Here is a 60025-nt window from a genome sequence, read left to right as displayed (position 1 = left end):
AGCCATTCACCAACATCAAAAGTTAAAACACATCTAAAGGTTCCTTCATGTTTGCAACGATAGATACGTGTAATTTAGCTACATGTAGATACTAAAAAATTAAATTACAGAAATATCGAACTGCAATGAAATTCAAAACGTTAGTTAGGTAATAATTCACTAATAAATGGTTTCCTTGTTGAGACAGGGTGCGAATATCTGCATAAAATATGATATCAAATATATGTAGTATGGTGTTCAAGACCGGGTAGGCAAAGTGTAAATCATCCAAAAGAAAGGACAAAAACCCATAGGCCTGGATGTTTATTTAAGTATAAGAGTAGGCCAAGTGAGCTTTTATCACCATTTGGCGTCCGTCCGTCGTTATCCGTTAACTATTTACAAACAACTTCTTAAAATACACGTCCAAATTTAACCAAACTTGGGCGAATTAGGGAATCTAGTTTAACAATGTGTTCGGTGATCCGCTCCTCAAACAACGTGACCGTACATAGTGGTTACATGCTGTGTTTTTTTTTCTTTTATCTCTGAAACTGAACCATTTAGAGCAAATATGACGGAGGTAAAACTTTTAATCAGGTTGAGATCTAGCGGCCCAGAAATTGTCAGACGAATCAGACAACCCGTCGTTGGGTTGCTGCATATGCATTGGTAAATTCAAGAAATTTTGCAGTTATCTTAAATGGTACTATTAATAGAGATCAACTTTTAACTGCTATAGTGTTCAGTAAAGTAACAAACGAAATATTTAAACAAAATTGTCAATCGACCCCCAAAGGAGTTATTGCTATTTGAAGTCAATATTTCGTTGTGAAAAAAAAAAATATATATATATACTTAAACAAATTGAATTAAAGAAAATTGATACCGTTAATTTTATTACTATCACTGGGTCGATGCCTCTGCTGGTGGACTATTAGTCCCCGAGGGTATCACCAGCCCAGTAGCCAGTACTTCGGTACTGGCATGAAAATACGGATTTTTTTGTGTTATTAAAATTTGCTGTTACAAAATGATAGAAATTATTATAAATTAAGGAATGTATCTCCCTCATGCAAAGCTCTGATTCCTTTCACGGATTTGGCTATACTTTTTGGACCTTTTGGATTATAGCTCTTCATCTTTTATATAAGCTTTGGATTTCAAATATTTTGGCCACGAGCATCACTGAAGAGACATGTATTGTCGAAATGCGCATCTGGTGCAAGAAAATTGATACCGTTAATTTTATTAAACCTTTTTTGAATTTGTAATAGAGTCTATATCTTTAATGTATCCAATGTCCTCGAGCAACATGTCCGCAATGGCTGTAAATAGAACAAATTGAAGCCTAAGGGGAAAATGAAAAATTGAAAAAAGGATAACAATTTCAACTGGTCACAGTTTGCAAGCTAATTTGAATAATGATAAGGGGTCTTCAGTTAATTTTATTATTGCGGGACTTCAATCAGATGACCTTGACTGCAATCGGATGACCTTGACTTCAATAGGATGACCTTTTAATAATACAAATACTGAGCAAAACCAAACCAAACTTGGCCTCAATTATTATAAGGGTATCTTTTACTATAAATTCTGATTTTAACTTTATTTTGCCTGATTTCGAAAACAACAAGAGATACAGGTGAGTAACACGGGCTCTTGTGAGCCTCTTGTTTAATTAATTATGATAAGGAGGAACAACAACGAAGTAAGAAATAGAAAATAAAAAACAAATAAATCAAAAGTACAACTATCATTGTTTATAAAGATTTTAAGTAAGTTATGAGGAATCATGTTACATATATAATTCCAACTAATTTCAACTGAATTAAAAAGATGCAATGAACGATACAAAAATTGCATGCATGCTTTCCATATACACGGCATCCTCAGATATCCAGTATTTCAGTTGGAACCAACAATATCTATTCCGTATCTATGAATTGAAAACATTTCGATATACACATAATACCAATCTTTTTTTTTTTATGTAAAAAAGTATTAATTTTACTATAAAATCCTACGGTTTGCATGATTCCTTTTATTAAAACTGAAATATCCCTTGTAAATATTGCTAGCACAAATAATAGACATATGGCTAAAAAAACTGATGTTACCAGAATGGCCCGAATCCCAGAAACAAATATTTTAGCGGGAAAAACATGGTAAATACATTTGTACATTTCGGTGATCTATAGTTGGTATACATATTCTACACTAATTGTTCTCTGTTGTCTACTTGTTAAGGTGGTACTTAACACTACAGGGAGATAACTCTGTAAAGTCAGCGAAACGTTTTAATTACGTTGTGTTGTAAAGGGAATATTAAGCTTCTCAATGATCAAAATTGGTGTTTGTCAATTTGCTATATAACCAGTGTAATTTTTCTGACAAAACGGTTGGTTCAAATTTTTAAAAAAAATTAATTTTTTGTAAAAGTGTCAAAGTAAATACTTTGACAAAATTTTATGAAAATCAAACGAGCCAAATTAATTTTATTTAAAGTGTTGGGTACCACCTTAATCACACTTTTTTGTGTTCAAGGTCGGCACGACTTGGCCTCTTACAATGCACACAAACAAATATTGAAACATTAAAGTAGGACAAGCGCTTATTAACCCTTAAAATCTCTAGACAGAATTCTGTATTTGTATATACAAAACGACACAATGTTTGAACAGTATTCTTTCCAATTTTATACAATTGTTTTTAATTGTTTCTAAGCAAATATCAATCACGACCTTCCGCTGACTCTTTAGGATCTATAACATACCATAAAGAATAAAAATAGAAACAGGAAAGAGACCACATACCAACCAGACACCATATTCAAAAATCATAGAGCCATGTTGTAGTAGTTAGTACATCGGACTACTAACAAAACGGTTCCTGGTATAATCCCCGCATCGGAGAGAAAATTTTAGGGAATTAATTTTCGGCTCTCCCTTTACACCATTCGCAAGTATGGTCTTCAGGAAACGATGATAGTCCATCGGTAGGGCACAATAAATGGCTGACCCGTGTTAAGAAAAGGCCATATCTCTTGCACGTAAAAGACAGTCTTGTAGATTTCAAAAGAGAGCAGGCTGATGCCGCTACAAAGTAGCACTCGCACTCACAAAGTGGAGAGGAATTAATATAAGTTGCAATAACTTGGTTTTCAATCCATTATAAATAAATATGTTTAAACTAAAAACACCAATGTATATATAGTAGTTCAGCGAAATGGATGACACATTCTATTCCAAATCATGCAAATGAACCAAATCTAAAAACACATACAAGACTATTAAACATAAACCATAGCGGTTTCCGACTTAAAACAGTTGGAAAATCCGGCAGGGTTAATATATAGAGGAAGATGTAGTGTGAGTGCCAATGAGAAAACTCTCCATCCAAATAACAATTTAAAAAAGTAAACCATCATAGGTCAATGTACGACCTTCAAAACAGAGCCTTGGCTCACACCGAACAACAAGCTATAAAGGGCCCCAAAATTACGAGTGTAAAACCCTCAAACGGGAAAACCAACGGTCTAATCTATATAAAATAAAAAAACGAGAAACGAGAAACACGTATAAATTACATAAACAAACGACAACTACTGTACATCAGATTCCTGACTTAAGACAGGTGCAAACATTTGTAGAGGGATTAAACGCTTTAATGGCTCCAAACCTTTTTTCTTTTTCTGAAACCATAGCATAACATCACAACATAGAAAAACACACATTCAAATATCAATTGGCAAGCTTTACTCAATCAAAGAACGTACATTAATACACTATAAACGAATAAATTCGATCTGCGATATCTGAATGCAAATGCACAGTTAATAGAATATTAGGGACAAACATTTAAGGCCAAAAAGCAAACAAACAAGTCCAAATAAAGCCATGGCAAGTCACCACTGCGAAATATTTAACCCTTCGATAATATTCACTTCAGAGAAAAAAAAAAAAAAAAAAAAAAAAAAAACCCGTTTGAAAAAATATAGGTCAATCTTGAAGTTTATACAAATGTAGTAAGAAGAAGTGAAACTTAGAATATATTCCAAATAATCAAAGCTGGTATATAGACAAGATCCATATAAATATAAAATAACAAAAAAGCATTATAAACAGTATCAACAGGTCGAATTAACAAGAAAATACGACTTGAGAGTACTCGCAGTTACTGACAGCTAGTTAAAAGCCCAAAACAATTAATAATAAAACAATCATGCATCAGAGACTAAAATGAACAGTCAGAGAAGACATGACTTGTGCAATGCCAAAAATAAATGTATCGACAGGTATTAGGATAGTGTGAAGCGACTTCTATAGAGATAAAAATTAACGTGTCTGTGTCTCTATACATCCCGTCTCAAAAGAAGATACAATTTAGTCATGTTTTAATTTGCTAATGACAAAATCGATATTTGTGCCAATGTAAACTATATTCAGAGATCTAATTACTACGATAACCTTTACTTATAAGTTTGTTTAAAGGTTCGATGAGTTTACACGGATCACATAATGATTTCCTCGCTTTGAGTACAATATTTCCATAAAATTTAGGATGTGAAATACCATTTTTAGAGTAGGTATAGCCAAATTTACTTATCAAATCTTTGTATCTTTGAAAGAATTTATTAAAGTTTTAAGTAATTTATCGAAATCCCTGACACAGCAATTTCCCAGTGATGCATTGATTACGTTCGTTAAAATCTATGACATCCGAACACACACGGGCAAACCAAACGAGTTGGAATATGTAAACACCGTATGATGGAGCCAAAGGGACATCGCCGTCTAAAAAAGGAAAATTAACAATAGGAAATGAAAAATCGTCTTTTTTATCGTAAATTTTAGTATCAAGTTTCCCGTTTGAAATTGAAATGTCTAAATCTAGAAAAGGACAACTGCTGCTGTTTATGTTATTTATGTTAAATTAAGTTAAAGTAAGTTCTTTTGGGTAAATTTCTGAAGTATATTTAGAGAACTCCGGATTATTCAACGAAAAAAATATCATTCAGATAACGGTAGGTATTTTTGAATGTATCAACCAAATATAACAATGATGGGTTTTTACTGAGTTTGATCATAAACTGGGATTCATAGCAATACAGAAATAAATCTGCTATTAAAGGGGCACAGTTGGTGCCCATAGGAATACCTACTACTTGACGATACACTTTATCGCCGAAACGTACATAAATATTATCTAGCAGAAAATTTAAAGCTTCAATCATATCCTCACATTTCCAGTAAGTGTATCTAGCATACTTCCCTTTTTCGTTACAGTAAAAGGCTTTAAACGAGTTACAGCAAATAAAATTACAATGAAATTTTTCGAAAGACCATTTTATCAAATACAAAAAAAAATTCTTTATAAGATTGTGTGGAAGTGTAGTGTACAGAGTAGAAAAATCATAACTGTCAACAGAATTGTAAGGACCATTGACAGCATGTATTTTATCTAAAACCTCTAAAGAATGTTAAACACTCCAAAAATAATTAATACCATTATTTTCATAAGCTTTATTACAAAAGTTTATAACCAGTTGATAGTAGTATGTTTTATGAGATCTCAACCCTCCCCACATATAGGACCTTTTATATACAATATACAATGTTTTATAAACATAAAAACAGTTTATTAAGCAATACAATGGTCATAACAAGATAATATTAAATTTTAATTGTGACGTCTGGTCCTCACAAGTTGTTATCACACAAGAGGGTACATAGCATAAGAAGCTATTCCACATTGGTTGTCTTTGTTCCTCGACATTTTTATATATCCGTCTATTCCCCAGCTTGCACTCCAACTGAAAATAAATACCAACATCATTTTATTATTCATGACACCATGATATGACATTAAGAACCCCTTACATTGTGTATTTAATGACTTGATAAATTTTGAGAAATTTAAAAAAAAGCTACTTATTTTGTATGATAACCAGATTGTTGGTATATAAAAAGTTAGAGTACGTAACATGCATTCAATCGATACTTATACTGCAATCAGCTATTTTACTATACAGATAAAGCTATACGTATAAACGATAGCTTTATAAGTCAATGACCTCAACTAACCTATAAGTCCCGCCTTCTTACAGGAACTACTATATTTCACCAACAACGACACGTCACAACCATGACAACGTGTAGTAACAATGGTCAAACTTTTATGAATTTAAACTTGTTATGTCTTCAAATTGGTAATTTATATACCATGTTTATTAAATTTTATTAATTAAGTTCATTTTTCCTTTCTAATTCCTTAAAATGTCAATGTCCTACCGCCTGGACTACGGTCATAGGAAAATACCCCAAGATTGTACCCCAAGAGGGAAAGTCCAAACTTTTTTTTTAACAATATTTGTTACATATTTTTTTTAATTTTTAAATTTTTTTTATCGATTTCAGTATAAAAACAATATACGTATAGTGTCTTGAAATATAAAATTTATTTGTATTCGGCACGAAACAGGGGAAATGCTTGGTAGAACCTCGCATTTCCCCCGTTTCTAAGCCTCATACAAATAAATTTCAGATTTCAAGACACTAAACGTATATTGTCTAAATACATGTTTATTATGATACTGAAACAGACATATTTAAACTTCAAAATTATCCACCCTAATTAAACTTTCAAAGTATCTTGCTATTTAATTTTTCAAACTATCCCACTCGATTAAACTTTCAAAGTATCCAGCCTAAATTAACTACCGAAATAACCCATTTATTGTATCTACTTGAAAGACTTGACTTTTGAAGAAAAAAAAATACCATTTACAGTATTTCTCATCTCCATTAGAAAGGTCTGGTTTCCTATTTTCCTTTATTAAGTGAGATAACACAGGACATAAAAATAGTATCAATTGTGTACGAAATCATTTTTGTGATTTCTTGAAGGGTATTGTCTCCAACCGGCTTGATGTGATGGTTTTTAAATGTTTTTGGGTTTTTTAGTTATTGACTAGATATGAGTGGAGTAGTAAGTTAATAGTCCCCCGAGATGCAATTATTCCACAAATATTCAGTCAGTAAGTATTTTATAATTCGAGAGAGTAAACAGACACATAGCTTTGCTAAAGACCGAACGACACATCTGATTAACATTCAATAGTATACATGTATGTGTATGAGACACAGGACACATAGTGATGACAATTATCTGATTGTAAATATGCATTTCTAAAAAAAGATGGAAGGCGATATGTAGGTTGCACTTTGTAAATACAGCTGTTTCTCAAAACACGCCTCTTTTGTGGAGATCTCGAATATTCATAGAAAATTAATTTTGTTTACATACTGGTTCCCAGTTATGCTCTCTGTGTTCCATCTCAGAGAGACACAACTTGGGAATAATACCAGTAAATTTACATGTGCATATTGTTTACATTGAAATATGCGGTAACCTTTCATTCGAGGTAGGTATAGTTAAGAAAATTAGATTTAGTTTAAACTCTGAGAAGGTCAGGGCATATAAACGTTGAAATATGCCTTACAGCTCTATGTTTTGACCTTTGACAAACATTGTGTTGCATGTGAACTTTCAATTCATGGATAAGATTTTTTTCAAAACTGCATAGTAAAAGTGGTACAGTATTAGCCGTAAAAGGAGTTCCTATGGGAAATTGCATAGTCAATGTTTACAGAAATGCAACCTGTAAGTTTCTGATAACTTAATATTTCTTTTTTCAAATTAGTGTGTATGTAGGAACGACTCCGGAATCGACATACATGATTAAGATGAATTCATTTAGTCCGGCCTGAACTCTTCAAACACAATTAGCCAATCCCGTAGCCGTCGTTGAAATTTTGCAAAAATAATGACACTTGCTATCGAATAGTACCATCAAGAGCAATTAGTTGAACGCTTAAAAATGATGAAAATAGTGTGTAGATATCAGAAATTCTAATGCAATTTTTTTGTATCAATGGTTCTGATTGGATGATAGTTAACGTAAAATTCTCTATCACCTTGTCTGTAACTAAGAAAGTCGACATTTTGAATTGCTGAATGGATTGACATGTAATTTGTACAATAATAAGCCAGAAAACTCACACATTGCACCTGAAAATCTTCTTTTTATCTAATTTCATTACATTTTGAAGCGGCACAGAAGCCAGAAAATGCCCCGTGTTTATGTTTGACGCCGGAAGCAAACCTATGACGTCACCTAGTGTAGGAACCAAAGAAGATAACATCACTTCGCGGAATTTTCTTTAATGAAGATCTTACACTACAATAATGATTGAAATTTAATTATGAACTTGTTTTGCATTATAATAGAGATACCTGCATTCTATTTGAAGCTTTGCGGACGTCCATCGGTAATTTTACTGTCACAAATACCCGTTTACCTGTCTCCCCTACGCGTCTTCAGGTAAACTAAATTTGGGACATTAAAACTACCGATGGACGTCCTTAAAGCTTCAAATACAATACAGTTATCTCTTAAATGTGTTATGAATGCCAATGAGACAACTCTCCATCCTATTCGCAATTTATCAAAGTAAACTATTATAGGTCAAAGTATGATGTATTAACTCTATATAGAACATGATAGCTGAGGTATAATACACATTTGTTTACCTATTTTTAACCAGCCAATAGTCTTGTCCATTCTCTACACCATATCCTACAATTAACACTGCATGGTCCGTGAAAGTGCTGTTACAATCTGGATCATCAAACACCCCTGTGATATAAATGCAAATCGAAGTTAATAGACTATTTTCATATTACCGACTTTTGACTCCGGTTTATATTATTTTTTGACATGTTACCTACGACATCCTGGTACTCGGTCAATTAAGAGTAACGTAAATAAGTAACATCAAACTTTAATCGGTGTAATTTGAGGGGACATTTTATTATTTTCCAGAGTTTGTCGTGTAGAATTAAATATGAAGCAGTATAATTTTTCCAAGAATTGTACCAATTAAATGTTAGATGTTACTTCTTTACGTTGCTCTTTATTGACCCGAGTACAGTGTGTTGTAGGTAACCTGTCGAAAAATAATATAAACTAGTTTATTGAATGATCTAAAAGATTACTGTTGGAGAATGTAAAAAAAAAAAAAACACCAACAAACAAAAACCTGTCGTCTGTTGATGTGGTCCATTAGTGTTCCTCGTTTCTCTGTTTTTTGTTTTTGTTTAGACTGTTGGTTTGCATTAGTAATTTTTGGGGCCCTTTATAGCTTTCTGTTCGGTGTGAGCCTAGACTCATAATTGACGACCGTTCTTTGGCCCGTAATGGTTTTTCTTTTACAAATTGTGACTTGGATGGAGAGTTGTCTCATTGGAACTCATACCACATCTTTTTATGCCTAGAAACTGTAGTGACTATAAAAAACTGCAAGACACATACATATGTCAAGATAAAAATGCATCCATTAACAGTTTTGAATAAAACATTTGTATAAAGCAATCTGTTCCTATACTAAATACATATGTGTAGTACAGCTTGATTTTATCATTTGTGCTAATAAGTAGTATTTGTATATATTTGTTCATGCAATGACTTGTTGACCGACTTTGACAGATTATACAGTATTACAGTACTTTGATGTTCTATTCACTTAAGTATTTACATTCTAGGTTTTCTATTTCTTTATTCCGATTGGTTACTCTGTAAACTCCTTTGATATTGAGGCACTCTTTTCAAATTCTACACAGAGATATAGAACACTGACACTTTATAGTGATTTAGATATATTTATTCTTCTTATTCTTGAAACCATTCTTTATATTCAGGTCAGTTATATTCTTTACATTAGTATTTGATGCATGTAATTCTATATTTTTATCTTGGTATAAAAGATATGAATGTGTTATGAAAATGTGTATGAAAGTCTACTTTGATTCCCATGAGTATGAAAGAGTTCATATTTTAACTTTAAGTTGGTATTTGCAAGACAGAAATAATATATATTATTTTTCATACTTGGCTGTTATTAGATTTCAGCATAGAATATTGTCTTGCACTGAGTTTAACTGTATTATTTACTAGTTTTGACATTAAGACTTATGAAGTCATATTTCTTTATATTTAGATTCCAGTATGTGAAGTATAAGAGTACATTGACTTTATAGAGGAGCACTGCTCAACCCTTGCATTATGTACACGGTAAGTTGTGTTCTGTGTTTACATATTTATTTGTTTACGTGTTGTCTATTTGTACTTATGTGTTTTAATTAATGCTTGTCTTGTCTGTGTTTGTAATGTGTTATTGTTTAGTTTACGAATATCTCCGAATAAAATAGTGTATTAGAATCGATTACTCTAGATCGTTGACACAAGGTATTATTGATATCTGTAGTATTGCATATTGAACAGTTACCGAAAATAGACTTTGGTATAGATGCTTATGATTTGTAGTAAAACATACTTTATTAATTATAGTATATTTCGAACTAAAGTTAACTACTTGGATAATTTGTATTTCAGGGTGTTTATTTGAGATTGCTTATAATAAACCATTAGAACCAAACTCAAGTGTTATTTACGCCCAACTTGATCAGTGTACATATGTATTACTTGTATTACCCATATGTTTGATAATCACTTTATGTTACCTATATAATAGTTAGTGTAATAAATGTACCAATGAGACAACTATTCACTAACGTTCAAATGTAGTTGATGTAAACAGGTATAGGCAACCAAATGGAGGGTAAAAGTCCGAGAATAACATGACTTTAACTAGACAGCTATAAAATACGTTTGAATTAAAAAAAAATGTGTTGTCAGTGTTTTTTTTGTTTTTTTTTAATTCAATATAACACTCGTACTCTGTTGTGTGAAAAGGTACGGTCTTATTCTTAAGTTAGTTTTGATTATAATACTGTTTAATGCAGATTTATGATCAATGACATGATATCATATAACAACGTCTCGTTTTACTGGTTGTTTTACTAATTTCGGTTTTTCTTCATCTAAAATTAATATGGGGACATTATGATTTATAAATAAAAACCTACCATTCTTGCAAAGGTGATTACTCAGACAATGACATGTTAACAAACAAGTACGTATTGTTTAAATGGTACCATGGCCAACTATTGTCCTCAGTGTAAGCCAGTACGAGTTATCGCGCATGATTTTGATTTCTTATCCGTCTGATCAGTCTTTTCTGTGTGTGATATCTTATCAAGACAACATGCTGAGTTTGTAAAGACAATGTTGACACTCGTAAATAATTTGACTAACCTAAGTAAACAATATTATAAATATATGACACTGTAGCATGCTAGGTTCCGCGGCATGAATACGAGTTGTATAAAGATTATAAACTGACTTTATTTCCCGAAAGATATACAATTCAATTTTACCGAATATCAAACCATGCATACAAAATAAAAAGTCGAAAAAGGACAAATATGAGATCATGATTATATATATATGAATATAATTATTTTCTGTGACTGTATATTACATTAATTTGTAGGATCCTTTACTATAGATAATTTAGCTGATCTGTAACAATAACATCTTCATGCCTTATATATCATGTACTGTAGTACGCCGCTAGATTAAAACTGACGTGGAAAGGTAACACATGCCCACCGAAAGCTCTTTTAATTGAGAGCCCAGGTGGTCGTGTGGTCTAGCGGGACGGCTGCAGTGCAGGCGATTTGGTGTCACGATATCACAGTAGCATGGGTTCGAATCCCGGCGAGGGAAGAACCAAAAATTTGCGAAAGTAAATTTACAGATCTAACATTGTTGGGTTGATGTTTAGACGAGTTGTATATATATATATATATATATATATCTTTCGACGTATAAACCCGAATATGAGACAGCGTAGAATTTGAATATACATACACAAACACAAACTCATTGCAACATTTTGCTTTTTTATTAAAAGAATAAATTCACTGATTTTACTCTTATTTTCAGTTACCTCCCAGAATTGTTTGTTTATCAATATTTGCTCTAACTTTTCAGCCACGATTTCTGAGAGAAAAATTGGCCTTCAACACTAAATGCTTAATAGTACGTTTGCCCGCGACGATGCAGTTTAATAATACTTTTGCCCGCGACGATGCAGTTTGTTTATAAATCACAATGGAAAACACGCTACAGTACATCAACGTATTGTCCTTTAAATAGCATTAATTTTGCTATGTGAAAAAAGACAAATGTCGTATTAATAATGAATAAGTATAAATGTACAGCTAAATTTTCTAATTTCTTTAAAAATGTCTTCAGTTAAGACAAACTGTTTAACGATTTGAAAAGCAACGTCTTCTATGTAAAATAAGATTGCAGATTTTGGCACTTCTATCACATTCACTGCCTACCTATAAAACAATAGACAATTTTTCAAATTGGATTGTTTTTTTAAAGTTTGGATGTTCCGAAGCGACAAAGTTTTTCTATAAAAGATCAGTTTGCAGGTGATCTTAGAATGGACAGTACTAGTATACCAATACATATTTCTCAGTTTCAACAATATTTATGCACGCTTCACATGTTCGTTGATGGATGGAAAGGTCTCTCACTTACAATAATGATATAGTCTTAGATTACTTTTTTTTATATAGATATAAGCCAATCGAAGCACATACTAATGAAATTATATACTGATATTCTCAAATTTTCCTAAAACCGTAAAGAAAGTCCCACAGAAAAAGTGTTTACAATAATGTTCCGAGTATAATATATAAAAAAAGGGGGGGAATACCCTACCCGGAAAATAATATTACTGATATGTATAGGAAAGTTTAAACCACGGAACTGACTGAACTTGACAGTGTTATCTGAAATTCACAACAGGTGATCAAATGAATGATGAAATTTGTGAACTTCACATGCACGGATATCTTTAGAAAACATGCTAATCGAAACAACAGGGGTCGCAGGCATCTGTTTGCATGTACAATACTAAATTTTAACGATTCCAACTATCTCATTCATTCGATAAATAAAAAAAATAAAAAAATCTGCAAATACATGTACAACATAAATGCAAGAAGATTTCCGGGGATGAGTTGGTATGAGTTCCAATGAGACAGCTCTCCGTAAACTTTACCTTAACAATACAAAAATTAAAATAAGTCTCCTTTTTAATACAAATTTTACATAAATGTTCAAGTATAAAATTAAATATATTTCCCGATAGAAAGTTCTAAAAGGAGCGAGACAAATTAATTATATATATATATAAAATTGATGAAAGAAAATTTGACATTTAAGATTTCATTCCAAATCCATCTACTACAAATGATCTTCTGAAAGTGTTACTGCATCTGAAAAATTTAAGATAATGACACTTTTCCTGTTTCATCAAAACTAATTGGTCTTTTTAGAACATGAAAATAATATATATAAAATATGTATCTATTACTTCTATGTAAATCAGATGAGCATGTTTAAGTATCAAAATTGTTTAGTTACGGCCGCCTAATTATTTAAAAAAAAACTTTTAAAAAGATATGTAAGAAAATTGCAACAAAAAAAATCATTTTAGATGGGATTTCAATTTTTTTAATTCGCTTCACGAAAAACATCCAAAAGTCTGAGTTAATGTAGTAGTGAAAGATTTTATATTATCAAAAATAAAGAAAACTGACGGCTGGACAACATATATTCTTTTAAATTAAAAGTTACACTTCTTTTACTTTATTTACTGAATTTTCAAATTCATGATATAAAATTTTGATTAAATATATAAATATTTTATATGCAAATAGATTAAACTTTGTTTTGTGACTTGTGATCGAGCTAATATAACCTCCTTGGTAGGACCATGGAAGTACTATATCAATATAATATTTCCATGGACTTAGAATTTTTCTCGCAATCTTCAAACAATGACAATAACTCCAGTTTTGGATAAAAAAGGCCCCGATTCATTAAATTTTCTAAAATATCAAATATATATCATTGGAAAGATTATAAAGCAAAGAATATATATTTATGCCAATGAATTTATTTCTAAAAATAGTGAAAGATGTAATCATATATGAAAACTCCTTTGCAAACGTTTTTGATTTTGAATTGTATGAAGTAATAGGGAATGAACCCCTTTTTTTAAAATGAAAATGGCCGTAACTTCTGCTATCCCGATTCAATTATAAAATATGTCATTAGAAAGCTAGGAAAATGTATTTTCTAATGTGATGCCAATGAAAAAGATATTTATATTTGTTTACTGTCAGCTAACCAAAATTCAATATTTCCTTTAATAATCTATAGTAAATTTATCGATATCGATTGCGATCAAATTTAGCGCATGCGCACTGCGGGTGCTGATAATAGTTGCGTATGGTTTATTTTCCCCTTACCTTAAACTGGTATGGTGACATTACAATTTAAGGTACCAGTCTTGTATTACAACTCTAGTTTTTCGGTATTTCCGGTGCATGGCAAAACATAGAGGGAAACAAAATAGTCCATTTTTTAAATTCTTTTCTGGACTCATTTTTTTTTGGTTTGATTATAGGTTTATACTGGATTGAAACATACATATATAGATTTTAAAAAAAATCTCATATGTTTTTTAGGATATCAATCCAGGAAAGTGGAAGGATAACATGTTTACTAGAAGTTGTGCGGCCTAGTAAAAACAGCAAACAGAAAGTAGAAAACAAATGTTTTGACTTCAGGGTTTCTTAACTTTTTTTCTTCGCTGCATGACCCAGTTTTTTTTTCTGGATTAAATCACGATTTTAGATTAGTACATGCATGATATGAACATGATTTTTTTTCTATGTAGCATTTTTAATTTTTTTAATTTCAAAGATCAGCTGTTTTGCATATAAGCATATGAAGCAGTCAATTACTAGACTGCAACCTTAAATAAAAACCTACCATTTTTGTAAAGCTGAAATTTGCGATCGGCGTCAATCGCTATTGATATTGGACCAACTGTTGCTACGGCAGATTGTAAAGCCTTTTCATCCCCTTTCTTAATTATTTGTATTCCTGTTACTGTAGCTCCGACATCAGATTTGTGAAATCTGCAACTGGCATTCTAATAAATAGAAAATAAGAATAATAATTTTATTAGTTTAAAATCCAAACAATAGGATTGTTACTTAATAAACAAACCAATAAAAAAAAAAAAAAATAATCAAACAGACAGAAAGCTATAAGGCCCCAAAATGACTAAGGTAAGTTTTACCATTTTTTCATTGTGATATGTCGATGTAATGTACAAAAACAGCATGAACGTTCAAATAAGTGTTGTAAAAGCAACATAATCTGATAATATAGCATATCGGTTATTGAAAGCGATCGATTTTAACTATAGATGCGGTGAATTATCACTTTTAGTGCAATCATTTCTGATGTAGAATTGTTTAAGATTCGATGAATTTTTATTGTAGATTGATGTAATAAATGGTCTTGCAACAAATGAAAAAGCTTAATTGATGACTTTAGTATTTATATTTTCAAATTGAAATCTAAAATACAAACTCCTCATTCATTCATCAAATATATAGCTATTTAAACTTGTAACAAAAAGCTTCTGAAAATGTCATATTATATTTTTAAAATTAAATTATATTTCTCCTTAATTATAACAAAAATTTAAAAGACATCTTTTTTTTATATTTTTTTTTGCGGTTAAAGATTGATATGGCGGAGTTTGAGGATAACATTGAATTAAAGTTACACGAACCAGAATGTTAAGCCCATTTTTTTTTTAATTCTTAAGGATGTACTTCCTAGGTGATCTAAGGTCAAATTAAGTAAATTAAGAACTCACAATTGATACTTTAAGTTTAAAGAGTTTTTGTTAATAATCAAAATTAGCTAAAAATATTGATAAGTCATGGAGCTCCTTTTCTATTTCAGTTATAAAATATGGCGGGAAAAGGCTGACTCTAACTTTTACCTTATATTTGCATTAGCAATATTTGGGTCTCAACTTTTTGTCGACTGACCTTTTATGAACTATTAAATCTTATATATTAAAAGATAAATATGTGTTATAGGGCAAAATATTTTACCTTGTATCGTATGAAAAAAGACCAAGAAGTTCGAACATTTGACACTTATTCCCAAACCTCACCTAAGTACATCCTTTAAGGCTAAGTTAACAGTAGGGTTATATTTATGAAATTGTTTAAACTATCCAGTGTCAATTTAACATTGCTTTGTAAGGGAAACCCTCCGTCAAGTTTCAACGTGACATATTTGAAATGGTATATTTGTTAGTTTCAAATACAAAACAGATGCTTATTGCAGATAATCCGGGTCATTGTCAAATACCAGAGTTCAAATTAAAGGTATTGCCATTAAGGACCAATTCCGAAATCAAGGACCCCTGCGTATGTCTAAGAAGCTTATTTGACGGGACCACTAGCCGGTTAGTTCGTATGAAGTTGAATACAGACATGTGTGACCCCAATTCCCAAAAAAAACCTATTTGAATTGGTTAAAACAAATACTACTGAAAATAACGTAAACATCTTACAATTGATAAGGGAGCTACCATTTGATTTTTATGGGGGGGGCTAGGATGAAAAATTTTGTCCTGCCTTTTTTTTTAGTTGTAATCTCTGTCCTGCCTTTTTATTTTTCACTCTATTCGGTCCTGCCTTTTTTTTTTTTTTAGTTTATCCTGACTTTTTTTACCAAAACTGTCATCCTGCCTTTTTTTTTTTGCAAGTGTCTCATCCTGCCTTTTTTTTTACTCAAAATTCCTGTCCTGCCTATTTTTTTCAAAGTTCATCCTAGCCCCCCCCCCCCCCCCCCCCCCCCCCCCATAAAAATCAAATGGTAGCTCCCTTACACATGGGACCCTGAAAGCTGATGAATTTTCCATTACTCATGAATAATATACATGTATATCGTACACAAAGAATTTCGGGCTGAGAAAAAAGACAAGTATAATTAATAACATGTTTCTGTTAATAAGCACGTATTTTGAACGAAATTATAAAAAAGAAGATGTGGTATGATTGCCAAGGAGACAACTATCCACAAAAGACCAAAATAACACAGACATTAACAATTATAGGTCACCGTACGGCCTTCAACAATGAGCAAAGCCCAAACCGCAAAGTGAGCTATAAAAGGCCCCGATAAGACAATGTAAAACAAATCAAACGAAAACTAACGGTCTTAGTTATGTAAAAAAATGAACGAAAAACAAACATGTAACACATGCACAAACGACAACCACTGAATTACAGGCTCCTGACTTCGGACAGGCACATACATAAATAATGTGGCGGGGTTAAATGCCGATTAAAAAAATAAAACACTAAAACGCATATGATAATGACAAAAAGTAAGGATACAGTTGTATAATATTAATGATATGATTACCCTAGCTTCATACGGGTAAGATGACTATGTATCTATTCCATTATTGTCTTAACATATCGGTATGCTTACCTTATGTAGCACTCCACAGTAAGGTGTGTAGTTTCGCATTTTGAACCCTGTGGATTTTTCAAATATGAGAGGTAGTGTGCAATAAAATTCATTTTTGGATAGCTGAGTATTTAAATAACCTTCGTATTGGGTTTATATGAACATCAAGATCATAAAATGGATGTAATATAGGCTGTTTTCTGTATGACAGTCCGTATTTGTATGTCCATACCATAAATTGGTCCGGCAATTAATGTAATGTTATTTTTTCGCATGAACTGTGTGATTAGATTTTACGAAAAAATTAGAAGAAAGACACTCGTTTCTTATTTGATCATTAGGAAAATCTATGAAAACAGTTTCTAAAAAGGTATCACCCAAAGGCATTGAAATTCTAGTTTGATCCAAATTTTGGGGGATATGTGACATGTTTACCCCTCCTTTTGTATTATTTTATGGTAAATAAATGCAGATTGTTGCCATGGATACACATAAAACATGTAAAAGGAATTATTTGTCACCCTTTTAACTTTTGAAAATGAAATCTATGGAAGATACTGATTACATACGTATGCACATGTACAACACAAACAGTTAGGTTAGTGTATTAGAAATCCAGGAATAGGAGATGATAAAACATTTTGTGGCTCATTTTTTATTTTATTTTCTAAATGTGGAGTGCTACTTTAGCTTCATACGGATAAGATGACTCTGTATACATTCCATTATTGTCTTTAACATATTGGTTTACTTACCTTAGCTTCATATGGATACGATGACTCTGTATCTATTCCATTATTGTCTTTAACATATTGGTATTTTACCTAGCTGCATACGGGTTAGATAACTCTGTATCTATTCCATTGTTGTCTTTAACATATTAGTTTACTTACCTTAGCTTCATACGGGTACGATGACTCTGTATCTATTCCATTATTGTATTTAACATATTGATATGCTTACTAATCTTCATACGGATACGATGACTCTGTATCTATTCCATTATTGTCTTCAACATATTGGTTTACTTACCCTAGCTTCATACGGATACGATGACTCTGTATCTATTCCATTATTTTCTTTAACATATTGGTATGCCCGGAACACAAACCCTCCGTTACAACCAGCATTACCTTTAAGGATAAGATATACAGGCACGTGTGAGCTGAGCTGCATAAAAACAAAATATGAACTTATCAACAACTTAACTCAAATAGCTTTATTGTAAACAGTGTCCATTACCTGAAGGTTCTCGATTTTGGCAGAGCCTAAAATAAGGATTAACCAGAGAAAATGGCACTCACAAAACAATCACTTCGGCCTTAAACTTAGTGAGAAAAGGTTTTGGGGAAAAACCACTTGTTTCTGTATAAGTTAAAAAAGCAGGGCGATAGTATTATATACCAAAGAGACATTAACTTAATGAATACTTGTAGAGTTAAAATTTGGGTGTTTTCTTCTTTCACAAAAAATTCACGAAAATTGTTTTGTACCACAAAGGGGTAATAACAAGACGTGTAGTTTATCATGTACCAAAGTGCAGCTAGAATGTGACACCTCCCATTCATATGTTAATGCATAATATTTTCAGCCCACTCATATATGGGGAGGTGAATGGGTCTGAGCACAGAAACACAAATCAGACAGTGCAACACGAACTCCATCAAATACTGGGGATGATCTCAGGTGCTGATGATCTCCGGAAGGGTACGCAAATCATGTCGCGAGTGAGGTTCATACACCAATAGTAATGAATTAGCGTTAGTACATAAATTAATCTTGGTTGTCTCTCTTTTACCAAGAAAAATAAACTAAACTGGAAAAACACAGTGCGCGATGTGTTCCTTAAATACTACAAATATATATAACATATGACTGGACATTAGGAGAAAATGCATGCTGTTATTTGATTTATGATTATTAACATATCAATGATAACTTAAGTCAACACAGAAGTGCTGACTTCTTGGCTGATGATACCCTCGGGGAAATAAATCTCCACCAGCAGTGGCATCGGCCCAGGAGTTGAAGATAAACTCATCATATAAACCAGGATTTAAATTTTATATTTATGCCAGACGCGTGTTTCGTCTATAAAAGACTCATCAGTGACGCTCGAATCCAACTGTTTAAAAGGAATAAAATAGCAGACCCGTGGTAAAAACAAATATGCCTTATACTTACCATACTTAAATGTACAATCTACAAGGTTCTGTTCTGATAAAGAAACCAATTGTCCTGTTTTCCTGAAGTGTTGACCTTCCAAGGCACCAGTTGATGAAAATGACCAGCATGATCCACATTGTCCCTGAATAAGCATGATAAAGGAAAGATTTATACAATGTATAGATTTTATTTAATGTATACAGTATTACATGCATCATGATATCTAGACCATAACATGCGTCTCTATGACCTTCTTTTTATGATGTTGATCGACACAACATATGTCCCTTTACCCAACGTTCTCGCCCTTATCTGATACATATTTTTGTTGCATTTGCATCTCTTTTGTTATATTTACTGTCAACACAATTATTAATAAACTTTTAAGCCATTTATACCAACGTCATCATGGTTATCATGAATAACTGTTTTATGACAATTTTCAACATAATTTTAATAAATGAATATTCTTTTCTAGCAGATAAATATGTCAATTTACTCAATTATATAAAAAAAAAAACTTCTAAAATAATATACATACGGAATAACCAAAATCGCAGATATTGTATTTTTCTGTTAGCGCAGTTTGAAATTAATGTTTAGGGTTGACAATCTTGGATATGCATCACTTTGACTAGCCACTATTGTATAATTATACCTATTAACCTGATCCTTCGATTCATTGACAATACAGTTTAAAGACGCTCTTGTACATAAGTGTAGTAATGCCCTTTTACCATCAAACGGTCATTTCCGGCTACCGTTAGCATGAAATTGATTAAAATTGTACCGTGATTTGTCAAAATATCCTTATCGTGATCTACTAATTATCGTTACCGTTATTGTTAGAAAAAAATAAACGTGATTCGACAAAATCATTCGAATTGTTATCGTTGAAAAGAAAGTGCAGCTATTATCGTGATGCACCAACAATTACCGTTAACGTCATTTGGCAGGAATTTTCACCGTTATTCGTTATGAATGTACCCCCATTACCACCCTCGTACATGTCTTACAGTAAAAACAAATTATCAGAGGTATTTCAGAGAATGATTAGGGCGACTTAGTATTTCTCATATCTTCAACACATGGAGATTTTCCTGGTGAAGGCTCGTCTTCAAAACAATCCTCGACAGCAGAGGGATTTCATTTACTTGGTTCTTCGTCATTCCAGTCCTAGGACTTCTTACCTAACCGTTGCTATTTTGTTTTCATACGTGCAATTGTTTTTCGTCATTAAACACTATTTTGTTTTTATGGTGATAGAGATTAAAATACAATGTTGACTGCTACACCTAAATTTATTATGTCCGTTTACATTGTCAGCAAAATATGTAAATTGTTGTCGATTTAAATTTAAGTATATGCCATTGTCATGCAAGTGTGTTTGATGTGTTTGAACTATTATATTTCATTAAGGTGGTACCCAACACTTTAGCTAAATTTAATTTGGGTCGTTTAACTTTCTTAAAATTTTGACAAAGTATTTACTTTGACCCTTTCACAAAAATATAAAAATTTCAAAAAATTTGATCCAACCGTTTTATCAGAAAAATTACACTGGTTATATAGCAGTTTGACAAACATTTATTTTGATCATTGAGAAGCTTAATATTCCCTTAACAACACAACGTAGTTAAAACGTTTAGCTGATTTTACAGAGTTATCTCCCTGTAGTGTTAAGTACCACCTTTAAATGAATTTCAGATATCAATTTGCCTTGGAGTTTGATATTTTTGTATTTCAAGTCTGTACACGTCCGTGACATAATTCTTATTGAAAACAACTCGAAAATGTAAATCATTTGTTAATAAAGGTGTCATAACATAGATGTTGTCATATTAATCCCGGTCATGTCTTAATGTCGTATTTAGTCTATATCAACTGTATTGACTTTCAGTTTTGGCTCGCGCAAATACAACTTACTTCGACACAATCATCTTTACTTAAACACACTACACCATTGATATAGAAACATCCAATACATAACACTATTATATGCACAAAAGGACACCAATTATTAAATACCAGTACATTAAACAATTAAATCAACAATAGAGCTTGCTGAGAAAATGCATTTACTAAGTTAGGAATACGACAGCTGTTCTCCATTCGTTTGTTGTGTTTGTGCTTTTCATTTTGCATTTGATTAAGGACTTTTCGTTTTGAATTTTCCTCGAATTCAGTATTTTTCTGATTTTGGTTTTTGCTATCCTCATTTGAGGATATTAGACAATTAATATATGTTAGGGGAAAATACCAAACACTGAAACAAATGTGAAATAGAAAAAAAAGTATACCGACCTGGTCTTTCACAGGAGTAACATAGCCTTTTTGCCTCCAGTCAACTACATCGGGAACTTTAACATTATTTGGCGGGAGATAGGACGAGCCATCTTTTATGACATCACGTGACATTTTGTATCCCTTCATTTTCTGAGTCACTTCTTTCTCTGACTGAAATTAAAATATACAGTTTGACCTGAAGCCAAGGTTCAAGAAGAAGATCGGACTTAAATAGACTCTCGTGTTTTCATCAATACTCAATACAAGTTTTTAAATTAAGTTGATGGTGTTGTTTGTATTTCATTAAGATTGGTTTTGTTTTAAATTTTCAGAAGTCTTTCAACTAAGACGTTTGACTTGATATACAACTCGATTAAATCCAATACATTCTACAAAAGGAAATGCGTGTACCAAGTTGGGAAAGTTTTTTTTTCCATTCGTTTGATGTTTTTGAGCTTAATATTTTGCAGTTTTAGAAGGTACTCTGTTGTGTGTATTTTTGTCGTAATGTGTGTATTTTTGTCTTAAGAAGGAGGGGCAAAAGATACCAGAAAGACGATCAAACTCATAAATCAAAAATAAATTGACAACGTCGTATCTAAAAAATAAAAAGACAAACAGACAGTCATATAATAGTACAAAAGACACAACATAGAAAACTAAGTATTAGCAACACGAACCCAACCAAATACTGGGGGCGATCTCATCTCCACCAGAAAGGTAAGCAGATCTTGCTCCACATATAACACCCGTCGTTTGCTGATGTTTTTTGAAACCCGGTAACTAGTCTAATTTGGTTGGTCACATTCGTGTTTTGGTTTGTATGTCAATTTGCTTGACTGTAATGCATTATATTGATATCGTTTTTAAAAGCTCACTAGAGCTTGTGTTACTTTGTTTACAATGTATCGACAATACATAAATCTTCGATTTGCTTTGATATGTAAGACGCTTTTATCTATATCAAAGTGTCCGCATTTAAATCACCTACCATGTCAGCAAAATGATTAATTCCCAGCCAGTAAGTATGTTCTCCACGATCTGCTGCCATATTGTGATGCTCAATAAAATGGACATTGTCTTCCCAGATTATCCGTCTAATAAATAATAACAAGTGTATTGCATATTTTTATTTAGTATTAACTTATTGACATAACTTAATTATAAAGGATGAACTACATATAAAACATTAACAATTGATGGCGATACGCAGATATTTTGGAGACTTTTGATTGTATGTTTTCTTATTATTCAAAGTAACTAGCATAATTGTGTATTGCCTCATTTAAACCTATGATACGGTTCATTATTGCGTTGTCATTTTTATATGTTATTAAGTTCAAGGATATGGGCAATGGTTTATGCCATTCTTCTTATGTAAAACATATCACACAACCCAATATATCATACTATTTTGAGGTACTAAAAGCTAACCTTTGTATTTCTTCATTGTTATCTGCGTATATTTTATTATATGATTTCTTGTAGAGTTCCCATTCATTGTCGAGACGAAAAGATGTGAACTTCAGAGAAATAGAAACTATATTGCCAAACAATACAGTACATAGTATTACGTGTATCTGAAATATTAAATGTCAAATTGGTTAGACAAAAAAATATAGATGGGTTGGTTTTTTTTTGCAATTTCTAAAACTACTTAAAATTACACCGTTAAATGCATGTATAATGTTATTTGACAACAGGCCGACTTTACAATGTTTGTTATGCTCTGTAAACATGTTTTCTTATGTATGTCATTAGTTTAATGTATTTTCTGTGTATTTTTTACACATCCATTAGCATAAAAGTATGTGTAAACACAATGTTTTTTTTTAATTTATTTTATCTAAATGAAATGTAAATTCAAACAGGATCACTGACTTGTTTCTTAAACAAATATTTAGATAACTTTTAATATTGGCAGTTTGTAATAACTTCCCGTATTTTAGTAAACTTTAAAATTTAATCGTTTGTTTTGTCCTTTTGTTTAGCCTATGTAATCAATGAAATCTTATAGAAATAGACGAAATCAGTAAGATACAGATGTAAGCAAAAATAAGCGTTCAAACTAACAAAAGGCGTCATCGGAGCGTGGAGACTTACGTCGCCAAATTGAAAAATGTAGTTTTAAATTATATTTAGTAGTATACGTACTTGCATTTTATCTGAGATTCATCAGTTTCAACACATTGAATCCAATATTCAAACAAATTAAAACAGGAAGAACAAATTATGTTGAGTGTTACTTCGACTTCCTAGTTATAAATGAACTTTAAATACCTGATCTTAAAAACTGAACAATACTTCCTTATTTAACAGGTTGAATAATTCATGACATCTATCTACAGCCCTTGTAAAAGTTATTACGCAATGTAAATATAAAGTTTATTGATGTGTAATTACAGAGACTACTGTGTCCGACCGAATACATTGATTGATTTGTTGACATTTAATGAACATTCTCATACAAATATCTATGCATTTTTAGATTGAGTTAACTATTTATATATATTTACATTGCATGTTTTGGTTGACTTAATTTGTCCAAACAAATCGAGTTCTCAATTATAATAATTTAAAATAGTGGCGAAAGATACCAGAGTCAAACTCATAGATCGAAAATAAACTGGTAACGCCATGGCTACAACAGACAAACAACAGTACACAAGTCACAATATATAATTATAAAGACTGCGCAACATGAACCCCACCAAAAACTGGGGTGGTCCTGAAGGAAAGTCAGAGCCTGCTACACATGAGGCATTTAAAGTGTTGCTCATGTTATTAGAAACCCAGTAAATAGTCTAATTCAGTCGGTCACATTCGTCAAAAGGGAAGGCGATTGACGACATACGGAACATATCCGATATCATCTGTGAAATTTCAAATTTACTGCACAACATAAGAGAAACTATAAAAATCATTTTAAAAGGGTTAAACTCAGTAGATCGATACAAATCACAAAAACTACTGAATAAAGACAACAGTAGTATACCGCTGTTCGAAAGTCATAAATCGATTGAGAGAAAACAAATTTAAATAACAATCTAACACCGAGCAACTCTAAGAGGAAAACAACGAAATTATAGAAACACTAAATTGAAACAAAAAACCAAACGACAATGTAACACAAACAGAACCGATCTATAAGAGAACAAATACCCTTTCCCTGACTTGGAACATGACATTTTATTTAAGAAAAATGGTGGGTTGGACCTGGTTTTGTGGCTAGCCAAACCTCTCTCTCTTATTGCAAATAACACGCAAAGAACAAATATAAATACTGAAACAAACAGCATACCCCTCATTGATGTTTTCATGTGCTTTTGGATGGTATGGAATAAAAAAAATCAACCTGGGTGCTAGATTTGTTTTACTTTATTGCTAATACTATAAATATGAAATCAAGCAAATTATGTATTTGTTAAATGTGTACAGTTAAAGATGCGTATATTGGTAATATGGTCCGAGATCACAATTATTTCGTAGTGTATTTCTTTTAGAGCATAAATGAAAATTTAAAAATCCCACCTGCGCTTTCTCAATGAAATTTTCACAGTGTGTTGTACTACGTTTGGGACAACTTATATCAAAATTATAGAAAACTTCATCAGCTCTAACACTAAATATGGACAACTTTATTTTAAGAGCGTCCTGAAATCTTTTGACAGCTTCCGAAGTGCTAATTTCTAACCTTTTTACAGCTTCCGAAGTGCTAATTTCTAACCTTTTTACAGTGTAATTTCACCCCCTACATGCAATTTGAGGGATTACATATGGAGAAATAAATTTGGAAGAGGTATAAAAATTAATGGCAAGTAACCCACTGTCAAAACTAGGGACTATATTCGTCGACAACGAAAATCAAGGGACGACAATTGTGGTCTCGGACCATATACCCTGGTCTTTTGACAAACCACTGAAGTCAAAACAAAATAAAGATCGCTTATTATTTTTGTACTTTCTTAAAATACTCAAATTGACACAGTAAGATGTATGAAAAGATGTGATTAGACAAAAGGTCGTCTTTCAAATGTTTGTAAAAGTCTTTTTGTTTATCTTATTTACCCCAAAAAGGGATGTATAAAGGAGGTATTATTCTTTTCTAAGTAAAAGTATATATAGTTCATGTTATCTTGGATGTCGAGAGGTGACGCTTTGTATAGTTTGTTCTTTCTGTTTTAATTAAGCTGGATTCATTCAATTCAACCAGCAGTTACTCAGATAAAATGCAAGTATGTATTGAATTTAATGCACAATATTTTCAGAATTTTAGCTTCACTAAACATTTTATGTATTTGTTTGATATTTTCCTTCTAAAGCATTGGTGCCTTAAAAAGATGAATATGGGTCCGACAAAAAATTTAAACAAAACATAATGTTGTCTAAGCAGGTGGCGAATGTCGTTTGAAGAGAAAACCTTTTAAGATTACAGTATTCTACAAACGAGTGCATAGCTATAACGTCCTAATGACATCAGTGGTCATTAGATTATATATATGTAATGAGTAAATAGGCATAACTTAAATATATATATATATATATATATATATAAGTACGTCTGAGTCAGTGACAACTCTACAACAGATGTATCCATCGGATCGCCATGAATGATAGTGATACATGGCTGTGTACATAATGTATATACAACTCGTCTAAACATCAACCCAACAATGTTAGATCTGTAAATATATATAGATTGCCTAACAATGTAATTTTAACACACTATTTAGTATGTAAATATAAGAATGTTTAAAATATTTACAAAAAGATGAAAATAAACGCAATATTTCGCTAGACCAACTAGCTTTATCAAGCGTGCATCTATCCAGGTGAAATGTAGATGATAAGAAACTTTTGCAGCTTAACGTCTGTGTTGCACTTAACTGCCTTTAAAATAAGAAAATTTTTGCAGCTCAATGTCTATGAGCAATTGAATTTAGCTGCTTTGAAAATAAGAAAAATTTTGCAGCTCAATGTATATGTTGTATTGGATTTAGCTACCTTAAAAATACATAATTGGTAGTTGAAGATAAAGCTAGTTGGTCTAGCGAAATATTGCGTTTATTTTCATCATTTTGTAAATATTTTAAACATTCTTATATTTACATACTAAATAGTGTGTTAAAATTACATTGTTAGGCAATCTATAATTTTATTTGTGTAATTGAATTAATCTCTGTACTGATTAATCCACACTCCCTTAGATTTGTATGTCATGTGCTGCTATTTATAGGCACTTATATAGAACTCGTCTAAACATCAACCCAACAATGTAAGATCTGTAAATTTGCTTTCGCAAATTTTTGGTTCTTCCCTCGCCGGGATTCGAACTCATGCTACTGTGATATCGTGACACCAAATCGCCTGCACTGCAGCCGTCCCGCTAGACCACACGACCACCTGGGCTCTCAAAAAAAGAGCTTTCACTGGCCGTGTGTTACCTTTCCACGTCAGTTTTAATCTAGCAGCGTACTGCAGTACATGATATATAAGGCATGAAGATCTAACATTGTTGGGTTGATGTTAAGACGAGTTGTATATACATTATGTACACAGCCATGTATCACCATCATTGATAGCGATCCGATGGATACATCTGTTGTAGGGTTGTCACTGACTCAGACGTACATATATATATATATATATATATATATAAGCTGTTTAATATGATATTTCACATATGATCATAATGTTTTGACAATATCCGGGTATTTGCATTGTTCGATTTGGCGGAGATTCAACATGATTAGTTCGATGATTCGCAGAACTGCAAATATATATTATCGTTACACGTGATCAAGTTGTATTGAAAAACTAAATAATTTTAAAAGGATTATATATTGTGTACATCTATAATACTACCATTGTAACACGATGTGTATCTTTCTAAGAAAATCATTTAAAAGTGGGTAGTTGTATTTATTCATATGATATTTTTGGAACTGATAAGGGGACGTTCCAAGATATATATCCATGACCTAAGTTTAAAATCTAAATATAAAATTCTTCTTGGAATCAGTAAAATACTGTCACTGTATTTTTTACTCAGACTTTACACCCACGACTTTTTAGCATTTACACAATCAATTCAAATCCTAATGAGCTTGTTTATGTCATTAAATGGTATTCCTGGTATGATATCTTTCCTATATAAGGACTTAACAAGTATTTTATTCGCATGGATGTTAACAATTACATGTAGGTAAATCACATTCTAAAGACAAAGAGCAATTGGACATCATGATGGAGTTTATAAAGGTTTGTGTTATAAATAGAATGCGGGTATAGTATTGTTTATTATAATGCATGCAATCAAATTCCACTTTACAGTTCCTAATGTATCATTTAAATAATTTAAAATTAATTTTAATGTGCAATTGTTGATAAAAATGCTTACTCTGTGATAACGTACAAACACACTTCCGGTTTGAGTTGTTAAGGTTTGGTCATTCATCCGCTGGGCATTTAGCAGCCCACAATCAATCAATTACTTAAATAAGCATGTACATGTATGTCAGTACAAAAGTCAAAAAATCTGAAAAAACAAGTTTTTTGTCTGAATTTGCATGAATTTTTACTCGACATTCTTAATTTGTCTGAATAATTTTTAAAAATTCTTGACAAAGTATGATTTTTTTCTTATCAGGTTCTTTTTTTTTCTTGACAAGTGTCCTGACAGTATGAACATTGTCTTAATTTTTTTTGACACTTCCTGTATCATCTGATAAGAGTATGGATTAATCTCGACCAATTCTTGACTGTCTTAAATTTGTCTCGATCAGTCTTGACATATTCTTGACAGTCTTAATAATGTCTGAATATGTCAAGTATTCTTGATTTGCTAAATAATGTCTGAATATGTCTCGACACATTCTTGACAGTCTTAAATATGTCTTGACACTATCTCAACAGTATAACTTTCGCCTCCAATGTGAACAGACTTATTCTGAACTGTTTATGACCTTCAATTGCTGTTATCTACTCTTTTTTATTATGGCTAAATTAAACGTTGAAGAATGACGGATCAATTTGGTATAGAACGAAAAACTTTTGATGCAACTAAGTTGGTATACCCTGAATAATTCCGCAAGTAGTTTAATTTTGATTGTTTTTATTGAATATTTAATTAATTGTTTTCTCATGGAATATAAGTCGAAGACAAGGACAAACAGCATTTAGATTTTTGCCGTTCGCAAACTGTCGGTCAAATTTGCTTTACTAAAATAGGTGTATCAAGCTTGTAGTGAGATTTAAAATGTGACCATGTGTCTCTTTTGGACCCCACAATTCATCTTTTTTGGTTTGTGTGGCTGAACAAGAGAAGGAAAATGGGGGGAGGGTGAATTTTATATTTTTTTTACAAAACAAAATAATATTTAGGATAACTCCTTCCTGAAAAGAAAAACATGTTTAGATCTATACAAAAGATATCAAAGGTACCAAAATTATAATTTAGTACGCCAGACGCGCGTTTCGTCTACATAAGTCTCACCAGTGACGTTCATATCAAAATATTTATAAAGCCAAACAAGTACAAAATTGAAGAGCATTGAGGATCCAAAATTTCAAAAAGTTGTGCCAAATACGGCTAAGGTAATCTATGCATGGGATAAGAAATGTTTTATTATGCATGTCTGTTTGAGACCCATTTCATGAGACCAATAATTTCTATAGAAATCATTGATGGGACTCATAATAAATACATTTTTTTAATTATTATCGGAGTAGATTATAAAAAGTAAAATCACAAAAATACTGAACTCAGAGTGAAATCTAATCAGAAAGTCTATAATCACATTGCAAAATCAAATGACAAAACACCTCAAAACCGAATGGACAAGAACTGTCATATTTCTGACTAGGTACATGCATTTTTAAATGTAGAAATGTCAAAATGGTGGATTAAACCTGGTTTTAAAGCGCCTAACCTCTCACTTTGATGACAGTCTCATCAAAATTTTCTTTTAATCTTTGGAATTTATTCAATTTGTTTTATGTTAAAATAATTAACCCCAAATTTTTTCACAGTTTTACAGGGCTGTTTTAAATCAAGAAGCAACAGTATATTGTCCATGAATAAACTGAAAAAAATCCTTTTTTTTTATTCATTTTCATCTATCAACACATTTTTTAAACTGTAGTGGCATGGTCGGTCAACTGATAAGTTGTATGGCTGATTACAGGTAAAGTAGTAATTTCCATTTGACAGTTGTGTAATGTGGAATACCTTAAATGCATGGGGAACATCCTGTCCATGTGTACTTATATACTAAATATATATTCAAACAGATGACATTAACATTTTTTTCTTTTGTTAAATGCATGATTTGTATATCATCATAATTTGCTAATTACACATGCCACCTTTTGGTACAATAATTATTATTTATAATTTTTTAAAAACCCACATTTAAATTATTTTATACTTTAGATTTCATAGCCACATTTGTATTTTTAAAAATATTTATATACGTAAATTTTTAATTATTTTACATGCCCAACTTTTATTTTTGTTGTCAGAAGTGTAACTTGAAACAACAGTATATCATTTGTAGAGAAATAAAGATTAAAGTTGTATCATGCATATTGGTCATGATTTGTAAAGCTCAGAACTCAAGTACATTTAAGACACAATTCAAAATGTTCAGAATATTTCAAGCCATACTGAGAAAAAATAAGAATGTCGAGAATATGTCAAGATTGCAAGCCATTATTCAAATGTCAAGAATTTGTCAAGTAATTTAAAGACCATATTAAGAATGTCCAGAAATGTCGAGTAAATTTCATACAAATTTAATATAAAAGAGAACTTGTCAAGAAATATTAAGGCACAAGTCATATTTTTGGAGAATGTCGAGTAAAAGTTCATGCAAATTAAGACAAAAACTGGCTTTTCAGACTTTTAGACTTTTGTTGTGTGTGCTGTTGCCATTAGGAGCTTCACTTCGTAATACATGTGCGGGGGACATTATGATAAACCACTAATTTATGCATATTTGATTGTCTTGTCAAAGATAAACAATTACTTGTTGTTAATGTCCGATCAACTACTGCTATTTTGTATAGTATTGACCAGTCATAGAAAGATCAACTACCATAAATATCTACACAAAATATCGTCGGCAATAATGATGTGCTTCAGTTGTATATAAAGCTTCTACCTATTGTATATGTAATTTACTCTTTCGCTAGAGAGTAACTATGAACTATATAGAGCTGTCATGTCAGTTAACTGCTAGTAGTCTGATGTTATTTGTGTATTATTGTCATTTTGTTTATTTTCTTTGGTTGCATCTCTTGACATCAGACTCGGACTTCTCTTGAACTGAATTTTAATGTGCGTATTGTTATGCGTTTACTTTTCTGCATTGGCCAGAGGTATATGGGGAGGGTTGAGATCTCACAAACATGTTTAACTCCGCCTCATTTTTGCGCCTGTCCTAAGTCAGGAGCCTCTGGCCTTTGTTAGTCTTGTATCATTTTTACTTTTAGCTCTTGTGTATAATTTGGAGTTTAGTATGGTGTTCATTATCACTGAACCAGTATATATTTGTTTAGGGGCCAGCCGAAGGACGCCTCCGGGTGCGAGCATTTCTCGTTGCATTGAAGACCTGTTGGTGACCTTCTGCTGTTGTCTGCTCTATGGTCGGGTTGTTGTCTCTTTTGCACATTCCCCATTTCCATTCTCAATTTTATCATATATTTATACTGTTACATTAATAATCAGTTATGTGCTGTTTACACACAGATCCCTACTACCTTGAACATTAGTGGTTTATCATACTCCTATGATTCATATTCATGAAACATGGCCAAATACAAGAACACATACACAAGCGCACACACACAAATACACACGAACAATACATACATATACATGATATATATGACTTTTGTGTAAGATAACAGTACAAGTTGTCATATATAACTTACATTGCAATTGGCTAATACATTTTCCTAAACAATCATAAAACATTTGAGTGTTAAAATTTCAGTCGTTTTACAGGGCTGTTTTAAATCAAGAAGCAACAGTATATTGTCCATAAATAAACTGAAAAAATCATTTTTTTACAATATACTATTGTTTATACCTTTATTCTTATATATAATAAAAAAATGAATTTGTTAGTTTTCGGACAATTTTTTTTTTACTTCGATAAGTTACGTTTTGTGTCCTTAAAGGAGTACATTGACGTGAAGGTTTAATTTAATTGAAACGCCAGACAATCCCTTTGTTGAGCTTTGTTATACGACAACAAAAGACAAATCGTCTTATCTAACAAATCTGTGTTACTTTGTTCTGTATGAAGTTATTTGAATCGCTCGCATATTTTATTGTGAATTGTGTAAACCACACTGTAATGCATCAATTAAAATTAAATACTGTATACAATATTTGATAAAGGTTCGGATAAAGTGTTTAATCTAAGCTGAGTAGGTGTATCTAAACAAAAAGCCCAAGTATATTGTGAATAGAAGTAAACTGATTAATGATAAATGATAAATAACCTGAACGCTTTACACACCAGATGAATGGAATTTGATTTGATGGTTAACACATATAATACAACGAAAAAAAATCGACTTTAATATCATAAACATTTGATATAATAATTATGTTTGTAGGTTTCCAAAACTGTTCTCTTTGCTGTGTATGGACTAATCGGTATCGTTGTTGGCTTTCATTGTGATGAAAAAGCTCTGCACTGTTCAACATCACTGAATATTAAATCTTCTTTCACTATGATGGGTCAAGCTATCGGTCAAGTGTACGCAAAGGATCGTGAACTATATTCAATAAATCCAGAAAGAAATGGTCCAGTCCCTATAGATGAAATAATAACTGCTGACGGCTGGAATCATACAAGGCATCTACTTACTGCAAATGGATCTATGCCTGGACCACCAATCATAATTTATCAGAACCAGACAATAACGATTCTAGTTACAAATCATATGATAAATGAAGCTGTAACTATTCACTGGCACGGTATTGACCAACTTGGATGGCCAGCAATGGATGGCGTTGCATTTGTATCTCAATGTCCAATACTACCAGGACAGACTTTTAATTACACTTTCCAACCGACATTTGGTGGATCCTACTGGTATCACTCACATGTGGGCAACCAAAGAGACATGGGTCTATATGGTGCATTTATCGTTATTCGAAAAAGGGACTCAGTACCTTTTAAATTTCAAAGTATTGTTCAGGTACAGGAATGGAATCATCAATATAACGCAATGGAACGGTTGTATGCAAAGGTTGAGGATAGGCCCACTTCAATTTTAATTAACGGAAGAGGAGAGTTTAAAGATATTCTTGCACCTCTAGAAACATTCCATGTTACAAAAGGCAATCAATGTTTGTTAAGACTAATAGGCGTCGGTTCAAGGCATGTACTCCTGTTTTCTATACCTGGTTTAAAGTTTAATGTAACAGAAACCGATGGTTTTGAGGTTGTTCCTACTGTCGTTGATAAAATTATAATATATCCTGCTGAACGTTATGATTTTGAACTCGATCTTGACTATGCAGAGGAGGGAATATATAACTTAACGGTCAGCATCCTTTCGTCACATAATCTAACAATTGAACCGCCCATTGGACTTGGTTTCCTCAAGGTTTCCGACAAAATGTCTCTTCAAGCAAAGGTTTACGAAAATAGTAGCATAATTCGAGTCCTAAATTGTCCATTTAATACATTTCCAAACGAGATGAATATTAATTGCATTCCTGTAAACAACCTTAAAGCAAGAGGAAATGTAGATGATGACAAATTTGTTGTAAATGATATAACAAAATCGAACGAAAAAGCCTTACATTTCTTAAACTTTGGTTTTCCAAAAAATAAGTCATCCATTAATGGCAGAGTTTTTAGATGGCCAACTGTGTCTGCTCTTACACAGCCATCTGAAGTTGATAACGACTGTAATGGATGTACAGATGAAGAGATTTGTCATTGTAGCCATTCATTGAACTTGAGATCCGGATCTGAAATTGTTATGGTTTTACTAAACCTCGGTAGGGGCGCTGTCATTTCTCATCCTATACACATGCATGGCCATACGTTTGAAATTCTAAAAATGGAGTTTCCAAAAGTAATCATTGGTGGCGCATTCGCATTTACAGATGATATTATATGCAGCAATACACTTTCAAATTCTGTCAGTAGTTGTAATAATGCAAAATGGAAAAATTCGTCTTGGACTAATTACAAGAACATCCCTGGTATCAACATAGATAATCCTGTTCGCAAAGATACAGTAGTGGTACCATACGGGGGATATGTAATAATAAGAATTGATGCCAGAAACCCAGGAGTATGGTTCATGCACTGTCACATTGATAAACATATGGTAGAAGGTATGGCACTAATGCTGAATGAATCTTTTGAGAACTCGAGACTACATATTCCAATTGGATTACCAACATGTCACAGCTACTTAAAGAAGATGTCAAGTGACGTTAAAACTACATCTAGTGTAGAAACAAGTTCTGCAGGTAGGAACAGATCTTTGAGTTAAAACATTAGGAAGAAAATTTAAATTTTCAACCTAAGCTCTTATCATCGAATACTTACAAACTGAATATAATTACCCCATTCAAAGTTTGGAACTATCAAATTACAAAATTTCAAACCGCAAAATTATTCTATAAAATTTGCAAATGCTAGCTAATTTGATATGAATTATGCAATTTATTTAAGTGAGTTTAATCATAAGAAGTCTACGTTATAATTATGACATTGCATAGTTACTTAAAAGATACGTTCAATAACTTAAATCACTAGTTTTATTTTGAATTTGAAATGTTTAAAATGCATAATGGTTTAGAAAGGTGTGGTCTGTGAAGTATAACTTCTTTGAAACTTCACAATTACTTAATAAAGACACATTTGTTTTAACAAAGATAAGTTTGATTATGATTATTTTTAAATTCATTGATACATCCAAGTGAATAACATGTTTAGGAAATGATTTTAGAACGAGATTTTAACGAGAATTCAACGTCAGAAGACTTTATCTTTAAGAACAATAATGTATCCTTTTGATATCTTTCGCCCTTCTTTGATAATCAATAGAAAAACATATTCTAACATGGTAACTCGTGAATTTTTGGATTTATAGGATGATAAAACGGATGATGTAATTTTTGTATATTTCAGCTTCATCGACTATCACCCTAGCTGTATTTGTCGGAGTACTTACTGTTCTGGTACTACTTTTATCTGGATATATAATTTGGACTAAGAGGACAATATATAACATCACCGACGACACAGAATTGCTTACACAGTAGTTTTTGAGTAATTAGCATGTTCATAAGGTTAAAATGCATATCTACAATGTGTACGATTTGCTGATTTTTATAAAGAAAATACCATTTTTTCTTCCAAATTACTTCTTATAGTATATCTTTCAAAATATAAACCTTCACTTATAATTTATATATGTTTACAACAGTAACAACGGGAAGATTCTTTTCCTCTTTTGAGGAAAGTAAAGTTATATTCATATCGGGAAGCATAGCGTCGTTCTGTGAAAATAATTTAAGTTCTTGGATAATCCAGAAATGTCAAAGTTTTTGTTTCACTGCTATTTACAAAAATGTTCAAGTTCACATACGAAATTTTGGAAGCATGCATTTTGCCAAAATTTGCAAAGCCTGCTTGTGAGATATTGTTTTCTTTAAAAAATTATAATTTACAACATTTTAAAAGCCCAGCGACGATAGGACTTTCGTGAATGTATGATAATGGCTTACAATTATTTAGAAAGAATTAACAACACGGCAAACAATGACAAAGAATCATGTGAACGTACGTTTTATCAAATGAGCCTTACTTATTTTTTTGGAAAACAAAAGGAAAGTTAATATCACGCAGAGAAGACTTCGTGTACCTTTCAGGTTTAATTTGTAATGGCGTTAACCTATATCCAAATAGTTGTTTTACTGAACTACCATGCATTTGTTAAATAATTAATTAAAACATAACTGAATATTGAATGCTAAACAAATATGAAGACTCAAGGTTCTATGTCTAATTGAAACGTATGATTGTTGATGCATATCATATTTTTGTTTCTTGTATTGTGTTATACATTAATCAGATTACGTAACATTGTTTTATGTGTATCCAATCATTTTTAATAACTGTTTAAGGCCTTTTGTTGACTTGAGTTGACTGTTAAGATTGCGGTCATTTAACTAGGATTAAACACGATACTCACATGTGTACCAGAGGCGGATTTAGGGGGGGGGGGGGCCCTTTTTGGGAAAAAATTCGGTTGCTTATATAGGGAATCATTGAAGCGTGACTGGAGCGGGCCCCCTCTTAAGTCAGTCAGTGGGCCCCCACTTAGGAAAATTTATGGATCCGCCACTGTGTACGGGAATTATCCAAGCAGGTTATTTTTTTAAATGTTTGAATCATAAACATTTTGATGAAATTCTGCAGTATAAATATGAGGACAAAATTCACAACCAAAGTTTGGAATTTGGAATCCTCAATGCTCTCCAACTTTGTACTTTTTGGCTTTATAAATATTTTGATATGAGCGTCATTGATGAGTCTTATGTAGACGAAACGCGCGTCAGACGTACTTAATTATTATCCTGGTACCTTTTAACTATTATCTATCAATAAAATGCCAAGCAAACAGTTTCATCACGCTTAATCATGTACTAGCGTGTAAAAAGTAACGAGCCTTCATTCAATCAATGCTTACATGTATCACTGCTGAATTTTTCTGGCGAGTAAGTGTCGCTCATTTGTCAGTTGTTTATTGTTGTGTTTTCATTTGATTTCGCCATGTGATTAGAGACTTTCCAATTTGATTTTCCTCTGAGTTCAGTATTTTTGTGATTTATTTTCTTTTCCTTTTCCTTATACATTTGTGGGTTTGCAAGAAACTAATAATAACTTTGATAACTATAATTTAGTTTCTTGTGTATAATTCGGAGTTTCGTATGACGTCCATTATCACTGTACTAGTATACATATTTCAAAGGGGCCAGCTGAAGGACACCGACGGGTGCGGGAGTTTCTCGCTAAATTGAAAAGCTATTGGTGGCCTTCGGCTGTTGTCTGCTCCATGGTCGGATTGTTTCCTTTCTTATATCATTTTTGCTAATTGCTTTAGGGTAAGGGTTTCAGAAAAAATAGTCTCATGAGATTAGGAAGTTATGGATTGAATGCACTAAGTATTTTTTTAAATTGCATATGAAAGATCTAACTAGTTATCAAAAGTACCAGGATTATAATTTTATACGCCAGACGCGCGTTTCGTCTACATAAGACTCCTCAGTGACGCTCAGATCAAAATAGTTAAAAAGCCAAATCAATACAAAGTTGAAGAGCATTGAGGATCCAAAATTCCAAAAAGTTGTGCCAAATACGGCTAAGGTAATCTACTCCTGGGGTAAGAAAATCCTTAGTATTTCGAAAAATTCAAGGTTTTGTAAACAGAAAATTTATAAAAATGACCATATAATTGATATTCATGTCAACACCGAAGTGCTGACTACTGGGCTGGTGATACCCTCGGGGACGAAACGTCCACCAGCAGTGGCATCGACCCAGTGGTGTAAATAGTTATCAAAAGTACCAGGATTATAATTTTATACGCCAGACGCGCGTTTCGTCTACATAACAGTGTCTTTTATCTTTGAGATGGAATCAGCAGCAATAGCAGGACCGTGCCTTTGCTTTCCGTTTTCCATGTTCATTTATGGACTTTGTGACATACCTTGATACACCATGTTATATCATGTGTTTCCGTTTGGTATGAAATAAAGAACGAATACTGAAATTGATTTGCTATATTGGCCATATTAGACATATTAAAAATATTAAAAGCTGAAGACAAATCACAATTTACAGCGAATGTTTAAATATAAAAAGAAGTGGCAGGTCTAATTTAAAGACGGAACAGTTGTTTTCTCTGCGTTTCAGTTTTAGTGTTTACCGCCTTGTTCCAATCTCACGCAAAATAGTGAAATATACGCAAAAAATGGATGTAGTAAAAAGATTCATAGTAATCAAAATACAAATAATAAAAAAACACATACAGAAATTCTATACAGAAATATTGTCACATGTACTTTGACAAATGCAGTGAAAAGTTAATACTGTTAATGTTTTATATTTGATTACTTAAAACACATACAAAAGTCATTACACATGTTTAATCGGTGCTCCTTTCGAAACAACAGAGAAGGGTATTGTCGTGATACAAGGATCACACAGTAACCAATGTTATTTATCATTCAAAAAAATAAATAAAAAATAGCAAAGGCATGTCAACAATGGGCTGAAGCTCACATAAATAAAAAAAATAAGAAAACTAAAGTGATTGACAAAAACAAAAAATAGAATCTATGTCCGTCAGGTCATTGGTCCACATGCAATATCATCAAACAAAATCTACGGACTCTGGGACAGACAAGTACCGTGACACGTCCTATGGCAATGCGAATCCACACTCAAAAACAAGAGAAAACAAACGACGCAACGTTAAAATATAACACATACAGAAACGAACCACAATATAACAATGGCCATATTCCTGACTTGGTGCAGGACACTCCCAAAGAAAAAAATGGCGGGTTGAACCTGGCCTTGTGGCATGCCAAAACTCCCCTCTCATAGCCATGTGAAAAGTTTTCATTTTTTTTTAATAACTTTCATTCAAAACTGGTTTAACAAAATTTAATTTTTGTCTTACTACAAATTCGTCGTACCTGTTCTTTACCAACTAATAGTCTTGTCCATTCTATACACCATATCAAACAATCAAAGCTGCATGGTGAGTGAAAGAGGCATTGCAGGCTGGTTTGTCAAAATCTCCTGTAATACATATTATAAGATCGCACAATTTACAATGTATTAAGTAACCAGTTAACAATATGGAGTAATGGCGAAGGAGACAGCATTCCTCCACCTCAGTGTTGACCGGCTAGTGATTACAGTAGTAACTACTTAGACCAGTGTAGTCAATATAAGAAACTAAACAAGGAAATGCATTTCCCATATGTAAAGGAACTTTAAACACTGTACCAAGGTAAATAAGTGCACAACTGGTCTAATATTTACATTTTTTTTTATCAAAACCATTGATTTTAGGCAGAACCGCGATTTTTTTAGGGGGGGGGGGAGTATTATTTAAAAAACCGTACATGTCTTATTTTCATAAATAAACTTCAAAATCGATATTGAAATTTAAAATTTTGAACTTTAACATGATCTGCTTAAATTTGGATGTCAAATACATTTAATTTTACGCAAAATTTGTCCTCGATGAATTAAAAAAAAGGATACAGATTCATAATAATCAAAGTACAAACAATAAAAATTTACAGACATGGAAAATGCACCAAATTGAAGTGCCGGGTTTTGTCATCATTTCTGTAAAAAAGAATGGTACCTGTGTTTTTCATCACGAAGTGTTCAAAATATCCAATTTGGTCAGATTATTTTAATTATTTGCTATGCAAATGAGTGTTTTTCAATTTATAATTTAACAGTGTTTTCTTATTATCATATCTTATAGTACGTGGAGTTTAAACTTGTGGATCGTTTCGTTTACAGGCTGAAATTAGTTAATTCTATTCAAAGGAATGATTTAGCTAGCTATAAAAACAAAGGAGTAGGTCCGATAAGGACCGATTTTGGCCTCAAATTTCAGGTTCATCTGACGACAGATTTTGACCACTTTTTAAACACTTTAGTGTCTATTGTTTGATTCAATTAGTTTATGTGAAAGATTTTAACTGAATTAGTCATTAAAAACGATCCAATTCAAGCTCAAATATGAAAAATCTACCAAATATGCAGAAACATGTCACTTTTCAGATGGTTTTTGTCAAAAATGAAAGTGGCCGCATCCGTGTTCATCCTCAACCTTTATATATGTTTTGTATTATCATCCAATACAACTTACATTTCAATATTAAGGATGAACACGAATGCGGCCACTTTCGTTTTACACGGAAACCGTCTAAAATTTAACTAAAATGCTATAATTGTGAAGATTTCAGTAATTTAGCATGACTTTATGCTGCTACTACTCGATATATGTGCATTGTATTGTAAAAAACAGCCTATATTCATGTAGCAGAAGCATTCTACTGTCCAATAAATAACTAATAGTTTACATTTTAACAATTTCGTGAAATTGCTATATTTTGGGGCCAAAAAGGGGTCTTACCGGACCTACTCCTTTAATCCACCATTTTCTACACAAGAAAATGCCTGTACTAAGTCAGGACAGTTGTTTTAATTCTTTTAATGTGTTCGAACTTTTGATTTTGCCATTTGATCATTTTATTACTAGGGACTTTCCGATTTGATTTTTCCTCGCGCATTTCAGTATTTTTTGTGATTTTACATTTTCAATACTGTATTATCACTTCTTCATTGATGTATAAAAGGTCAGAAAATGGCAATAAGGCCCTTTTAAAAAAACCCAACCCACTTCTATTTAGTACAGTTTTTGCAATTCTGTTTACTGTATAGTCGAATTTATATTTTAATAAGGAACCAACCTCTCTCGTAATGTTAAAAATTTCTGTCAGCATCAATCGCTATTGATATTGGACCTACTGTTGCAACGGCAAATTTCAAAGCCTGTTCATCACCTTGTGGGATTTTGGTATAAGCTGTGTCTGTAGCTCCGACATCGGACTCTCGAAATCTACAGGTCCCATTCTAACAATTATACGAGGAAATGATGACATTCTAAGTGACGGGTCTAAGATTGTAACAATTTTTTGTTATGTCGTTAAAATACGACACAATTAAACATATACACATTCAGACATAATAATATTTCTTTGGTACCTTGAAAGAAGGACGTAATGACTCCTTAATTTTATATTATTTGTGTTATACGTAAGATTAAATCGATTCCCTCCACCCACCTAATATTTAACATTCATTTCAGATTTTAGTATCATATTTTCCATGTCCACAACACAATATCCTGCTGACTTCGGAGCATATAATGGACTTGTCAGAAGATATTTGTTTACAAATGTTTATCTAGCATTGATGTGTTCGTCCTGTTAGGACAGTGCTCAATCAAAGTTGCGAAGAGCAGCGGCCGAAAGTATAGATACAACAAACGTAGCATAGTTATCTGGGGTCTGTTTTCCAACTTGTTGATAAACTTTTTATTTTACGTTAATAATTCTTATTTATGAAATATGCGCGATACTGATGGAACAGATTTAAGTTCTCCTTATTTCAGTGTTTGAGGGTTTTTTTTATAGAGGAAGATGCTAATCATGTATTTTTTATCTGGTCGATATCTGAAAACATTGACCTAACATCGAATGACATGTTAGCCTGATATTTACCATACTTAAAAGTGCAATCTACAAGGTTCTGTTTTGATAAGGAAACCAGATTTCCAGTTTTCTTGAAAGGCTGACCTTCAAGAGCATCATTTGAAGAAAATAACCAGCAAGATCCACATTGTCCCTGAATAAAGAAAATATTTTTATTCTTGTAACGAACGTTTTGATTGCATATTCAGATAATATGTTCATACCTAAGATAACACAGATATGTATTATGCATCTTATTATAATGTATCAGGTATCACCGCGATATAGCCTTGTTGTGCTAATGCGGCTTAAAGCAACCAACAATCAATCAATCAAATGTATCACGTAAACGTGGTACAGTGCGACAAATTTATGTACTTGATCGTGCTGATAACTATATAGCTTCAACTATTCTTTCTGAAAGAATAATCCAAACACCTCTAGCTTCGACATGTTTGGTATCTAAGATAAAATTTGCCGTTAATCCAGAATGTCTAAGGATATTTTTCTTAAGTTGGAATTTTAATTTGCAAACAAATATAGCTTATGCTAAAGTATTTATCTCTAATAAAATATGAAACGTCAAATCAACGTTTGCTCTCTTCAGATATGAATATTTTTTTTTTTAAATTGATGGCAGTTAGGGTAAAAAACGACGAACACACAAAACAAGTCTGAGAAAGGGTAAGAATACCGACCTGATCTTTCACAGGATTTACATAACCTTGTTGTCGCCAGTCAACTTCGTCTGGAACTTTGAAATTATCTGGCGGGAGATATGTAGAACCCCATTTTATTACATTGTTTGACATTTTGTATCCTTACATTTTCTGAGATACTTCTTTCTCTGACTGACATTGAAGATAATAATTAAACTAATTGTTTGATTACAGAAGATGATCGAAAGTCGTGTTTTTATCAATTCCCAATATTGATGTTAACTCATATATTATTAAAGAATAGTTATCAAAGGTACATGTACCAAGCAAATAATTTAATACGCCAGACACGCGTTTCGTCTAAATAAAACCCATCAGTGACGCTCAAATAAAAATAATTCGAGAGCAAAACAAGTACAAAGTTGACGAGCATTGATTACCCAATATTCAAAGAATAGGCTACGGTTATTTTATGACTGAGATAAGAAAATCATTAATATTCCGAAGTGATATTTTATAAAAGAAATTGTCCATGCAATGTTTTTGTTATATCTAAAGTTGATGTTGTTTTTCTCCAAATGATTACAAAGAATTGTTCTGTTTATATTTTAATACTCGATATTAATCACCCTACGTTCGACCGTTATGTACATTTTTTAGGTATGAAAAATGCGTTTGGAAACAAAAAGTATTTTCTTACTAACAAGTAATTTTTCATGTTAATTCAATGTTAAATTCGCTCTTATTAATCGCTTACCATGTCATCAAAATGATTAATTCCAAGCCAGTAAGTATGTTCTCCACGATCTGCTGCCACATTGTGATGCTCAATAAAACGGATATTGTCTTCACATATCACTCGTCTAATTAGAAGGAAAGATATGCAATCAGATATAATCTTTAATTGATATATTTTAAGTAGTAGCAGATTTGATTAGTAAGACATGCAATTAAATTTTTAAACATTTCGTACTGTTGCACAACGCCTAAACGTATATAAGGTCGTGTGCGCAAAACAGAAGTAATTTATTATAAAATTCAATAGTTTTGAAACAAAGCCTAAATAAAATACGTTCAAAACACATGAAAATTAGTATATATCATATTTGCAGAAAATTTGTAAAAAATACAAATAATGCACAAATGTATGTTAAAATGGTATTTAGCAATACATTGTCACGTTTGGTCTTAGTCTTTTTAATGACTTGATTTTTTATAAAGTCCAAGGGACAACACATATCTTATTGTGATTTTTTTCATGATCAGCCATATATCAACAAAATCAAAATACTAATACGAATTTAGTTATACAATACAAGTTCACTTTTTCAAGTTCTTATTAAAATTGAGAAAGGAAATGGGGAATGTGTCAAAGCGACAACAATCCGACCATAGAGCAGTCAACAGCCGAAGGCCACCAATGGGTTTTAAATGTAGGGAGAAACATCCGCACCCGTAGGGGTCCTTCAGTTGGCCCCTTAAAAAATATGTATACTAGTACAGTGATAATGGACGTCATACTAAACTCCGAATTATACACAAGAAACTAAAATAAAAAATCATACAAGACTAACAAAGCCAGAGGCTCCTGACTTGGGACAGGCGCAAAATTGCGGCGAGGTTAAACATGTTTATGAGATCTCAACCCTCCCCTTTATCGATGTCAGAAGAACCGAAGATTAAATTGTACACTTAATGTGAAGTTTTTAAAAATGGACAACTATGTATACCAATTGTAAGTGTTAGTTTCCTGTCACAATGTAATTAATACTTCGTTAAAACACAATCGTATTGTGTATATTTATAAAGGCTAGTAGAGCACGACCCTGCTATTATCAAACAACACAACACACTGTGTCTTAAGCTCCCGACATTTGTTATTCTTCTTAGTCTTAAGTCTGGTTAGACACTTCGGATTTGAAAATAACAACAACATATAAAACACGATTTACAATGAAAACTAATAGATAACAAAAACTAGTGCATACATAAGTAATGTCTTAGTATTGGGGTTCACTTTTTGGAAGTTTAATATACAGAAATAAATCTCCCCGAATAGTGCTTGGAATGTTCATTTAATAAAATATACTTGCAGCCTAGTACACACTTTTATTTAAGGGACATCAAGTGACCACATCCGGATGTGTGATTTTCTTGCCTTGTTGAAGACCCATTGGTGGCCTTCGGCTGTTGTCTGCTCTTTAGTCGGGTTGTTGTCTTTTTGACATAATCGTCATTTCCATTCTAAATTTGATGCAGATGTAGTTTGAACAATATGTCGACTTTGGCGAAAAATGATATTTAAAGATCCTTAGCAAAGTGGCAGATGTGTCGGTAGGAACCTACATTTTTCCCTGCTACGGAATCTTTAAAGAGTTTATAAAAAGTTTCGTAAATGCACAGATAACGCGATTATCTTGGTACACCAGACGCATAATTTAACTTCATTTTTGCTATATGGTGGGGCTGCGATTTGTTGACTAAAGCATTGATATTTGTACCAGGCCGCTTGCAGTCGGTTGGTCCCGATTAAAGATGACATTAAGTTATCAGAGCAGTAAAGCCTTACAGTACCTATAGAAAACAGTTGTAAGAAATACACACAACAATGACAATAGTCACAGTTGCATGTTGACTTATTTAGTTGTTTGTGCAAAAATTACAAAATGTACAAGTAAACATTGCTGCTGTACACAAAATACCTGCATGTTGTTGTTGTAGTTTTAATGAAATACTGCAATACTAAGTTTAACGACTGATTGAGAAAAACTGATGATATTGACTCATATTCTCGTGATGCCATCAACTTCCTCGTTAAAAATAAATTGTTATTACCTGAACATTAAACTTATTCCGGTCGATAGAAAATATACTTAAGTCTTGTGAAGAAGTTTATATATTTAGTATCATTGATGTTATTCATGTTTATTATACATAAGAGTTTCGTGTTAAAAGTATTACAAGTACTTCAATTTTATTTCATTTTATACATTCACTCATAATCCAATTATAATAACAACTATTAAAAAATATTAATACAGATCTCATGAAAAGTTATAATAACATAAACCTGATTTCTTGCAATTCAGAGATAAATGCATTATAGATTTCCACACTGACATTTTATCCCTGCATCCCCCCAAGGTAATAAAATAAACAAACACATCACGTGATTAATTAAAAACCAATTGTTACAATACAATAGTGACCTTAACTATTTAAGTTCATTAATTAAAAAAAACAGAATTGTTATGAATGGTTCATATTATAACTGTAATCATTAAGTGCAATATAATTTGTTAGTAAACTTCCAGATATAATATTATTTCCTTAAGGATGTAATTAGGTAAGGTTTTGGAATTCATGTCAAATATTCGGACTCCTTGGTGTTTTTCCATACAATACAAGGTAAAATATTTTGCCCCATAACACCCATTTATTTTTTCACGTAAGACTTAATAGCTCATGAAAGGTCATTTACCAAAATTTTAGAAGATTCTTGATTTTCTTTCTTCTGTTTTGAGACCCAAATAATACCAGTGCAAATGTCAGGTAAAAGTCCGAGTCAGTCTTTTCCCGCCATATTTTAAATCTCAAATATCTCGAAAAGGAGGTCCATGACCTATCATTATTTTGAGTTTTTGTTTATCCTTAACGAATGCTCTACAAGCTTATAGTATCAATTTTAAATCCTTGATTTATCAATTTTCACGTAACCTCACCTAAGTACATCCTTAATACATCTATTTTTTCTGATATATTTTATATCGACATTTCTTGTGATTATTATCGAATTATTCAAATATAACTTGTATTGATGTGTTAGGGAAATACGTTCGTTAATAACTGATTTCTTCACGTTCAACGTTACAAGTTACTTATTTTGTGCATTGCTAGGATGAGGACACAATTACATTCGCTACAATGTATGAGGGTTTGAAATTATGGAATGGATCTATATGAACGTATTGTTAATTGCCCTTAAAATTATCTTGCACATGTAATGGGGGAAATGTATACATTTATTTCCCGTGCCTGAGGGAGACATGCCGATTTGTTCATCCTAGAAAAATGATTGTTCATGCCAAGTATTAAACTGCATATCCCTTTTTTAGAATTCTGAACATAAGATATAATTGTACGGTTTTCACAATAATCTTGTCTAGTATAAAAGCATCGACAGTTTTGATATTTTAAACTCTGAACTTCAGGCGAACCTTAATTCTGCAAAGGGATTAGTCAGGATGTTATCTTGAATCAAATGATCTTTAATTGGTAATAGCTTAATAAATCATCAACATAAAAACAGAACAACAAAGGGTGAATAGAAAAATGGAAGAAATCTTAACATTGTAAGAAAGTAAGACAAATTGATACCATAGCGAAGTTTGATATTTAGTATGAGTGTGATACGAAATGTAATTTGATGAAAAATTATCAAATCTTAGGGGGACAGTTAAGTCGTAACATCTGCTGCTTCTAACATGTACTTAATTTACAATGTGTGATAGTTTGGAAATTATTTTAAATATTAACACATATTTTAAATTAAAATTGTATGATATCGTTGTACTAGACTTGTCAATATCCCACGTTGATTACTTTTCATCGTCAATTGTGATAACCCTGGAATGCACGAAACAACAAAAATTGTTTTTGATATTAAGTTTGGAAGTAATTAGGTACAATTTTATTTTTTACACTTACAATCTCATATACGTGATTAATGGCATTTGTTACAGCTACATGGGAGTTAATGACGTTGCTAACGTAAAATGCTATGTTCGCGACGTCAAACTGTAACATATCGGAAAAAGGTACATTTTTGACTGATTTTAATCATTTAAACTAATTTAACTTTTAAACAAGTTCATGGAACCCTCTTTTTTTAAATGACATTCGGTTTGATTACGTATGAAAAGCATTTGTACCAAATTTCATGAAAAAGTCAATGACACAGCAAAAAAAAACTCGTTTTTTACTACATTTATAAACACTTGATACATTTTCGTTATTTCTAAACAAAAAACTTTATACATTTCTAGGATACTGATATAAAAGAGAACTTATAAATATCTATGAACAAAAAAAACAGCTTGTGTTTATCTTTTAAAACAAAAACATTGACCATTTATGATTGACTCTTCCATGAATTATCCGAATTCGTTACTATCTATGTCTATTAATCTAAAATACTATCGAATCTGACAATTTGCGCCAAATATTAATGCAGGCCTATTTCCTAATCTTCATATTGTTTTCGATTATGATCATTTGCACGTGTTTCTTCTTAAAGACAAACAAGTAAACAAACGACCATAACTTTTGGACTATTTTCAATCTCGGTCTATTTCTGAAATTTATTCTTACATACTTTTGATTTTTTTAACCCGATATGCTAACATTGCCTATATAAATTTTAAAATTGTTTATATGCACATTGAACGACAAATCTATTCTGACGTCAGACACACAAATCAATGAATGTGTTTGTAGATAGATGTTTTTGTGTTCTATTAAATTGTTCCTTTTAAAATTGTTATACGATAATGACTGATGTACCTATATTTTAACATTTGTATTTATTGTGTCTGTTTAGTTAACGCATCAATGTAAATATAACGGAATATCATGAGACTGTCATCAAAGGGAGAGGGTTAGCGCTATAAAACCAGGTTTAATCCACCATTTTCTACATTTGAACATGCTTGTACCAAGTAGGGAATATGACAGTTCTTGTCCATTCGTTTTTGATGCGTTTTGTTATTTAATTTTGCCATGTGATTATGGACTTCCGAATTGATTTTCCTCAAGTTCAGTATTTTTGTGATTTTACTTTTTATATAAAGGACGACGACTGAAGTATACATAGGCACCAATGATGACTTACCGTCAACCATAAAAACAAAAAAGGACTAGGAGACCACCTAAACTCCTTTCATAATTATTATCTTTCGGACACTGACAACTTTGGTTATATGTAGCTTATACAGTCGGAAACCCGGTTGAAATAGAACAAAAGAATCGAAGCTCTTTGTTAGAGAAGGCGATAAATGTGTACTGTATTGTTTACTATAGTGACAAAAATTTTGAAAGTTAATAGAAACAAACAAAATTACAATTTTCTTCTCAATTACGAGGTGTTTTATTTTAAAAACACCATTTGAATAAGTTTTCAATTTATCTAGTACATAGTTAAGCAGAACAATAAGATTTCAAGTCGACGACATGGGTATCTTTCAAGTTGGATGAAGAAAATTCGTAATCTCCGATTTTTTTGAAAAAAATACCACAAACGGAGAACATATCAATCTATTAGTTCAAAAATTTTCGTGTCTGCCCTTCCATTGTGTGACTCAAGAAAAAAATCAAAAAAAAGGGGTAACAATTGTATCGAAAAGAGAAAATCGAGTGCGCCTTTTTATGTTAGGGCGTGTTTGAGTTGAATATTTTGTCTTGATATCGTACAAAGTAAGATTATTTCATACATCGTCTCGCTTCAGATTCTATTATTTTTATATATCAAAGCTACAGATTGACTTTAAAACACAAAAAAATAACAGCACTAAAAGAAGAAATATATGGGTCAAGTAAAATACCTATCTAATGAGTCACAAAAACAGAGAAGGTGTGTTCGAATAGCTATTTCTTTACTGACAGTACTTGATGACAGTCTTTCAAGTTGGATGATGAAAATGCATATCTTCGAAAACTAGGGTTTATAGTCTTTATACACTAAAACAAATCTAGTCTGCCCTTCCACGAAATTTTTAATTAGAATTTTTTTAAATGTTTATGAATTTTCAAAAATTCCACCTGACAACCGATCAGACAACAGTTTTAAGTTAAATCAATGCAGACAAGATCATTAACTGTTGCTCATTAGCTAGTTGATACATTTGTCTTTTAAAATACAACTGACATATAAGGATCGTAATGGTGCAATATGGATAAATTTATCGGTTTCCATGAGCAAAATTGGTAGCGCGTCATCCCTACAATGGCTTCAATATCTACGATTGTGAAAATGAACTGGCGTAATGGGGAGATAATTTTGACGAAGTAGAATCCTGACTGTATATTACTGTTATCAAAAAGACATACACCTTTATACTATAAGAATACTTGGGTGTATAATGGACATGACCAAGTACCAACTTCGGCTTGGAATTATCTGTATCATTTTTCAAAAATAAAGGGTGCCAATGCTGCTGACATGTCAATGAGATACCAATAAAGTAATTCAGTAAGATACGTTGTCATTTTATTCATATTTCGTACATAAATTCAGTTACGGTTATATGCATTTGTTACTACTATTATAATATAATGTAAAAAGGCATAACGTGTCCTCATATTTAACACGTGAGATCACAAATTATAAAAAAAGGCCACAAGGACAGACACTTTCACAAACAAACATTTTATTTTATTAATTCTACAAAGGATAACCTTAACCAAATGTCACAATTGCATTATATATATTAATCACACTATCAATAGCGATAATGCTATTATATATTGAACTTGGTAGCTGTTGACGTCAAATAAGGAATACAAATGGCACTATTTTAATCGATTACATGTTACAAAAACAAAACGGATTATTTTCGAAAATATTTCACGTGGTCTTTTTTTAAATTAGATAGTCAAATTGTATAATAATAATCAATTTATCATTTTCAATGCATGTACTATCTTTTGCTATTTCCATCAAAGCGTGCATACCTATTACCTTAAACGTGTTCCGTTTTTGCTATGATACATATGCTGAGGTCAAACACTGTTGGTTAAACACCAAACGAAATGCAATGGTTAAAATGCAATTTATTGAAGTGTTGTTAACACCTAGGGACACCTTTGGAAGAACATCTGCTGATTTTAATATGCAAAGCTTCTTTTTGTTTTTAAATCTGACAATTTACAAAATGCGTTATTTAAATTGTAACACATATTATAATTAGTTTAAATAAAAGGTTCATTATATCAAACTTACTGAGTAACATGCCTTGATCAATCTCTAATGTTGATTGGTGTAACATTGGAATGTATGAAACAACAGGCTAACATGAAGTAATTGTTTTGATTTATTATGTGACAATGCTAGCCTAGCTTCTGGGACAAACATTTTCACTTTAAAACATCCAATGACCAAACTGTATAATTATGAAATAAAAACACCTTTGCTTGTGAATATAACCGACAAAACACTTATTGTGCTGCAGCTTAATTTTTTTAAGTATTATTGTTTTAGGGTTCAATTGTATGTAGAATGTTGAATTTTTCCGTAAAAAGCACTGACGAAATATGTTCAGTTCCACGTGCACCTTCATAAATAATTTGTACTACCAATCTCTATGCAAATTTGGTCGCTTAAACTTTGAAGAGTAGTCTCATGGGGTATATGTTTGTTATCTGAGTTCTATCTATATGGTATATGTTGTCCTTGGTTCTTTTATCAACAATTTACTTTATTTTATCTAAATTGACATCTTGTATTTTGAAGTGTCTTCGAATATTGAAAAACAAATGTCACACACGGAATCAGACAAGTACCAAATAGAAAAATATTTGCATTTGCTATCTTATAAAATAATATAAAATAACTAACTGGAAAACATATTATGATTGCCAACAACTTTAAGGAACAGATCCAAATGAAGTAGAATGAGGGGGTGGGGTGCTGTACCCACATTCGCTGGGGAAAATTTTGTTTTTTATGGACACCCACCTTTTCTTGTCTGTTTTTCTGGACAGAAAGGAAACCCTCCATTAACAGAATGCAGAAAGTGAAAAATATGGCTAATTTACTGTTGAATTGGAAAATTAATAGAACCTGCAGATAAATACGTGTATAAAGCAAAACATTCATTCAATCTATAAAGTAACAGTAACATCACCCATTAATTGTTTGTCGAGCGTGTGTATCAAAACATTAATTAAATATTTTTTTTATGCACTTTATTTCAAGAGTAATTAGGCCAGATCAATTTCAGATTTTTATGAAAGTTATTGGGTCTTTCATCACAATTATTTATAGGTGACTGTACAGCTTTCAACAATGAGTAAATCTTTATCATGTGTATTTATACATATATTTACCTGAGTAATGCTACTTTAAATTCACAAATTAACGAATAATGACAACAACCAGCAACCAACAAAGAACAACATCAGCTTTAGCTTAAGAGACTGGCATATTTACTGTGACATTAACATGGTAAAGAATGGGCGTTAAATATCATGTACATGTAAGTGTACGTATAAAATAAGAAAATGTGGTTTCATTGCTAAAGAGACAACTCTCCACAACATTGACAAGTAACTAAATGATGTAGAAGTCAACAACTGAAGGTCAGTTTAAGGGCTGCAATAATCAGCAAAATTCATACAAGATAGCCATTTACTTAAATGCACGTCTTGTAAATTGTACTGCCTTTAATATTTGAGGGTGTTACAGTGCAAAATTCAATAAACAGAAACCAGAAAAAAAATTCAACCCTGAGAAATCTTAAGAAAATTGTGTTAAAAATGACAAACGAAACATGCAGTGGTGGATTCCGGTTTAAAGGATGAGATCCATGTTGATCACTAGGAGACGGTACCCGTGCTTTTGACTCCCATGTCACGAAAAGTTCCATGTACATTCACGAACTAAATTTAGGATTTTTATGTCATTTTAATACATTTAAAAGAATCTACTATAAGGTAAAAAGTGTCAGGCAACCTCTCGTGACTAGCTTAAACGTATATATATATATCAATGAATACCAGCAATTGACAAGTTCAAATTCTATGGACAATGCAGAAAAATAAAATAAATATATCAATAGCTCAATCAAAGTTGATGTCAAACACACAAAACATGCAAAAGGACACTAGTTAGTGTACAAGAAATATTCAAAGAAGTTAAACATAAATTTTAAAGCAACAATTTGGTATTAACATGCATCCAAGGAAAAGCTGAACTTGTACAAGAATGTACCATTCGATTGTATTTAGATAGAAACCCTTCTTTCAGTCTTGTTTAATTAACAGATACATCATGTATTCATAAAGTATTGTCATTTCAATTATCAAAATAAGACAGAGATAAGACTTCTTTCATTGGCTATGCTTATATATTTTTTTTCCTTAAAGTTCCATTACACATATTGTATTTTTGCAAACCTCTCAAACTTTATATACTGCAAATTAAGAAATTATTGAATGCGAATAATGTGACTAGGTTAGTATTGCAATAACAAGAACTTGCATTCTTATAACTGAAACATACACATTAATTCAGAATTATTTGAAATCACAATAAATAAACATTTGTTTGTAAAATTGAGAATGAAAGTTGGGGAATATGCATGTCAAAGAGACAACCCAAGCAAAGAGTAGATAACAGCCAATGTATCCATTTTTGAATAATTGCAACAATAAATGCATGTTAACATTTCAGTATTGACAGTTTTGAAAAATTGCTGGCTATCCTGGTTTAAATGTTTGATTATCTATTTTTAATTAGATTTTTTTAAAGAGAGGTCAACAAGAAATATGTAAGCAATACATGGTTACACAAAGACTTCAATGCCATTTGTCTGTTTTTATATCAAAATTAGGAGATGTAGTATGCTCATCATTGAGACAACTGTCCACCAAAATTAAAATGAAATAGTTATAGAATTTGAATAGCATTTATTATATCTATAGGCAACTATCAACTTTGATAATGAGAAAATCTGTACCGTATAGTGATGCTAAAACTGGCTTAGATATAAAAAAAAAGAATTGAATTGAAAAACTTAACAGCCTAATGTAGAACAAAACAGATATGACAAACATGAACCAAATTAATGGAAGCCACTGAACAAATGGTCCCTTTATACTGTAACACAACAACACAAACTATTTGTTTTGGTCACAAAATGAAATGCAATACTTGATAACACCATATACATAATATAAATGAAATGACATGCGAATACTGACTGGGACATCAATTTTAAAATGACTATCCTTGCCTGGCAAGAACTGGAAAAACAAAAACTGAAGGAAAAAAGTGAAAATAATTTTTCACACAGCAATCCGCAAAAACAAATATGATCACGCATGTACGTGTAGCAACAGATGCAAGGAAACATTCAATTTTCCCCACCCTGAATACCAAATTCTCTTTCATTTGAAATAAAGTGGTTTTCTATACTTTTTATGACTTCTGATTGACCTTATCATACTCATTTCCAAACATATTCTGCAACTGAATATATAATTCCTTCTGGTTTCCTTTATTCTTCTGTCATGTCTGTTATACTATTTTTAATGCATACCATCGGCATACATTTACATACCCATAATTAATAAAGGATTTATATAGTAAGAGATCAGTCATTTATATAAGATCTTGCTATACACAAACTAAATAGTCTGACCACCTGGAGCTGGAGGAAAGTAAATTGTTGATAAAAGAACCAAGGACAACATATACCATATAGATAGAACTCAGATAACAAACATATACCCCATGAGACTACTCTTCAAAGTTTAAGCGACCAAATTTGCATAGAGATTGGTAGTACAAATTATTTATGAAGGTGCACGTGGAACTGCACTTATTTCGTCAGTGCATTTTACGGAAAAATTCAAGATTCTACATACAATTGAAGCCTAAAGAGGGGTACACAACACAGACAACTAATTTTTCTATCGTCGGTTACTACAAAGGTCAAACGATTTCAACAGATATTGTCAATAAAACCAATTTTTATTGAAGTTTGATAATGTCAATACTCCCACATCGTAAACTGTGACAACAGAGTTGCGGTTCTTTGATGATTTTTTCAAGTCTTCAGTGCACTTAAATAACATAGATAATTTTTCAAAACCATAGTTACCAATTCTAAGTTCACAAAAAGCGGGAAACCAGACACAATATTCCTAAAAGAAAACAACTGAAATACAAAGCTATAGATTAAACCTTATAGAAAAGTATAAAAACTGTAATCAAAACAGGAACGAAACTGTGTACAAGTTGAACGTTATTTGCTGTCGGGTAAACTAAAACTATTATTTTTATTTAATATGTTCACTTCTGGGAAATCGCGCAGCTCTTTTAATTAACAGAAAAGCACAAGGATTTGTTTAAAAAAGAGTTTGTTGATTTTTATTCAGTGTAGTAACCCGTTTTTTTGCCAATTTGGTTAAAGTACTTTACCCATGTAGAAGTCAGGTAATCTAGGCGATCTTGACCAAATTTTCTGTTAACTGAATCCTTACTACACGAATATATAAAGTCACCAACTAAGATTCCTGAGTTTCGGTTTAAATTATTCTTGATATATCATATTTTTGCCACTGTTTACCTCTCAAAGGTCCTTAACTTACCTGCGCATTTATATGTAGCAACATTCCAGAAGCGCCTGTATATGGAGTATATATCTCCAAATTGATCCGATATCTCCACGCTTGTATTTCCTATCATGATTTCCCTGATAGAGGGTTGCTGCTCACAAAGAAGCTATATATATATTCAACCAAAAGTTCCAAATGGTGAAGTTGAATTCATCCCTTTGCAAACTTTACAGCCGCCATCACCAGTTAGTTGACCGTTATATGGAATAACAGTTTCACAGATGACATCGGATATGTTTCTTACGTCATTACTACAATCCCCTTCCCTTTTCATGAATCTGACCTACCAAATTAGACTATTTATCGGATGTGTAATAACATGAGCAACACCACGACATGTGCTACATGTGGAGCAGAATCTGTTTATCCTTCCGGAACACCTGAGATCACTTCCAGTATTTTGTGGGGTTTGTGATGCTTAGTCTTTAGTATGTTGTTTCTTGTGTACTATTATTTGTCTGTGTGTCTTTTTTTGTGTTTAGCCATAGGGGATCCTCATTATGGTCAAAATTTAAGTCATGTCTGTTTCATGTAAAAACAATCAACAAGTAATAACTCGGTGAAGCTTGACTGCACTTATTTCTTTGCCTCAAACAATTACAGCTGATATCTAGACAATAGACAGTAAGTATAAACAAACAAAAAGTCATGGTATAATTGCCTATGATACAACTTCCCACAAGAGACCAACATGAAACAGAAATTAACAAACTTATGTCACCGTACGACATTCAACATTGTCAATTCATCTATTCACTTTAGGATTTGTTGCTGATACTGTGTTGATGCAATTGAATATGTTTCCATGCTTGTTCTATATGTCCCTATATTATACAATTATAAGATGTTTGCCTGTAATAGAGTTTTCATATGTTTATTTTACTTTGTTTTGATTTTTTTATATATAAAAGGGTGTGTGAATATAAAGAGACTAATCCAAGCCTGTTATTTTCCTCAAATTATATCTTCGACGGAGATTTCTCTCATTGGCACTCATATAAAATCTTCTTATATAAATTATGTACTAAAATATGAAGGGACTGCTACTCTGATAATAATATATGATTACGTATTACACTTAAAATTCAAGGACGGTCAAATAGAATTAGCAAATATCAAATCGACAACTAATAAACTTAGAGAGTTGTCAAAGTGTGATTTAAGGTATTATACAAGTAAATAATGAACTGGATACCGCTGTTGTTGAGCATTTAACATTTGAAAGTACCTTTAAACTCTATTTGTGAACTGTTGACGTCAGCCTAACAATTATACAATTTGTGACCGATGAGATTTGCAAAAAAAATATACACACTTTACTATTGTATGTCATTCACCCAGAGCTATTTTGTACATGTACTGTCTTATACAATACAACCACTCAATGTAAATTTGGCAAACACAAGTGGAAGTACAAAGAAACAAATTAATAAAAGATGAGTTAAGGATGTACTTAGGTGAGGTAAGGTGAAAATTAAAAAAAATAAGAAGTTAAAATTAATACGTTAAACTGGTAGAGCATCAATTAAGGATAAGAAGAAGCTAAAAATATTGACAGGTCATTAACCCCCTTTTCGAGATATTTGAGATTTGAAATATGGCGGGAAAAGGCTGACACGGACTTTTACCTTATATTTACATTGGTATTGTTAGTTCTCAAAACAAAAGAAAGAAAATTAAGAATCTTCTAAAATTTTGGTAAATGACCTTTCATGAGCTATTAAGTCTTGTATGAAAAATAAATAAATGGGTGTTATGGGGCAAAATATTTTACATTGTATTGTACGGAAAAACACCAAGGAGTCCGAACATTTGACACAAATTCCAAAACCTCACCTAAGTACATCCTTAAACACACGTTGGAAGGATATATCATCAATTGATTGTGAGAAAAAAAAACTGTACTGATTTATATTTAGTCGTCGATAAGGGATGTTTAAATGCCCTACCGAAAAAGACTATTTTCCGGGTTTGTAATAACATAAGCACCACCACGGGTCAACATGTTGAGCAGGATCTGCTCACACTTTTTAGAAACACCTGAGATCACCCCAAGGTTTCGGTTGGTTTCGTGTTGCTTAGTTTCTAGTATTGTACGTTGTGTCTTATGAACTATTTATCTGTTAGTATTTTTCTTTTTTTTAGCCTTGTTAACTAAATAGCATGCAAAATAAGTGAAATAACAAAATACTTAACTTCGAGGAAATTGCAATCCTAATCAACCGGACTCATTCAAAAGCTCAATCAAACACATCAAGCGAATGGATAACAAATGTCATATTCCTGATTTTGTGAAGTCATTGTCCTGCAAAGATAATGACGGATAAAACCTGGATTTATATCGAACTTACCCTTCCACTTGTTTGAACTTATTTTGTACAGCATATTGAGCGGTTCACGAAAGGAAATGTTGTAATATAACTTTAAAATATATAAAATTGAAAATAAACCTCAGCAACATGTAATGAATGATCAATTAGCGACATTGTAAACCGTACCGTTTTACGAATAAAAATCATTATGTCGCAGTTTAGCTATTGTTATGCAATGAAATATTTATGATCACAAAAATCCTCAAGGATAGAAATATTGACAAAACATCGATACGATACCCCTACGATAATAATAAATATAGTATGTAACCAGGACCGCTCTACGTCGATTTTTAACAAATAAATTTTAATGTCTTTGTTTCGTTGTACATATATAAACATCGAAAATAAAGTAAAATTAATACATTTGTACGTCCGTTATATAAACAGGATAAAATACAAATATTTGAAAATAGAGTACGCATAAACAGCATTAACTTGGTTTCACAAATTTATCTGTGATCTGCCAATCTATAAATTAAAAAACGACATTGGCTACAATGATAACGGGCACTGAATATATATTCCAATACCTATCAAATTCAACCATATTTTCACTTTATAATGTATATCTATGCAAGGATGTATATTAAATGTTAGTTATACGTCCTTGTTAGTTATACGTCCTAAATCTATGTAGCCACAATCAGCAATATTTTAATTTCAGGATAGAATGTACTATATAAAATGAAAGCATCATTCGAACACATTACTACAAAAATTGTGTATGTACAAAGTAAGAGCCCCAGCATGTCCTCCTTTTGTTTAATATATTGATATGTAACAAAATTTCAGTAGTTTTGATACATTTGGCCGACTTTTACAACAAAATTATTGACTGCATCGACCAAAACTATCAGGATACAATGTATAATACAAATGACAGCAATATTGGAATACTATAACAACCATTTTTTTTCGCATCAATTTAGGTTGCCAGCAAGTCCTCCTTTTATTCAAAATTTCAGTACTTTTGAAACTTATGCTGACTTGTACAACAAAATTATTTGACCGAATCGACCAAAACTGACTATATGTGCACTTTAATAAATAAATCTATAAAACCGCATCGTAAATCAACCATATTTTTTTATGTCAGGATCCAATGTATAATACGATGCAATAACAACAAATTTTTGTATGCATAAATTTAGGGTGCCAACATCTCCTCCTTTTATTCAAATAACAAAGAAGCACAAAATGGCATAGAATTCAATATGAAAAAGAAGATTGGGTATGATTGCCAATTAGATAACTGTCCACAGGAGACCAAAATGACACAGAAATTGATAATACAGATCAACGTATGACCTTCAACAACAGACAAAGCCCATAACCGCATAATCAGCTATAACGGGTCTCAAAATGATAATGTAGAACAATTCAAACAAGAAAATGAACGGCCTAGTTTAAGTACAAAAAAATGAAAGAAAAACAAATATGTAACACATAAACAAAGGACGAGCATATTAAAGACAATAATACACAAATTTACCATAGTAAAATAACGGTATGTAAAAGTACAGAGCCACGTCCTATATGCATAAAAAAAATAGAAAGTGATAATAATGAAGTAAAATACAACAATAGCATAACAAGTTATCTAAAAGATACATATCATCTATACTTCAAGACCATCGTGTTTATAGGTGAAGTCGATACGAAATACAAATGTATGTATTAGCAAGATCTTAATACCTTCTATAGAACATTTTTTTTATATGACGAGACGTTCTTCAACGTAACCCTGGTTCATTAACTTTCTTCTTAAACATTGGTGACTTTTAACAAAGAATGAGTAAAAGCTGCAAGCTCTTGCATACCGAACAACTTTTGAAATGTATATTTTATCTGAAAGTTGGTATTTTGCTACTAAAATGGGTAGAAGTTGATGATTTCAAAATTGATATATATTGAGATATAGGTCTAAAAATTAGGAAGTCGTGTTTATTGTTTAGTTACCAAAAAATGTGTTTTATACTCTGTAAAGTGTAGTATTTTAAAATTCAACAATCTCTACAGATATATATATATATATACAACATTGTCCATTATAAAAACGAAGAACTTTTGTATTTTATACCATTCTTCTGGTTGTAAAAAAAAAGACTTCCACGAATGTTCGAAATGCTTTGTTAATAAAATTGTTAAACAGATAGTTTGTGAAAAAGAAAACTCCAAAGTATGTATTTGATCAACCAACTATCGTACACATAAAAGTACATACATACTTTGGGGTAGATATATATTTATATCACTGAAATAAAAGGTCAACAATTATTATTTATTATTTGACGTATTGACGTTCGCCAATTTTCTGAGAAATACATAGGAATCTTTTAACATTGATCCTTGTTTTATACTATCTAAATTATCTGCTTTTTAATTTTTTAGCTTTCATCAGTTAAATACTCAAATAAACTTAACAAAATAATACACAGAAAACAGACAGAAAAAGAAAAACGAGAATATACATGAAGACATTAAATACGTCATTGAAGTTGCCTTGTAATATCTATAATCTATACAGGTACACTGACGCCTTACTAATTTGAATATTATCATTTGGGATTTTTTTGTGCGTTTAAAATAATGTTGTATCAAAGAGGTTTTTAAATGCCGTTTAGGTCACATAAATTTAACTTAAAAAAAAGAAAATATGTATCGTTCTTTTAGAAATCGAATACATTTAATTCGGTTTCTGGAAGTTTACTTATAATCCCCCTTATGTTTTTGTTCTTAATTATACTGAATCATATACGTGCATGCTGAGAATCCTTTAAAGATAACACATTTTAGAATGTTAAAACGAATATCGTTCGAATTAGTTTCATTAGAATAGGCTAAGTTTATCAGTTATATAATATTTATAAATCTAAATCTGAGAAATATTAAAAAAAAAAAAAAACATTGATGTCAACAGTATAATTCACGGCGTGACCAATTTAAACACGCTGACAAAATAATCATGACCGATGAGATTAGCAAATGATTTCAAAGACCAAATAAACACATGTGTCAGTTTCTGTGATTATTTACTGATTTACACGTGCGTCGAGGTCAACCACTTTTTTTTTTATAACAATCAAAATTCGAAAACAACAGCAAAATAAAATTACAACACGCATATATAGAAAAATAATATTAATATTACGCCAAATTCTATGATGTGTTTTTATTTAAAACGTAACATGTAAAGTATTAGATAAACAATACATGATAAAAACAAAATCTAGAAAGTATTTGTACCCGCAACGAAACAGAAGAAAAATTCAAGAAGCCTCTCTTTTTGTTCAATTTTTAAAACTCGTACAAATATATTTGATATTTTCCAAATATGTAATGTATTGTATATGTATGAAGAGGAAAAGGAAATACTATAAAAATCAGACTTTTTGATTAAATGATTAATTGGTTGTTGCTTACTTAACGTCCAGTGGCAAACATTTCATGCATGTTCAGGACGATAACAAGTTAACAATAAATA

At 31.8% G+C, this 60025-nt stretch overlaps 2 protein-coding genes and 1 pseudogene across 2 annotated transcripts; 1 reads left to right on the top strand and 2 right to left on the bottom strand.

Annotated features, from left to right (window-relative positions):
• Positions 1 to 5489: 5489 nt before the first annotated feature.
• Positions 5490 to 24088, bottom strand: LOC139495899 (cathepsin L-like). The gene is made up of 9 exons (XM_071284307.1): positions 23930 to 24088; positions 23210 to 23355; positions 22767 to 22872; positions 21794 to 21946; positions 19508 to 19631; positions 18356 to 18456; positions 14807 to 14969; positions 8575 to 8680; positions 5490 to 5794 (listed from the first exon to the last, which is right to left on the bottom strand). The coding sequence occupies exons 1-9, from the start codon at positions 23933 to 23935 to the stop codon at positions 5695 to 5697; spliced, it is 1005 nt and encodes a 334-aa protein (XP_071140408.1). The 5' UTR covers positions 23936 to 24088; the 3' UTR covers positions 5490 to 5694.
• Positions 24089 to 27906: 3818 nt separating this feature from the next.
• On the top strand, positions 27907 to 37570 carry LOC139495896 (uncharacterized). The gene is made up of 3 exons (XM_071284303.1): positions 27907 to 28036; positions 32405 to 34283; positions 34948 to 37570. Exons 1-3 carry the CDS (start codon positions 28019 to 28021, stop codon positions 35079 to 35081), a joined length of 2031 nt encoding a protein of 676 aa, XP_071140404.1. The 5' UTR covers positions 27907 to 28018; the 3' UTR covers positions 35082 to 37570.
• A 954-nt stretch (positions 37571 to 38524) lies between these two features.
• LOC139494417 (cathepsin L-like peptidase) lies at positions 38525 to 44478 on the bottom strand (annotated as a pseudogene).
• Positions 44479 to 60025: the final 15547 nt, after the last annotated feature.

The sequence above is a fragment of the Mytilus edulis genome, chromosome 11, assembly GCF_963676685.1.
Source record: "Mytilus edulis chromosome 11, xbMytEdul2.2, whole genome shotgun sequence".
In the NCBI taxonomy this organism is placed as follows: domain Eukaryota; kingdom Metazoa; phylum Mollusca; class Bivalvia; order Mytilida; family Mytilidae; genus Mytilus; species Mytilus edulis.
Note: the sequence above shows the minus strand (reverse complement) of the source record. Positions and strands in the feature narration are given on the sequence as shown.

Bases quoted from the DNA above. Each gene is read 5' to 3' on its own strand.
- LOC139495896 (XM_071284303.1), top strand. The intron at 34,284-34,947 runs GTAGGAACAGAT...TGTATATTTCAG, and splicing joins TGTAGAAACAAGTTCTGCAG to CTTCATCGACTATCACCCTA.
- LOC139495899 (XM_071284307.1), bottom strand. The intron at 22,873-23,209 runs GTTAGCTTTTAG...ATTATTTATTAG, and splicing joins AACAATGAAGAAATACAAAG to ACGGATAATCTGGGAAGACA. The intron at 5,795-8,574 runs GTAAACAAATGT...ATTTATTTTCAG, and splicing joins TATTGGCTGGTTAAAAATAG to TTGGAGTGCAAGCTGGGGAA.